Source organism: Canis lupus, chromosome 37, assembly GCF_003254725.2.
Source record: "Canis lupus dingo isolate Sandy chromosome 37, ASM325472v2, whole genome shotgun sequence".
NCBI classification, from domain to species: Eukaryota; Metazoa; Chordata; class Mammalia; order Carnivora; family Canidae; genus Canis; species Canis lupus.
This window is the reverse complement of record NC_064279.1, coordinates 29,876,685-29,948,773: the sequence shown is the minus strand read 5'-3', so window position 1 is coordinate 29,948,773 and position 72,089 is coordinate 29,876,685. Positions and strand designations below refer to the sequence as shown.

The 72,089-nt window shown below is 40.3% G+C and overlaps 3 long non-coding RNA genes across 7 annotated transcripts; 2 read left to right on the top strand and 1 right to left on the bottom strand.

Annotated features, from left to right (window-relative positions):
• Positions 1-18,261: 18,261 nt before the first annotated feature.
• On the bottom strand, positions 18,262-27,601 carry LOC112656596 (uncharacterized). The gene is made up of 4 exons (XR_004812569.2): positions 27,513-27,601; positions 24,998-26,730; positions 22,248-22,355; positions 18,262-18,731 (listed from the first exon to the last, which is right to left on the bottom strand). It is a non-coding gene; the product is annotated as an uncharacterized LOC112656596 (long non-coding RNA).
• LOC112656598 (uncharacterized) lies at positions 18,784-50,436 on the top strand. 4 transcript variants are annotated; one of them, XR_004812571.2, is made up of 5 exons: positions 18,784-18,897; positions 21,308-21,784; positions 29,949-30,983; positions 31,530-31,727; positions 35,199-35,390. It is a non-coding gene; the product is annotated as an uncharacterized LOC112656598 (long non-coding RNA). The 4 variants fall into 4 exon arrangements; XR_007408859.1 differs by lacking the exon at positions 18,784-18,897 and adding an exon at positions 20,878-20,990 and having other exon boundaries at positions 31,530-31,731; XR_007408858.1 differs by lacking the exon at positions 18,784-18,897 and adding an exon at positions 20,880-20,990.
• Positions 50,437-55,951: 5,515 nt separating this feature from the next.
• Positions 55,952-61,722, top strand: LOC112656711 (uncharacterized). 2 transcript variants are annotated; one of them, XR_003134608.3, is made up of 3 exons: positions 55,952-56,291; positions 59,186-59,414; positions 61,570-61,722. It is a non-coding gene; the product is annotated as an uncharacterized LOC112656711 (long non-coding RNA). The 2 variants fall into 2 exon arrangements; XR_003134607.3 differs by lacking the exon at positions 61,570-61,722 and adding an exon at positions 59,675-59,994.
• The last annotated feature ends 10,367 nt before the right edge of the window (positions 61,723-72,089 follow it).

The window sequence follows — 72,089 nt, the reverse complement described above, 5'->3', positions numbered from 1 at the left end:
CATAACAAAGCACACCAAAATACAACACAAGGAAATAAATAATCAATATGAAAGCAAATTCATGAGAAAAACAACAGAAAAACAGCAGATCTCGTTAATAAAACCAGATATGGATGTTTTTAAACAACAAAATAAACAAAGCACTAGCTAACTAAATTGAGGAGGGTAGGCAGAGAAAGCACAAATATACAAAATTAATGACATTGGGAGAAACGAAGTCATTGCAAAAGAAGAATTTTTCCTTTTTTTTAAAATAAGACTACTTTGCAGGCCTTTATCTGAATACACTTGAAACACTGATGAATGGATAATTATCTAGGAAAATATAGTTTTCAAAAATTGACCCCATTAAATATATAGTTCATAAAGATAAATTTCTGTAGAAGAAACAGAGAAAGTCCATAAATTGCTTGTATAAATTAGAATTTGAAAACTAAAAATAGAAATAGAAATTTTAAGAAAACATTTGAAAGGTAGAGAGGGGATGCAAGACCACCTATTCTGCAGTTCTTCACATTTTGATTTATTTATTTTTTTCCTGTCTGTTACTCTCTTCTGCTCTTTCCCTCCATTCATACAGGTCCCTATTTTTTAGGTTGAATACTGGTTCAGAAAGAATTTCTTATGTAACTTCTCCTTGGGGCTCCAACTCACATTAAGAGATCTCTGGTAACTTCATCGATGATGTAATCTCAGTTCATTGTTCTTATACCTAATCCCAAATGGTAAATATACCTCTCCTATACCCGTCTGAAAAATCTTATCCTTGCTTGAAATATTAATTTGCTAAAGTCAAGGAAAGAAAATCAACTTCCAGGGGCACCTGGGGGGCTCAGTGGTTGAGCATCTGCCTTTGGCTCAGGGTGTGACCCCAGGGTCCTGGGGTTGAGTCCCACATGGGACTCCCCATAGGGAGCCTGCTTCTCCCTCTGCCTGTGTCTCTGCCTCTCTCTCTGTGTCTTTCATAAATTAAAATAAAAAAAATACAAATAAATAGATTTTTATACATATTATCATTTTATCCCTATTTCTTCACTTTCTTTGCTTTAGTTTCTTTTCACCATTATCACTAGCTCAGTCAGGAATATATATCTGCATCAGTAAGCTACAGGGGTTTTGTCTTATTCATTACTGTCTCCCCAGGGTCTCTAATGATGCTTGTGTAGATAGATAAGGCACTCAGTAAATATTTGAATAAAAGACTGATATTAAAGTCTTTATCTCAGTGTATGTGTCACCCTCAGGAGCCTGTAGAGACAGGCTGCCTACCCTCACTCAGTGCTGAGTACTCAGGCTTAGTACTTTCATACCCTCTATGATTGCCTATTTATCTGTATTTCTCTCTAGACTCAGTTCCTGAACGCCTGGGGCTCCGTCCTCGTCACTTTGTCCTTAGAGCTTAGTATGAAGGCTTGGAACGTGGCAATGGTCACTAAATGTTTTCTGAAGGTATGAGCCTATATTCAGTACAGAGTCAGTCTGTTCTGGGTTGAATGACTTTAGCTATTGTGTTAAGAGAAGAAGCAAATAGAATAAATATACCCCAAAAGGAGAACAAGGTGTGTTTATGCCCACTTGCTTTGTTTGTACAGGATCCATTTTATGAAAATTTAACAATTTTACTTTTAGTTGGCTGAACTGTCTACCCACAGATAATTTAAAGTTGTCCCTGGAGAGGGAATGACGCAGAAAAATAAGAATAACTGGTGTTGACGTGTGAATTACACCCTGCAAGGCAGCGGCTGCCTGCGTATCAGTCCCATCAGGCTCCTCGCAGTTACCGTGTTTATGATGTGGACTTGAATTCAGAAGACCAAATATAGCAGCAAGAGCCCCAGGCAATTTGCAGGAGCCAAAGCCAAAAGTTTGTCTCATGTTTTCCATCAAGCTCCCATTTGGGCTCATCTCTCTTGTATTGGCTTCTTATCTGGTTTTATCTGGATAAACCAGGAGCAAGGAACATTTTATTAAAGATAATCGTTATTTAAGGTCAAAAAGCATCCCTTACCTGTGACTTACCATATAGAATGTATTCAAGGCACGGTTGGTTTTTTGTTTCTTGTCACTTTTTCTTTTCTTTTCTTTTCTTTTCTTTTCTTTTCTTTTCTTTTCTTTTCTTTTCTTTTCTTTTCTTTTTTCTTTTCTTTTCCTTTTCTTTTCTTTTCTTTTCTTTTTTCTTCTTTTCTTTTCTTTTCTTTTCTTTTTTCTTCTTTTCTTTTTTCTTCTTTTCTTTTCTTTCTTTTCTTTCTTGCTTTCTTGCTTTTTTTCTTTCTCTCTCTCTCTCTCTCTTTAGTTTCAGGACTGTGTCAAGTCTCCTACTATCAACACAATGTAGTCTGTAGAGATGTCGATCGTCTTGACTGACCCTCCACAGACTAACACACTAGTCTATGACATTGATGGTGCTGTGCTGATTGGACTTTGGTGGGCAGGGATACCAACTACTTTAGATGCCTTATGTGACACAAGTGAGCCAGACGGTGGGAAAGATTCTAACTTCTGGTGTCAATTTCTCTGTCATTACACAGGATGGAGAGTTGAAAAGGCTAAAAGGGAATGGCAATGAATAGTTTCAGGAAGTAGTTACCACTCCCAGTGAACAAAGGAAAGACATTTGAGTTCTTAGAACCTAGAATATTGGAGAAGGAAGCTTCCAGAACTGAGTTGGGTCCTCTGAGGAGTTTCAGAACTTGGAGAGGCTCCTGCAGAGTTCCTGGCATTCAAACCTCTGATGAGAGAGGAATGAGAGAAAGAACAGTAGGAACTATGTTGGATGGTTGGTGGGGCAAGAAAATGAAAGTTCATTCAAGCTGTAGGAACATGAGTTATACTTATCATTTTGGGAAGCTCATTTGACTTGATCTATTTTAAGAAGGGGAGAAGGAAGTAAATGTATAAGATGAGATAACTTTCAAGAAAATTTAGGATATATTTCATGCAAGTGTTTCTCTGACTTTTACTATTCACTTTAAAATCAGTATTGGCAAAGATGGAGAGCCTACAGAAAACCAGTAGAAAGTCAATAGGAATATAGTGGCTGAATCCTGGAGCTGATAGGCAGCAACCCTTGGGCTCAGCCTACAATGGGAAGCAGAATCTTGGGTTATTTTTTTAATAATTGGGATTATTATTACACCATCACACATTGACTTCTATAGAGTTAAAATCAAAGTGACATTATGTTTCCTATTTTAATGCATGCTTCCCTCTAGGCGTCCTGCTACCCTAAATCTCTATACTCAATAACCATACACCATCTGCCTACTTCTGATCTCCAATAATTATCTATGATGCTCCCTTTTTTCTCCAATAGATGCCTGGAGTTTGGATCTTCTTAGTGTGAACTTCCAGAACTGCCTCACTTTCTCGATGTAGCTCCAGATCTGAGAGATTCCAGGCTGAACGTGGAAAGAGAGGGCTATCAGGCACATGTCCTCCAGAATCCCAGAGAGAGTTACAGCAACAACTAGCACAGAAATGCTGTCCTGGGTGGGGCACCTGGGTGGCTCAGTGGTTGAGCATCTGCCATCGCCTCAGGGCATGACCCCAGGGTCCTGGGATTGAGTCCCACATCAGGCTCCCTGCATGGAGCCTGCTTTTCCCTCTGCCTGTGTCTCTGCCTCTCTCTCTCTCTCTCTGTCTCTCTCTCTCTGTCTCTGTGTCTCTCATGAATAAATAGATAAAATCTTAAAAAAAAAAAAAAAGAAATGCTGTCCTGGGAACAAGGAAGAAAGGCAGAGAGTTTTGAAATAAGATGAAGATAAAGTATTCAGAAGATGCAAATACATGTATTCCCCAAAGGATTGGGGTTCCTTTATTTTTTTAAAAATATTTTATTTATTTATTTGACAGAAAGAGAGAGCAGAGGCAGGGGGAGCAGCAGGCAGAGCAAGAGGGAGAAGCAGGCCCCCACCGAGCAGGGAGCTCGATGCAGGGCTCCATCCCAGGACCCTGGGATCGGGACCTGAGCTGAAGGCAGACACTTCACTGACTGAGCCACCCAGGCACCCCAAGGATTGGGGTTCCAATTCCAAGTGTCCACCACGTGGTCCTTCTAGAGAAGGAAAGGACCATGCACGAGCTGTCAAAAGTCCATTGGAAACATCTCAGTTGAGCTCTTATTCAATATTCATCAGGCATCTATTTCTCATGCTAATTGCTTTCCTTGGCAGACTTCTACCATAGGAAGGAAGTGCCCTCCGCTAGAGCCAAGTTCAGAGGCCAGGTTCTTCTCACTATAATTTAGTGAATTAATCATTTGTTTCCTGTTTACTAATCAGTCCCGTGTGCACCTGGGTGATGATGTCACACAGGGCTGAGCTGGGGCAAAATTAGCACTAATGAGGTTTTCTGCATCAATGGTATATATGTGGTTATGTTAAAGGGCTTCATAATCCTTTAACCCTAAATTATCTTTCCTACCCACTTGCTATAATATCTGAAATGCTACCAGTATATTTATACCATTAGACTACAGTTCCAGAAGTTACCGTCATATAAATTCAATCCAGTTTCACAGAGTCGTACTTTAGTGCAAAGCATTGCGAGGGGTGCTCTAATTAAAAGAGTAAATACAGTTCAGACGATGATAAAATAAGTGGCTTTCTCTCAAGAGCCACAGAACAAATCACGAGATATGATGGAAAGTTAATATACTAAAAAATACTCAAAAGGTGGTAACAGTGCTTCTGCAACCACAACTCGAAGCACTAAGTGATCAGTGGCTACTGCAGCTGCCAGACCCGGCCTGGACCGAAGCGTCACAGGAAGACCAGGGGAACCATTAGTAGGCAGCAGCTCTGGGTCAGGCAGGTTTCCAGTCTCCTTGGAGAGAAGAGACGGCACAACCCCGGGGAGGAGCAGTGGGACAAGCCTGGGCGGAAGCCCTCGGACAGAGACCTGGGAGGCGGAACTTGGCCAAAAGGTTTCCAAGGGCAAGTTAGTTTGACTATTTGCCCGGGGGTGTCAGAGCTCTGTGGGACCGTGCCCGGGGATGCACCGCACCCTGGAAGCTCTGAACAAAGCCTCAGAGTGTGGGGTGGCGCAGCCACACGTGTGGGCCGGTAAAGTCCTTGGGAATTCTGCGGTGGCAGCGTCCCTGGCACCAGGCGGCGGGTCTGTTAGGGGCCCGCGTTGGGTCCCCCGCTCCCCGAGCCACAGGTGGATGTGATGGCATTTGGAGGGGGCCTGGCAGTTTCCTTAGCTTAGATTAGGTCCCGATGGGGAGGCCCGGGGTGCGGGTGGGGCCCCCCAAGAGGAGGGCGCCCCGATGGGCCGCGGCCTGGCTCCCAGACCAGCTCAACACGGCGCCTTCTGCTTTCTCCGAAGGAGGGGGACCCCACGAACATCTGATATCTGCTTGACAGGAGGAAAGACTCCTTTTGCCAGTTTTCAGTCAGCTTGACAAGGGGATTGGCATTTTCACAGCTTAGACTTTCTCAGGGTTGGAGTCAGCCCTGCCCGGCGAGCAGGGAGGGGCCACCATGACCCACCACGACCCACCACGACCCATCATGACCCACCATGACCCACCATGACCCATCATGACCCACCATGACCCACCACGACCCACCACGACCCACCATGACCCACCACGACCCACCACGACCCACCACGACCCACCACGACCCACCACGACTCATCATGACCCACCATGACCCACCATGACCCATAATGACCCACCACGACCCACCATGACCCACCACGACCCACCACGACCCATCATGACCCACCATGACCCACCACGACCCACCACAACCCACGTGGCACCCAGGGGTGTCTGGGCCCTTCTCCTCCCCACTACCCCCTCTCTTCCTATTCCTTGGAGCGCAACAGGGCAGGCGTCAGGTGCGGATGAGTCATCCTTCCTCTCAGGGCTCTGGCTGGGATCTGAAGGCTGCCTTTGCAGCAGCTACTCTGTTAGTCATTCACAAAAAAGCGCATTGGAAAAGCTGAAGGGAAATGCTTGGACGAGCAAGTGATTAAATTTCTATTTTCGTGGCAGTGAATCTTCATCCAGTACCAGGCGCCCAGAGGGCACTCAGTAAATACCTGTTGACTGATTGACAAAGGATCTCCAGGGTCCTGGTAAATCGGAATGTTGAACTGAATTGTCACATATGATTATGTGGTTGGTATACAGAAGTTTGTGCTTATTCACTCCACCCTACTGTGGAATGTCAACTCTCATTGATCAGATTTACATAAAGAGGTTAGGAACCCTGCTGGCCCCACCCCCATGAACATCCTGAAAGGAAAATGAATAGGGCCCCTTCCAAAGCTTCATCTTTAAGGGTCCATGTGGGATTCAGCACAAGGAAGGGTGAACTGTGCTGCAAGAATTATGCTTTGTTTTGCTCTAGGAGGCCCTCCCTAATCTTCCAACCTATTTCAGAACCTATTAGGAAAAAGAATAAAAAGACTTCCTTACCTGCCAGAATGAAGGAAAAGAAAAGGGTTGGCCTTGGCGTCCTTGAGCCTGAGGCAGGCAGTATCTTTAGCGCTCCGCTCTCATTTAGCTGACGGGGAGTCCGAGACCCCAGGAGGGGTGATGCATCAGCAGCAGCGTCCAGGAACTATGGCCCAGGCCTTTTTGTTTCTTTCCTCTTAGGTGATCTCCATGGCTTTCCAGACCATCTGCACGTCCATGGCCCTTATGTTCCCAACTCTATCCCCAAACTCCAACCTCACATATACAACTTTGTGTTTTATACCTTCACACGAAGGTGAGAGGTAGGTCAGACTTCACATTCAAACTGGGACTCATGAGTTTCCCCTCCACACTTGTGCTCCTTCCTTCCCTCCCTGGGGACCGACCACCAGTTGGTAGTCACCTGAGCCACCATGCCTAGGAGTTGCCCCTGGTTCCTCTGTTCTTCCCATTCTCTACATCCCATGCATTCGCAAGACTTTTCATTTCTATCTCTCTATTCCCTTCTTCCCACGTCCGATGCCAACACTCTACTATAAACCACAGTCCCTTCTGCGCTGACAGCAGTCGCTCTGTCTCTTTTCTTTCACTCTTGATGCCTATTATCTATTCTCTAAACAGAAGTTAATGTGAAATTCTAAAAAAATACTAACCAGATCCTTTTTTACTCTGGTCCTGGTTTTAAAATGTCCACTGGCTTCCTTTTGTTCTTCAGATGACATTCAGACCTCCCACTGGGGCCCAAGATCTTAAGATCTGGTTTATCTCATTGCACCTTCACCTCCTTGCTCTGACCTTTCCTTGTTCCTCCTGCACACCAGTCTTGCCTTCCTGCAAGGTCAGTGTACTTCTGCTGTTTCCTCTGCTGGAAATCTTTTCCTTACCTCTTCACAGAACTCTCTTTTCTACTTTTTAGATCTCAGTGCTTGGGCTCCTCCCCACAAAAGCCATTTCTGAAAAACCCTTTCAAAAGTGGTATTCTAAAAAAAAAAAAGAAGTGGTATTCTCTGCTCATTCCCATTCCTTAGGTGTCACATCACTGTTTAATTCCTTTGTAAAGTCAATCACGAAATACTCGAGTATTTCTTTCCTGGTTTATTGAATTTCCACCATGCTCCTCACCTCTTTCCAAGGAGGTTGTAATCTCTATGTGAGCAAGAGCCCCCGCCCCCTTTTTAAAAAGATTTTTATTTATTTGAGAGAGAGAGTGTGTGTGTGCAGGAGCGAGAGGGAGGGGGCAGAGGGAAAAGCAGACTCCCCGCTGTGCAGGGTCCCCAATGCCATGTGGGGCTCAGTCTCAGGACCTTGAGATCATGACCTGAGCCAAAGACAGCCAGGGCCGCTTAACCGAGTGAGCCACGTGGGCATCCAAGCCTTTGTCTGTCTTAAAAGAGACAAGATGGAATAGTGGTTGAACTCTCACACTCTAGAGATAGATTTTTTTTTAAGATTTTATTTTTATTTATTCATGAGAGACCCAAAGAAAGAGAGAGAGAGAGAGAGAGGCAGAGACACAGGCAGAGAGAGAAGCAGGCTCCCTGCAGGGAGCCTGACGTGGGACTCTATCCCAGGACTCCAGGATCACACCCTGGGCCCTCGGCCGAAGGCAGGCGCTAAACTGCTGAGCCACCCAAGGATCTCAGATTTTTTTTTTAATTTACTTTTCCCCAGTTTTAATGAGAAATAATTGACATGTATCACTGTATGCTGAATTAAAAACCCAGCTTGTGAAGCATGTAGCCCAAGGAAGTTGTTTAACCTCTATGTTCTCACAGGTAAAATGATGGCAGTAAAAATATCTGCCTCATAAAATTGTTAGGAAGAGCTCCCCATCCATACGGCACTGTTGGCACAATGGTATGTACTCAGCAACTGTCAGCTGTCATTATTATTAATTACAAAACTGTTTAACATGCATTTGCTGAATGGCCAATACGTTAATTTAATGTATTTGAGCAATACTTCTGCTGTGTCACAGATCAGATTATAGAATATGCACTGAAGGGGCCCCTACCTGGGGGCTGAGAGATAAGTTTGGAAGCTGGCTGGGTGGGCAGCCGCTGTGCAGAGAGGTGGGGGTAGCATGTTGAAATGGAAAACAATAGTAATAGAAGCCAGAGTTTACTTAGTACTTATGCTGTGCTAAGTACAGTGACCTATTTTTTTTTTCCATTTTTTCCTCCTCAAAGTTTTTGAGCATTGCTGTGAAGCTTTCTTATGAAGCACTTCTGAGGGTTCTTCATTATACCAACCTTCGTCCTCGTGCAGAAGCTGGGTACAGTCCATTCTCCTGCAAGATCACCCCCCCCCATCCCCTACCCTCATGCCTAGTTACCAAGTACCCTTCTTCAGCTCTCACCTACAATGCCATTTCCTTGGAGAGGCCTTCTCTGATCCTGATAGAATGTTCTAGATCTCCCTGTAGTATATGCTCATCATGCCACCTACTTCTCCTTTCTTACATGTACCGTTGCTTACATTAATTTACACAATTATTTAATTAATCTGTCCTCCTGACTAGATTCTATACTTTGTGGGGGCCAGGTCTCTGTCTTGTTTTTCCTCACCATGGTATCTCCAGAACCCAGCAACCTTTCCAAAGTTTGGTGCGTAGGAAATACTAGCTGAATAAGTAAGTGGGCCTCAATACTGCAGCAGAATGAAGGCGCCCAAACCTAACATGACTCTTCTTTGAAGGTTCAAAAATGCAAAAGCCAGTTTCACTTGAATTGAATTTTTTTGCTTATGAATTCCCATGCTTCTCTTTCTTCCTTCCCAATTGAATTTAACCTGAGATAATGATGAAAAAGAAAATTTGTCTTCAGATCTAGAAGAAAGAGAAGTCACAAAAAGAAGGAAATTGAAGAGAGCCGTGGCAAATGAAGGATGAAATCAGGATTCTTTTAGCATCTTTCAACTTTTACTCTACTGAGAATATTTCGGAAAAAAAATTATAAGCTATTGCATTTTCCTCTTTGAAAATAGACAGGTCTTATCTGACTTTTGTACAGAGTTATCTGCACATTCATTACAACCCCTCTAGAAGAAACCTTGATTTCCTTTTAATTTTAGGTGGTAGTAAAACAATCTTCTGCTGATATCATCAAATTTATCAATGAAAAAATAGGGCCGGTCTGATTAATATTATTTCTTAAGAGTCTGACTCAACAAAAACCCAAGGAAATTCAAGAAAAAAGAACCATCAAGTAGCAGTAGTTTTAATTTTCACTTGATAACAAAGGTCATTCAGTACTTTATCATTCTCATTAAAATCAGAATGACTAATTCGGCATGAACCATACAAATTGTTTACAACTTTAGATTATTCACGTCAATAATTTCCTCTAGGGTTGATTATGAAATTAGCTGGAAGCCTGATGGAATTCAGAGAAAACAAAACAAAACCGGCTCACAATGATGACGGGATCTTCAGAGATGGCAAAAGTAGGGAAATCACCAAAAGAAGCCATGGATTGTCCCACTGCACTACTGGTTCAGAAGGAAATGTAACAGGTTTGAGTTCAAAGACAATTCAGAGGACACTTGTCAAGTCCTACTGTGAAGATACTTATTTCAAATTTAAAGCCAAATCTCTTGTCTCAATTTGATTTTCTTCCTTTTATTTTTAAAAATTTTATTTATTCATGATAGACACAGAGAGAGGCAGAGACACAGGCAGAGGGAGAAGCAGGCTCCCTATGGGAGTCCCATGTGGGACTCGATCCCAGGATCCCGGGGTCATGCCCTGAGCCAAAGGCAGCCGCTCAACCACTGAGCCCCCCAGGTGCCCCTGGAAGTTGATTTTCTTTCCTTGACTTTAGCAAATTAATATTTCAAGCAAGGATAAGATTTTTCAGACGGGTATAGGAGAGGTATATTTACCATTTGGGATTAGGTATAAGAACAATGAACTGAGATTACATCATCGATGAAGTTACCAGAGATCTCTTAATGTGAGTTGGAGCCCCAAGGAGAAGTTACATAAGAAATTCTTTCTGAACCAGTATTCAACCTAAAAAATAGGGACCTGTATGAATGGAGGGAAAGAGCAGAAGAGAGTAACAGACAGGAAAAAAATAAATCAAAATGTGAAGAACTGCAGAATAGGTGGTCTTGCATCCCCTCTCTACCTTTCAAATGTTTTCTTAAAATTTCTATTTCTATTTTTAGTTTTCAAATTCTAATTTATACAAGCAATTTATGGACTTTCTCTGTTTCTTCTACAGAAATTTATCTTTATGAACTATATATTTAATGGGGTCAATTTTTGAAAACTATATTTTCCTAGATAATTATCCATTCATCAGTGTTTCAAGTGTATTCAGATAAAGGCCTGCAAAGTAGTCTTATTTTAAAAAAAAGGAAAAATTCTTCTTTTGCAATGACTTCGTTTCTCCCAATGTCATTAATTTTGTATATTTGTGCTTTCTCTGCCTACCCTCCTCAATTTAGTTAGCCAGTGCTTTGTTTATTTTGTTGTTTAAAAACATCCATATCTGGTTTTATTAATGAGATCTGCTGTTTTTCTGTTGTTTTTCTCATGAAGTTGCTTTCATATTGATTATTTATTTCCTTGTGTTGTATTTTGGTGTGCTTTGTTATGGTACTGACGGTGGTTTCGTTTGGCTTTTATGAGTCCGGAATTTAGCTTCTTTTTTCATTCTTTTTTATGTATTGATAAAGTGTTTAAGGCTACCAATTTTCCCCTACAAACAGCTTTAACCATATCCCATAGATTCTGAGCTGTAGTGTTTCAATCATCATAAAGAATTAAAAGGGACAGTGAGTCTTCTTTGGGCTTCCCTTGCTTATAGCTCTGGCTGTATGTCAAAAGCATTCAAGCACTCAATTCTGCCTATATATATATATATATATATATATATATATATATTTTAAAGATGTTTAAATTTATTTGACAGAGAGAGAACACAAGCAGGGGGAGCAGCAGGAGCTCAAGCAGGGAGCCTAATGTAGTGCTTGATCCCTGAACCGTGGGATCACGATCTGAGCCGAAGGCAGATGCTTAGCTGACTGAGCCACCCAGGCATCCCTACCATCATAGCCTCCCAGAAAAACTAGTTCCAAATTAGTATCTAGCTTTGTCCCTCACTGTGATCCATCACAGGTTCATAGGCAGGATGGCGTAGTAGTCAAGAGAGAGTGCTTTGATAACAGACCTCAGGGACTGATACCCTGCTGGTGTGATCTGGGGCTACTTTCCTAACTCTAAGCCTATTTTTTTTGTCTGTAATATGGAGGTTTTACTATATCACCAACCTCCTGATAAAAATCATCGTGATGGGACAAGGTAATCCGCTTCATACATTGCCCCACTTACTTAGCACTTTCCATATATAAGCTCTTGTTTTACTAATAGGAACAGTGTGTCTACTTTTTAAAAACTCTAATTGATGTTGGAAACTCAAAACCTGAGGAACAAGAGCTTTTACCATGTTGAAAGTTCAACGGAGAGATAAGTACACAAAAAGAAGGAAGTCAAGATGTGTAGAGATAAAGGGGAGGCAGTGGATTCAAGCCTGAGAAAACATACCAAGAATGAGTGAGGGCTTAGAAAGAAAGTGATTTATGAGGCTTATTCTAGGGGTGGAGAGAATTTCAGTCCAGCCAGAGGAGACATTTGCGTCAACACAGGAATAGTATAACTTAGAACTCTACACAATGAGCTATTACAAGTTATCCTTAGAAGAGGCTTTGGATTAGATTATATTAAGATTTATTTTAAGGGACTAAAAGAAGTCATCAAAATTTATTTTATTTCATAAACCGGGTTAGAGATATTATATATTGCATGTATTTTGTATTTCAACGAAAAAAAAACCCCTCAGATAATTTGCATATTCTGGTGAATTTTCATTCTCCCTCTGCCAAGCATTTGCAAAATAAGATAGTTGGATGGGATGATCTCGAAGGTAGACTATAATCTTTAAGATTACATCCATCTCTGACATTCTATGACGTTTAAAAAAATTTTTGTTTTCCTAAGATTTCTATGGTAGAGAAGGAATAGTAATGTAGCAACATCCTTCTTTTAATTAGTTTTCCTCAATAGGATGTCATTTAGAGTTTAATGGGATTAATTTGGCTGATGTATTCAATTTTTAAAAAAATTTCTGTTCTTGCGCCAGCCAGCACAGATCTTGACAGGCCGACGGCTCCGATCCTGCCAGGCTCTGGCAGGAGGGTGGCCCTATAAGCTGTGCCTGCGGCTGAAAGCCACTTGCAAACACGTCAGCTTAGCTGATGACATGGATAGTTGGATGGAGGGCTCCTGGGCTCTCAAGAAGAGCAAACCCTCCTGGTCTTGCAGGCTGTCCAGCCCAGTGTCTGGGAGCCTCTTTCCAATCTGTGCCAAGAGGACAATCAGATTTAGAGGGACCAGTGTTCTGTTACCCCAGGGCTCATGCACACCTGAAGATGGATCTCGTACCAAGGAGGTTCATTCCACAAGGCAAAGCCAAGGCCCTGTGGTGGAGGCAGTATTGGCAGCCCTCCAGCTTCTCTCTTCCCTTCTGGCCCTTCCCTTCCTGTACCTTCGGGCTCATGCAGGAAGAGCTTTCTGCTCGTGCCCGGGTATTTTTAACAGCAGCTGCCCCTCTCTCTCCCTCCAGGGTTGGCAGGGCCATTTCTTCTTAAACTCCAGTTGCTTTTCATGCATTTTTGTACTTGTTCCTATGGAGAGGGATGGTCTTAGCGACAGAGGGCAGGGCAGCTGTAAATACATAGGGCCAACCCAGAAGAAGCCAAACCCGCTGGGATTCCAAATAAGTCTTCCCTTGACCAGTTGGCGAAAGTATCACCAGTTAGCTACTTCGGTTCCACTTTTATCTATCCTCTAACGCTGTGGGTGAAGGAGAGCACAGCAGAATAGACCAGGTATTGATTTCTGGAACACATTTGTGTGACCACCGTGTTTTTGCACATGGAACGTAATTGATTTGAGAATTGCCCTGGAGCAGAGGCACAATAATGCCATCAAGCTGCCGGCAGCCTCAGTGTCTGGTCCCTGGAAAATGTCATTTAACCCCAGTTAGGACTTATGCTTTAGACTCAGACTTGATTCAGTGGAGGCCCCTCTGTACTGTACGTATATCTGTTACCTGGGCAAGCTACTTCATTTCTATGTTTGCCTTCTCCTCTCTAAAACTAGGATGATGATGTCTCTTTCATAGAGTTGTAATAAGGATGAGACAAATGCATCTGAGTGCTCAAAATTCACCAGTTATTATTAAGGCATGGAAGCTCTATCTTCTTTACTTTTATATTTTTTGTCCTTGAACCCAGGCTTCTTGACCCCAAGTTCAATCAGGTTGAAGGCAAGGGGAAGGGAAAGACAAGGCTAGCTTTCAGAGACTGCAGTGAGGGTTGTCAGCGCATGGGAAATCCTTTTATGAGAGATGAGAGTGAAACCAAAGATAATTATTAGGCTGAAAACTTCGGAGACAAAGAAGATGGTGGTATTAGGGAGGAGAGGAAAATTCTTCGAGATAGATGAGGAATTTAATTGCTGATATATAGATGTAGAGACAGTGATGGAGCATCAGGAACAACTGTCCAGCAGGCAAATGAAAAAATTGGGAAAATAAATTTTTTGTTTACTTGTAGAAATTACCTTAAAAATCTGGATATGACTTTGATGACATTATGTTGAAGATTTTGCCCTCGATTTTTAATAGCAGGCAATGTCTTTTTCCTGTTTAGCATTTGAAGGCATTTTTAACTCAATTTTTCAATTATGCTTTTCTTTTTGGAGGAGTTTTATATTATGATTTGGGGGACAGGATTTAATTGCTTTTCCCTAAGAATTTTTACCCTTTTCTGAACATGTTTTGATTATTTGATTATTTTAACTAAGCATTAGCAGACTTAATAAATGAAGTACACTTTCAGGAATCCAGGAATTCTAACTACACCGGAGGGAGTTCATGGATTAGCAATACAGAAATCTCTCAAAATGGAAGTCCATTAAGAAAATGTCTCCCTTTTAAGAGATGTTCTGAGAATAATCCTATTAGGCTAGAAGCCTGCTAAGCTTATCAACTTCAGACACATTTCTCTACAAAGGGGAAAAAGAATCCAAATAGAATTAATGTGACAAGTAAATGCTGACAGAAAATATATATTTAACCTCAGAAAATAATCATCACATTATATCCAAATGTCAGTTTCATGCCAGGAAAAATTTGATGACCTTTAAGATCTAAGCTTGATAACATGGACAAAATGTTAAAATGAAATATTTTTCATTTCAGGTGAAAAATGAAAAATTGAGCCTGTCTTCAAATAGTTGGATCAGTGGGATTCTTTAAATAGTCATATATTTTTTTAATTAAGGGGAAAATGTCTTTTGTATATTTACTTTATACTGATTCTGATGCTCCCCACTATTTCCTGAAGATTTGGGTTTCTATCTGGTTTCATTTCCCTTCAGCCTGAAGAACTTCCTTTAGCATTTTTGGTAGGGCAAGTCTGGATATTGTGAAATCTTAATATTCTCTTATCTGAAAATGTCTTTATTTTACCATGATTTTTGAAAGATAATTTTGCTGGAGATAAAATTTTACATTGATTATTTTTTTAAAAAATCTTTCAGTACTTTAAAAATAATTACTTTTGATGAGAAGGCAGTGGTCACTTGAGTGTTGCTCCTTTGTAGACAATGTATTGCTTTTTTCTGTCTGTTGTTAAGATATTTTTCTTTATCTTTGGTTTTTGCCAAATTGACTGCGAAGTATCTAGGTATAGGGCTTTTTGTATTAATACTGCTTGGTGCTCACTGTACGTTTGTGTCTTTTATTAAATTTGTAAGAATTTCAACCATTATTTCCTAAGAAATTTTTTTCTACCCCATCATTTCTCTTCTCTTATTCTGGGACTCAAATTATACACAGAGTAGACCTTTTGATATGATCCCACCTGGTCCCTATGGTTCTGTTCCTTTCTTAATTTTCAATCTTCTTTTATACTCTTTTGTTTGTTTGTTTGTTTGTTTGTTTGTTTGGGTTATTTCTATTGATCTATTTTCAAGTTAGCTGACTTCTCCTCTGTCAGCTCCACTCAGATGCTCAGCCCATCCAGTAACATTTTTTTTCATAGATAGCATTTTCTAGCATTTGATTCCTTTTTAGAGTTTCTGTTTTTCTGTTGAGATAGTCCAATTTTCACATAATATGAGAATATTCTCCTTATGTCCTAGGGCAAATTGTAACAGCTGGTTTAAAATCCAAGTCTGCTAATTGCCCAACACCTGTGCCATCTCAGGATTGGTCTGCACTGATTGTCTTTTCTCTTGAGAATGGTCCATGTTTTCTTATTTATTTGTTTGTTGAGCAATTTTGTATTGTATCCTCAACATTGTGGAAAATGTTATAGAAACTCTTGGCTCTATTATGTTCCTTTGAAAAATATAGATTTTTTTAAAAACCAGGCTGTAACTTGGCTGAGCTGAAATTGAAAATTTTTGTTTCCTCTGTAGTAGGTGGTAGCTCAGATATCAACTTGCTTCTTTTGTCCTTGTGGCTGCGTTCCATTGGAAAGTTATAAAAACTGGAAATTTACCCAGTGCCACTATGTTTTAATAAATACTGTCTCCACTCCATTTTCTCCCTGTTTTTGTTCACCCTTCAGTACCTTTAGTTGGGTGTTTTTATATCTTGTCCAGAGTTTATAGTTGTTATTTACTGGAGGCTCAGTCTGATAGAAGCCACTCAACCTTAGCAGAAGTTGAAGTACACCACCTCTGTCCCCACTCTCCTGAAAATAGAATGACTATTTCCACTAATTCATTGTCTTGAGCACTCTCATTTTTTTCCCCCATTGCCTTCCTGAAAATAGAGTGTGGTCTTGCATAAGAGAAGAACAAAATGTTTGAGCAGATGACAAGAAAGCATCCACTCTGTGAGTCCCTGTTCTCTCCAGACCATAAACTGCAGAGAATTTGCCTACATCTTTGAGTAGGTAATACCTTAGGAGGGAATGCATTGAGTATATCAGGCAGATAGAAGTAAAATGGAGTGCAAGTCTGAAATGCAGAGATTTGAAATCTGTTTTTCTTTATGCTTTGAAGGCTAATATTATCTCTTTGACTAGAAAACCACAGTGATGAATATAAGAAAATGAATTTATAAAAGAATTATACAATACACTAGTCACTGTTATCTTGTATAGCATTTCCCAAATTTTGTTTAGATGAACATGTACCTCAAGAAATTTCTTTTAAAAAGGGCTATGGGGTTGAATAAGTTTGAAAAAAAACTCCCTGGGGAGTAGGAATGTGGGTTTATTACCACCCACAAATTATAGATTTACTAAGATTGAAAGTACATGAAAGTCCCCTTAGCACTGGTTAACTGTGCTGAACATGATTAGTTCATTCTTGGATGATTCAGAAAGTACATCAAGATCTTTCCTTGTCTTGTTTTCCCTTTCTGCATTCTCTGCCTAGGTAATTTTATCCATTTCCATGGCTTTCAATGCCATTGATGAGCTGATGACTCCCACATTTATCTTTTTAGTCAAAACCCATTCTCTGAGTATATTCAAAGAGCCCTAACTGACAGTTCTTTTTTCATGTTTCATAACATTTCAAAATTAACATTTCAATCCAGAAGTTTTAATTCTACCCCTCATCTCCAAATACTCTCCTACCAGTCTATCCCATTTCAACAAATCGCATCACCATTTACTTATGCTGGTAAATCTAGAGTCATCATGGATTCCTCTATTACTTCCAACCCATTGTGTATTCTGTTTGTTGTTGCTTTTCCTTGAAAATATATCTTGAACCCATCTACCAGTCCAAGACATTACCAGCAGTTGTAAATACGGAGGGAAAAATGTTTGTCATGTTGTTCTCTGAAAAATTAAAGCCTATGAATGATTCCATGCCTAAGATTTACTATTTTATATTTTTCATTTCCTCATTATTATCTGCATTAATGAAGAGTAGGAAATATAAAATGCCCTGTGATAATTTAGTGCAGGGGTCAGAAAACTAATGCTATATGCCATATCTAGCCTATCATATGTTTTTGAAAATGAAGTTTATTGAAACATAGATGAGACTATTCTTTTAAATATGGCCTATGGCTGCTTCCATATTTCAATAGCAGAGTTTGTAGTTGTGAAGCTGTATGACCAACTAAACCTAAAATATTTATTATCTGATCTCTCACAGAAAAGGCCAGTCGGGCATCAGCCTGATTTGAATAAGTGTGGTAATACTTTCAAGATAGTGAATTTTCAGTATAAAAAAATAGTGAATCTGGGATGCCTGGGTTGCTCAGTGGACTAAGTGTCCAACTCTTGGTTTCAGCTCAGGTCATGATCTTTGAGGTCCTGAGATTGAGCCCCATGTCAGGCTCCACGCTTAGTGCAGAGATTCTCTCTCTCTCTCTCTCTTTCTTCTTCTCCCTCTGCCCCTACTACTAATGCTCTCATGCTCTCTAAAATAAATAAATAAATCTTTAAAAAAAACTTGGTGAATCTTTGGGTCATTTTCTTTTGTATATCAGATGAGGTTACATTTCTCAGAGGATGTCAAGGCATGAAGATCATCAATGGAAAATCTAAATCTTGAATATCTATTTGATTTTCTACCTGTCAAAAGTAACTTGTATATCCTGCCAACACCTTTAGGTGATGACAGTTGGTCAAGAATTTTAAATAAATATGGGTTTCAATATGCAACAACAAACATGAATGAATATATTCAAAACCAACTCTTCTTTCCTTTTACAATTATATTTAAGACCTTATATAGCAATAATTGATAGTAGAAAGTATGTGGGACCTGGATCAAAAGATCTACATACCAAGTTCAATATATCCTTTATTAGCTAATAACCATGATCACATCTAACTCTCTGATACTTAACTTCTTCATCAGTTAGATTTAGAATAAAAGGACCCAATCATAGGTTATATGAAGAAGTTCTGGGTAATAAATATTATTTTTTCTAGACACTCGCAATTCCTCAGTCATGAAGATCACCTCAATATTCCTCTTCAATGGATATATTCTCAGATTTTTCGCTTCAGTGGTGCGCTGAATATTCTCTGCTGGATTCCCAAACTCCCACAAAGTTATTCTTATCTGTGAGTGAATGTTGAATGTAATGTCCTGTGGAAAGACGATGGTAATAAACTCCTATTTTGCCATCTTGCTAATGTCACTTTACAATATTGTCCCTTTAGTTCCTAGCAGAAACTCTCAATTTCCATATAGCTTCAGCAATTAGTGTCTTTCCTCACTTGTGACCAGCACCTTCCTTCAGGGCACTGCCTAGGGAAAACAAAAAATGATGGAGAGATAAAGACTTTCCCAGACAAACAAGAGCTAAGGGAGTTCATCATCACTAGACCTAACATATAAGAAATGCTAAAGGGAGTGACAAGCTAAAATGAAAGGATGTTAATAAGAAAACTTGGTATCAAACTCACTGGTAAAAGTAAGTATATGGTCAGATTTAGAGTTTTCTAATACTGTAATTATTTATGTATGACCTGATACTATAAAACTCCTAGAAGAAAACTTAGGGAAAAAGCTTCTTAGCATAGGTCTTTGTGATGATTTTTTTGTATATGACCCTCAATGTGCACACAACAAAACAAAAAATAAGCAACTGTGAGTCCATCAAACTAAAAACCTTCTGCACAGGAAAGGAAACAATAACATTTAAAGGCAACTTATAGAATGGGAGAAAATATTTGCAAACCGTACATCTGCTAAGGGGTTAATATCCAAAATATATCAAGAACTCAACTCAATAGTAAAATAATAATCCCATTAAAAATGGTCAAATAAACTGAATAGACATTTAGCTAAAGAAGATACACAAATGGCCAACAGATACACGATGAAGTGCTCAACAGTACTCATCACTAAGGAAATGCAAACCAAAATCACAATATCACCTCATACCTGTTAGAAGGGCTATCATCAAAAATAGATGATAAGTGTTGGCAAGGATGTAGAGAAAAGGGAACCCTTGTGCACAGTTGGTGGGAATGTAAATTGGTGCAGCTGTAATGGAAAACAGAATGGAGGTTCCTCAAAAGATTAAAAATAGAACAACCATATGATCCAGCAGTCCATCTCTGGGTATATTGGTGAAGAAAACAAAAATCAGTTTTTCCAAGATCTGCACTTCTACATTCATTTCAACACTATTCACATGGCCAAGATATGGAAAGAGCCAAAGTGTCTCCCAAAGGATTAATGAATAAAGAAACTATGTAGATACAGAGATAGATGATAGATAGATAGATAGATAGATAGATAGATAGATAGATAGAATATCATTCAGCCTGAAAAAGGAAACAAATCCGACCATTTGTTGACAATATAAATAAACCTGGAGGACATTATAAGTGAAATGATCCAGACCGAGAAAGACAACCATGATATCATTTCACTTATATGAAGAATCTTTAAAAAAAGTTAAGCTCATAAGACAGTAGAATGGTGGTTTTCAAGGGTGGAGGAGGGGAAATGGGGAGATACTGGTCAAAGGGTACTACTGAGTTTCAGTTATAAAATGAATTCGTTCTGGAGCTGTAATGTACAACATGGTAACTACAGCTGATAATACAGTGTTGTATACTAGAAATTTGCTAAGAGAGTAAATATTAAGCATTCTCATCTCTCTCTCTCTCTCTCTCTCACACACACACACACACACAACACACAAAAGGTAGCTGAGGTGATGGATATGTTAATTATCTGGGCCATGGTAAACATTACACAATGTATACATATACCAATTCCGTAAGTTGCACACGTTAAATATGTACAATTTTATTTTCAATTCTATCTCAGAAAAACCCTCTCATTGTCTTCATGGTCTTACTTTGCTTTAAAAAGAGATATTTATTCATCATGAATACAAATCCAAGTGTTTGGATGGATAGAAGAGAACCAAATGCAGTAGAAATTTAAAACTAGTTTCCCCTATAGCATGAAAAATTTGATGTTTTGTATTTCATTGGAAAAATTATCGAACACTTTCTAAACCTTGAGGCTGTATATTTTATGATGTGGCTGCTGCATAGTTCCCATAATTGGATTTTTCAAATAGTTAATTTAACTTCTTTTTAATACATATGAATTTATGTGCCCCACAGGGAGAGAGCATAGATTATATCATCGTGTTTATGACTTTCCTGTTATTTTAATAAGTTTCATGATCAATGCAGATGTTTACTTGGAAAAAAAATAAAAGAAAATCTAAACCTCTTGGCTTTTGAGACTGAACTTCATTTAAGGTTCGATCCAAAGTTATGAGACCAAGAAATATATTTTATGTTGGGAAATGAATATACTAACAATAAAAATAGTATTCAGTAAGTTTACTTCTCAACTTTCAAACAAACTGTGTGTCAGATGGGCTGAGTGTGATGCTGAAGCTCAAACAGCTAAATACACCATCTTATGACTCATTTCCTCTAGTTAGTCACTGAGTCATAACTCATCTTTGCTCATCAGATCTACGCAAAAGGTCTTAAGATGAACTCCAAAGTACCTCATGTTCTTCTTAACAAGGTGGGGAAGTATCTAAGTACATTCTCATTTTTTTTCCCCAAATATGTGTTAAGTGACGGGCAGCCACATGAGATACCATTAAGTATTGACTAGATGGTTCATGTTCTGTCTCATTTTCCTTTCTTGTAAACTTTTTCTCCTATAAACTTTCTCTAGTCTTTACATCACTCCTTCTGCCTCTAACATAATCCAAGTAAACTAACTGTTGGTTGGAACTGACTTGAAATTTCTTCATGCCTGAGATCAAGTTTGGAAACAGAGTCCCAAATCCCCTTCCTTTCAATGATTACTTTTTTTTTTCTTTTTTTTTTTTTTAGCTACCTGATGATTATCCCACCCACTCCTCAGATTTATTATCTGCACCAAAACAATAATTTCCTCCTCTCTCACAACCTAATCACCTCCATCAGCCAGAAGCATTAGTCGCTGAGATGGGATGATGGAGCCACTCCCAAGAGCATGTGGTGACCAGATTCAAGCACCAAGGGGGAAGTCAGAGAGGGAGACTACCTGAATTTGTTCTACTATAATCAGGATAATAAAGGCATTCACAGACTTCATTACTCTGACCAATCTCCATTTCCTTGACTGGAGAGAGGGAAACCTTAGAGGAATTTTAAATAACCAGGAAAAAGTAGAAAAAAACGTGTGCTGGATTTTATGGAATTGGGGGACCTCAGGGAATGCTAAAACCGGATTTGGACATATTTTGTAATAGTATTAGTGCTTGTTTGTAATGAATAACAACAACAACAAAAACTTGCCTTCTTAATCAGGATGAATGCAATTTGGAGGTAAGAAATAATCTCTGGGAAAGGAAATGACTTTGGCTCCCTCTACTTTAGATCTTGGCTTATTCTAAGAGTTTATGTAAAGTCATTTTGAAATATAGCCTACAGTTTCTGCTTCCTTAGGATAGTCATGACCTTATTTAGTATTGTATAAAATCTGTGAATGACAATCAGAAGCAATTCCAGGAGAAGATCAGGATAAGCAATCTTTGTCCTTGAGCACATTCTACAAATGTAGTTTTTGGTTCCAGCAACCTTTTTATAAGGAGTATATGCTTAAAGTCAGCAGTACTGTATCATACACTTAATCTGTTAGGAGGGTAGATCTCATGTAACCTGCTCTTAAAACACACACACACACACACACACACACACACACACACACATACACATATACACTAACAACAAAGTACAAAACCCCAAGGGGCAGGTGGAAACTTTTGGAGGTGATGGATATATTTATTACCTTGATGGCAGTGATGGTGTCACAGGTGTATGCATATGTCCAAACTCATCAAATTGTATACATTAAACGCATGCAAGTTTCTTGTACATTAATTAGTCTTCCAAAAAACTGTTAAAAAAAAAAAAAGAGCAACAGATGAACTCAACAGAGACACCTATGCTGAGAACACGGTAGAAAAAGCAAGACTGGGTAATACAAGGCAGTTCTGGGGATGCGGGACATCCATATGTTATTCCACCAACCAAGGGCACAGATCCCCTGCCCCTCACCCCCACCTGATCCCAAGTACCACTCACCTTGAAGTTAGGATCTAAGTGTGCCTTAATGACAATGTAGGTACATAAAGCAATAGGTAATCTAGCACCTCCATCAGGAGAACAGTAGGAATCGGTACCCCAAGCGCAAGTGGCAAAGCAGTCCTTGGCCTCCCTCTCGGAATTGACCCTGGAAGGTGCTGTGTCAAAGGGACTTACTCTCCCAGCCTGCAGGCCCGTGTTGTGCCATACACCTTGGCAGATAACTTCTATCATCTTGTCGTAGATGGATATACATTTGTATGTACCTATATATATATATTTCATTCTGTAAAATGCATTTTTTTTCTTTTCTGAGTGAAACTGATCTCTCAGCTTCTCTGGGGTTATCCCAATACTGATGAGAAAGTAGTTTGTTTATTTTGAAACCCCAGGGGCTAGATCACAGTGTTCCCTGGCCTGAGTCATAAAAAAATGTTAAGTGCATTACCTGTTCCTTGATGAAAAGCATGGGTGTGAGATCTCCTTGAAGTTCATATGATTCACAGGAAATAAATGAAAAGGATAGCCTTATGAAACAGTTTCAGTTCAATTTATCTTTCCCCCTGATAATTGCAAGGCCTCGATTTCATTTGGGTTCAGCATATTTAATGAAGAAAGATCAGTTTCTATGGAGAATCATTTCACTTGAATAGGTGAACTAATAACTAGTGCTACAGACAAGTACCTTTCAGCTGTGGAAATTATACTCTTCCTTCAGTCAGTTCTAAAAACAGGCTACACTCCCCAAAAGTATTCAGTGTCTCAAAGTGCTGGTGACATTGGAAGCCATGATGGATGTTCATTCTTATTTTAGAGACTAAGAGTCTAAGAAAAAAGAATGTGGGAAAATTTTATCAAGTAGTGGCATTTCGGGGATGGCCTAGGATATAACGGCTGTGAGTTCCACGGACTCCTGCAGAGCTTGGGACGAGACCCATTTCATCTGACACATTGCTGTTAGGTCATGCTGCTGTGCACTGATCCTTCCAGCTTGCATTTGGAGATGCTAAGACTATTTCCAAAAGGAAAGGGATTTTCATCTCTGTAACTAAAATTTCATAATAAGAAATAGACTAAGATACTTAGCGTGTTCTCGTGCTTTTTTGGAACAGGTAAGCCTGGAATGCTAAGCAAAAAAAGTGGCCGGACACACAGCCTGAACTACGATGCATACGGCGGCTCTATTTCTGTCCTTTCAAAAATGTGTGGAGGTGTCAAAAAGTTTCAATTTTCCAATACTTGGAGAAGTATTTGTCCATCATGGGCGGTCTAAGAGGTGACTGAGCCTATTAGAAGCAGGGGGTAAACAATTTGGACAAAATCGCATGACTGGGTACAGGAACACTAGACCTGCCTTGTCTAAGTCATTTATGCTAGAAAGGTCTGGAGGAAACTAAGAAGGGACCCACATGAAGTTTCAAGTGCTTTCCAATTAGGTAGAACTGGAAATCTCAGTGACCAGAGGGCAGGGTCACTGCCTCAGTCATTGTTTGAATCGCTTGACATGTAACACAGAGAAGAGGAAGGGCGAACACTTCCTCGTTTCACGGAGAGTCACCGTTCGCAGTGAGGGCTGCCCTCCCCGCTGCCCTCTGTGGTCTGGGATCATCAGCCTTGGATCTTGTCAGGTGCCCATGAAGCTTTAAACACAGATGTCTGCGTCCCACTCAGATCTGTGGAATCTAAATTCTGAGTGGTAGTCTTTTTTTTTTTAACATATTATTTATTCATGAGAGACACAGAGAGAGGCAGAGACACAGGCAGAGGGAGAGGCAGGCTCCGTGCAGGGAGCCCCATGTGGGACTTGATCCTGGGACCTGGGGGTCACGCCCTGAGCTGGAGGCAGAGGCTCAACCCCTGAGCCACGCAAGAGCCCCAATTTTGGGTCATAGAATCTGGGTTCTGTAATGTGGAAAGCTCCAACCATGCTTCAGAAGGGCAGCCTGGGTTGAAAATGGGTCCCTGGAGTTTTGGGGATGGATGTGGGCAAAGGCTTACTACCCCGCCCCTTTGCCTTTTGTCCCAGAACAAATACATCTGTGGGGTTTTATATTTGGGTTTCCTTGTGTGAGGGGTTAAAGGTCATCAGTGTGAAGGGTCCTTGTTTGCCCAGCCTTCTTCCCTGCTTAACTTCTGCCTGCTTCTCTCACTCTGAGGTGAGAAAGGAAACAACTCATGAGCATGCATCCTCTTTGGAGAGAGAGGAGGAGAGTCAAGCATCGAGGGAGGAGAGAGGAGGAGCATCTGGAGAGAAAATAGAGGAGGAACATGGTGAGAGGAGAGAGGAGGAGCATTGTGGGAGAAGAGAGGAGGAAGAGGAGGAGCATCCTGGAAAGAGAGAGGAGCAGCACCATGGGAAGAAAGAGGAGGAGCACTGTGGGAGGAGGAGAGAGGAGGAGCACTGTGGGAAGAGAGAGGAGGAGCGTCCTGGGAGGAGAGAAGGGCTCAAGGCACCTCGGTGGTGGGCAGGATGAGCTGGTGACAGGGTTCTTCTTTTGGGTGGAGGGCAGTAGAATGAAAGACTTCCAGGGCTAAACGGTGGAAGTGGAGTTGGAGCCTGGGGTTCAAGACTTTATATATTAAGTTTTGCAGACAAATTCTTGGGTGATATTAAAGGTTTGGGAAGGAAGACAAATGGAGACTTCCAACTAGGTCCTGTTTTTCTCTGGAATGAATTAGGGCAGTGGGGGACTCATCAGTTAGGAATGCTGATGGCAATAGCAATGGTGGGCTTCTTGACAAAGGCAATGATCCAGGTTGTTGGGTTCTACTTTGTCAGCCATAGCGTGTTGGTCCTTTGTCTTTGCCCTTGCCGTCCCTCTATGGTCACCTGATGGCATCACATCCAGCTTCAAAGCGTTAAGAGTAGGGAAGGGCTGAAGCCAGGAGCATGCAGCTTATACAGTCCCTTTTATAAAGAAGCCAGAGTTTGCCAGTCCCACTTAGCGCACATGCCCTGGACTTGTTCACCGAACTGGGTCATGGTGCCTTGTTGCTAGTAGCTGTGTGGGAGTTCACAGAAGCGGGTATTTAGCTTTTCTGGCATCTACTGTGAAACATAAGGAGGGAGAAAAAGGCTAGAATTCGCTTCTGAGTAAGCCAACCAACAGAGTGTGTCATGGCGTGTCACAGCTTCACAGGGTTTGTCCTTGGTGACGAAAAGTAACCAAAAAATGAGTCCTTGCAAAAGAAATTGGGGAACCACTGCCTTAGAGCAGTAGTTCCCAAGTCGTGAGAATCACGTAAGACTTGTTGAAAGCAGATGTCTGGACCTCCATCGTCCCCATGTTCTGATTCGGTAGGTTTGGGATAAAACCTGGATATTTACCTTTTTTTTATTGGTCTTTTTGGATGATGTAGGAAGTCTGTGGATCACACATTCAGAAACAGTGGTTTTGAGACTTAGGCTAAAGTTGTTTCAGCGGTTGTAAAACTGGCTGAATGTTAGAATCATCAGAAGCGTTTTAAAAAGATCAAAGCAATGCTTGTGCATGGGCCCTTCCCCCAACTATTTCAATCAGAAAATCTGAGGTTGAGAAATTAGCATCATCCGAAACCTCGCAGGGTGAATCTAATACGCAGTCAGGGATGAGCATCGCCGACTTCAAGATTCTACCGAACAAGCTTCTTGCACAAACAGGAAAGCCAGGGAGGGCCGGGTGGCAGAAAGATATGCCAACCTCTCTGTGCTGGCTCTTGGAAATCTTTGAGAGGGATGGATAGAGACGAAAGAATAGAACAGGCTGGCAACCCTAGATAAGGTAAAGGGCAACCGAAATGCAAGAAATCATAGCAAATGTGAGGCGTCTCAAGTAGCTCAGTCTTTTTTGTCCTTAAATACTGATTTTAAATATTGGTTTTAGATGCAGGCATTTAAATACTGCTTTTAAGGCTTTATAACTTTTGGTGTGATCCATCCACGAGCACAAATTTGTTGATATTATGTCGATCTTGTGATTAACTGCTCAGTTTGTTCAGGGAAAAGAAATACTATAAGGAATGGCAGTCTCTGGAATCCTCTTCAATCTTTAGGCGTAGACATTGTTCACAATGACACCTAGTGTAGACCAGGTAAAGCTGCAGGACACCAGCTCCTTGGGATCTGAAGACTCTGGTCTTCAGCAGCAGATTTAGCAGATTAAATAGGACAATTTCAAATTCTTAACAGTGAATCCAGTAGCATTTGGCTAGTGAAGCAAGAATAAAAAGAAATTATATAATATATATACACACATATATATAACATTCTGCATATGTAGAACATTAGCCTAGTGTTCTAGAAAGGGTGTTATTTGTGAGAAATGCTGTCCGTGCTGATCCACTGACGCTTCCAAATGGCAGCCCAAGCGTTGAGGAGCGCGCGGCAGGTGACACCCGTTACCAGGCCAGTTCTGTGCGGGGAAGGAATACCCCATGGAGTGTTGGCAGCCGCAGCTTCCTGATGGGAAAACAATGAATACGTGGGGACACGAGCAGAAGCTAGAGGAGGAAATTAAATTCTATTCTGCAAGCATGGATAAGGCAGGAGCTGGGTCAAGGGAATGTCCAAGAAGAGCACCTGGAGATGGAGGAGAGGTGGACCCTGCCTTCAGGAGAAACCACGAGGTGCCCACCAGGCACAGCAGTACCAGGGAGCTGCCCCGAGACATGCGCAAGCCATTCAACGTAAATCGTCTTTGTAAGTTGAGAAGAGAGACATTTAGATCCTTCCTTGGCATTTGGAGATGATATTAAATGAAGTAGTAGTTTGGTTTTTTTTTTTTTTTTTTGAGATTTTATTTATTTATTGGAGAGAGAGAGTGGGGGTGGGGGCGGACAGAGGGGAGGGAGAAGCAGGCTACCCCCTGAGCAGGAAGCCTGATGTGGGATTCGATCCCAGGACCCCGAGATCATGCCCTGAGCTGAGGACAGATGAGCCACTCAGGCGCCCCTGCAGTGGTGGTTTTGGGTGTAAGAATTGAGGCCTGACCTGATGGGCTGGACGGTGTCCTCCCCCAAATTCATATGTTGGAATCTTGAGCCTCAGCAACTCAGAACGTGAACTTGTTTGGAAGTAGGATGGTTGCAGATGTAATTGGCTATGACGTCATAACGAAGTAAAGTGGGTCGCTGATCCCACGGGTTTGGGGTCCTTCCAGGAGGCAGGCCCACCAGGGGAGGCCGGGCGGGGTCGCCCCGGGAGGCTCGCAGGCCCCAGAGACCAGGGCAGACCAGGCAGCGGGCACGGGGGCCGAGCTCTGCCCGGGGCCGGGGCCCAGCCGACAGCCCCCGAGGGCCAGAACCGTCGCCCAGGGCCCATGGGGTCACCGAGGGGTGGCCGCGGTGAGGGACTTGAGCTGATCGAGGCTCCCGCAGGGCTGTCCCAGGGAAGGGGGCGCCTAAAGGTGCCCAGGGAGGCCTTCTCTTACGGTGTTGCCAGAAGAGCTCATCCTCCCCAATGCTAGTGACGCACTGTGCCTAGAAAATAAAAGCAACCGGGCATCTGGTTAAACATGGAATCTAACATCTGGCGAGAAGCCTATTCCTGCCAGGGGCTCTTTGTGTTTGCTCCTGCAAGGGGTACCTATGAGTAGAAGCTCTGTGCTTAGCATCCCTACAGATGGTCCACTGCTTGCAGAGTTTGATATGCATAGTGACCAAAGTTCATAGAGAAAGCAATACCTGACAATTCCTTTCCTTAAAAACAAAACACCCGGAACGTCTTGGTGGCTTGGCAGTTGAGCATCTGCCTTTGGCCCAGGCTGTGGTCCTAGGGTCCTGGGATCGAGTCCGTTCCCCACAGGGAGTCTGCTTCTTCCTCTGCCTGTGTCTTTGCCTCTCTGTGTCTCACATGAATAAATAAATAAAATCTTAAAAAAAAAAAGTAGGGATCCCTGGGTGGCGCAGCAGTTTGGCGCCTGCCTTTGGCCCAGGGCACGATCCTGGAGACCCGGATCGAATCCCACGTCGGGCTCCCGGTGCATGGAGCCTGCTTCTCCCTCTGCCTGTGTCTCTGCCTCTCTCTCTCTCTCTCTCTGAGTGACTATCATAAATAAATTTAAAAAAAAAAAAGTAGAACATTCTATCCTCAACTGACCTATGTATCAATCAGGAGAGCTAAGATATACAGCAGTAACAAACATCCCCCAGACATTGGTGGCTGTGACAATGTAATTTTATTTGTCACTCTTACTTGGCAAAAATCTGGCAAATTTATAGCCGTTCTCCCCCAATAGTAATATCTTTTTGAAAAAATTGAGTGTCTTTAATGTGGCAATCACAAGACTAGTACTTTACATATAATATCTTTCAAAATCTCATGTAACTCTAACAGGTTGATGTTACTATTTCCTTTCTGCAGATGTGAAATTGAGACACAGGTTCGGTGAGTAAGTGGTAGACTGGTTTGGGATCCAGATCTTTCTAATGCTAAACCTGTTATTTCTAACTACTGTTAAGCTACTCTTTTTAAACATAACCCTCAGGTTTTAGTTTTTAAATGTAATCGCACTGGAGCACCCGGGTGGCTCATCCAGTTAAGCATCTGGCTCTTGGTTTCGGTCATGATCTTAGGGTTGTGAGATTGAGACCTGAGTTGAGCTCCGTGCTAAGTGTGGAGCCCGGTTAAGATTCTCTCTTTCCTTCTCCCTCTGCCCTCCCCCCAAATGTAACTTCCCTAATGTCATCTTTCTAATATTTCCAGTGGAAGGGAAGATCCAAATGCCATTATCCTGCTGTATAGATCGGCAGTTAAGGCATAAAAGGTTATGTGTCGATCTTGGCTAGTACACTTGGTGATAAAGTTAGAACCTTAGGCAACGTGTTCAAATCAGAATCACCATGTATAGCTGGTAAAAATGCAGGTTTCAAGCCCCCCTCCCCCATGGTCCTGGGGTGAGTCCCGTCTAGTAGTGAAAGAATAGAATAGCACTGGAGGAATTATGTGCAACGCTCCCAGTACTGTTGCCACGAGGCCATGTTGTCAATGAAAGTTGAAAAGTGATTGAGGAGACATCGCTGAAACTCTGCAGACCTGCTAATGCTTTGCCCAGAGAGATGCCTGAACTCGAAGATTGAATCTGAGAGCATTGAGGACTTGCTGATTGAGCTCCACGTGTAGCCTTAGCTATATGGAAATAAACTGCCACTGTTTACAGCGTATTCAAATCTAGATTTCTGGGAAGGCAATTAGCCTAATTAGTTCAGTAATGAATAATGTTAACCTTTGTGATATCATTATAGAGTCCACGGTACCAGTTTATTTCTGTCCCTCAATTTTATACATCATTAGAGTTTGAGATGGATGCGTCGTGTTCTTAACTCCAAACAACTGCTCAATTAGGTGGGGCAGCTGAGCAATAAAAATGTCGATCAGGTAATCCCAAGGCAAAAATACTTGACGGATGATTTTGTTTTATTTTTTTAGGTTGTGGGGAGAAAAAGAGGGAGAGAATCCCAAGAAGGCTCCATACTCAGCCCGGAGCCCAGCTTGGGGCTCCATCTCATGACCCTGAAATCATGACCTGAGCCAACATCAAGAGTCAGACACTTAACTGACTGAGACACCCAGGCCCCCCTTCTGATGGATGTTTAAATGTTTAAATTTCAAATATGGCTATTTTAGCATGTGGCAAAATCACTTAAAAGTAAAGACTACCATACTTTGATTTCTTGCTGAAATGTCATTGGATAGCTGCAGATTAGTTTACCAAAAGTTGATTCGCTTGTCATTTTTTTACTTCCTGAGTTGTTACAGTTTCCAAATCGGTCTTCCATCAGTTTTTTAGGAGCTGAGGCACTTAAAAAATATGTAGATTCCCTAGTGTACTTTGGGAATCTGCAGTGTAATCTGCTATCCAGGGCAATTTAGCCCTCACGCACAGCCTTACCACCCACCCGTAAGTTAGTGACCCAAAGGGCTGACAGCATCACCCTTTGAGGTCTTGGAATATTTACCTGTGAGGTTAAGTTACCTAGATTCTGTCTCAGTATGTGAACCCTCCTTCAGAGCAAAGGTTGCAGCTTTTTATTTTTTTCCATCCCCCAAACTCTAATTTTGCTTTTCCAGTAGCAGTGACCCATTGTGAACTAACATGCACAGCTCAGCTGCTCCCTTGAATTTAAAGAAGATCATATGTTTCTGTGCGCAGCAGACCAAATAGATTAATGAAGGAAAATTTTGGGAAATGAGACTTTCATCCAAAAGACATATACCTTCCCTGGCAACTATAATGAGTGAAATCGACATAATCAGCCCAGCAATTTAGCTTTGCCCTTTTACCTAAGACTTAGCAAAATTGCTACTTTCTGCCTTTTTGGTACTTTTTCCATATTAGGGAGATGAGACATATAGGATCCCTCATGAGGGAAATGAAAAGCAGCTCACACCTATAACTTCCCTGACTCTTTCAAGGATATCAGAGGAGAATCTTCAATCATCGGCTTAATATTTTAGAACCAGGTAAGTCACTTCCTCAGGCACGGTTTGATTCACAGGATTCAATTTTTCTTTAAAAGTCGGCAACACCACAGTAATTAAATGTTTGCTAGAACCCCTGATTTTTTTACATTACTAACCTAGAGATTATACATATAAAAATAACATCTCTAGGTTATATATAAGCTAATATTATTTATATTACATAAGGTATACAACACAAGATATATACGTGTGTGTGTAATATGACATTATTCCATCCCCAATATGTTAACAGTTCACAACTTCATTTGGAAGTCAGTTATTTGGAACTTGGAAAAATGCATGATTTCTGATATTATATTACTTATTATTATATTATAATATCTGTATATTTTACATTATAAGAAAACTATATTGCATCTTAAATTATGTAATAATTTATATTTGGTGATAACATATCATTATGTTACTGTTTTCTGACATTAGAAAAAGTGGCTAGCGCCATGGTTAGCTCACATAGCAATGGATTTTTGTTTATATTTGGCAGTAACATTTTTCTCTTTATTATTTATTTCTACTGCCTAACAGCACAGTTAAACCACAAGCTAACTATGCTTCGATGTATAGAACCAACAGTTATTGGAGACTTATAATGAAAAATGTCCTACGGTGACAAGGGGATGTGGTGGTTGGTGACTATTTCTTCCTCTGGAGGGGAACTGACAGATGCCTAGCTCTTTGGACAAAGGGAGCCCTCCTCGTGGCGTGGGTTGGCCCTTGATCTGTGTAGGTATTTAAATGCCCTGTATCTATAAATGATGGACACTCTCCTTAATAATTATGATAATGATAAAAATAATAATCATAAGAAAAGCATCTACCATGTGTTTATGATATGGAGGTACAATGTGAAGGCCCTAAAACATTTTATCTCCTAAATCACAACTTTGTGAAGTGCTTACTGGGGAAGCTGAGCCTTGGGGAGGTTGAGTGACTTCCTCATCATCCAAAGGTCATTGTAAACAAAGGTTGAGAAAAGCTAGGTCTTGTGCAAACTTCCTTGGTCAAAAGCATGTTGTTTCTCCCGTGTGCTCTGACATCCAAATATACTTCTATGTAAGAAAAAGCTTATGCAAGTTATCCATTTTGTACCAAAAAACAGTAAACAAAATCAGCATAAAGGGAAAGATCACAATCTCACCATTCAGAAATAATGACTGTTGGAACCCTTTCTAATTCCTTGAGATTCAACATTAAACGTAGAATCTTCTTAGGGAGTCCATAGTGATACATTTGTCCCCATCCAACTTTGCATTCCTTCTACCATAATCCAACACCCTTAGTAGCCATTCCCACATATATGCCCCAGATTTCTGCTTGTATAAATTAGAAAACTTAAGTAGTTCTCTTGGAGTGTAGCCTACTTCCTCACACTTTGTACCTCATCTTTAGGCATCTGCTGGGGCTTGAGTCTAGTTACAAGTCTGGAGGCAAAGAAGGGGGGTGGCAGTGCATCCTGAGCAGACCTAGCATCGTCCTTCGTGGCATTGACCTCAGGGGAGGGCATAACTCTTCCCTCAGGCAGTGCAGGGTTAGTCCCTTCAGAGGGAGGTGGAGAGGTTACTTCCCCTGTGGGTGGAGGGGGTGATACTCAGGGTGGAGAGATTGCTTCTGCTGGCAAAAAATTCTCAGAATTTAGAAGAAAGTCTCTCCTCACTCTAGGATTATATAAATGTTCTCCTATATATTCTTCTAGTAATTTTTGGTTGTGCTTTTGACATTAATATTTTTGTCTTTTGGGGTTTATTTTGGTATGAGAAGTGAGGTAGGAAACTTTTCTCATTTTATACTTTTCAGAGCATTTTAATATAAATTAAGATCTTTTGGACTTGTGAAGCAGGTGAGGGCTCTGTCATTTCTTGGATTTTATACATACGAACACGGGAACTCAGACATTTCAAGTAATTTGCCAATGGTAACAAATTTAGCTAATGGCAGACTCAGGCCTGGAATCTAGATTGTAGTCATCTGTCCAGAATTCTTCATACCCCATTAGCTTGCTTCTTGGTTTTCTGTGCTACTTTTATTACTTACTGGAAGTGAATTCAATTATTTTCTTAAATCATCATTGAATGCAGTTTATAACATTATTGTTGAGAATTACTGCATTTTGGAAATTCTTGGTCTGTCCCTAATAGTGTGATGATAACTGTTGACATATGCTGACCTTTCCCACGTGCTCCATGTTAAGTGCTTAAAACTGGTTGTCTCATTTAATCCTCACAAAATCTCTCCAGGAGTAGACATTATTACTGAAACGCATAGTATACAGCATAACAACCATTTTCCAACTTTTGGGTTTCTGACACTCCCTTTACACTCTTAAAACTTATTGAAGACCCCAAAAAGCTTTTGTTTATGGGCTATAGATATCAATATTTACCATGTTAAAAATGGAAAAAGTATGGGACACCTGGCTAGCTCAGAATTGGGCATCTGACTTCACCTCAGGGCATGATCCCAGTCCCGGGATCGAGTCCCACATCAGGCTCCCTGCATGGAGCCTGCTTCTCCCTCTGCCTGTGTCTCTGCCTCTCTGTGTGTGTGTCTCATGAATAAATAAATAAAATATAATGTTTAAAAAGTGAAAAATTAATATTTATTTACTGTTTCCTCTAAAGAAGGAAGAACAATAATATATCTGTTATTTGTCAACCTAAATATCATTTTTTAAAAGATTTTATGTTTTTATTCATGAGAGACACAGAGAGGCAGAGACACAGGCAGAAGGAGAAGCAGACTCCCTATGGGGAGCCTGATACAAGACTCAACTGCAGAACCCTGGGGTTATGCCCTGAGATGAAGGCAGATGCTTAACCACTGAGCCACCCAGGCATCCCTGTATATCCTTTTTCAAGCAAAAAATAGCCATGCCTTCCCAAAGGATGACATTATTTTTCATTTTTTCAGTGTTTCTTTAATGGCTGCTTTCATAGAAGGACTGCAGGTTCTCATGATTTTTTCTACATTTAATCTGCAACAGTATCACATAGCCTCTGGAAATCTCCCAGAGGCACATTCATGATAGAATGAGAGTAGGAAGGACAGGTATTATCTTAGTATTCTTATTAAAATAGTTTTGATGTTGCAGAACCTCTGAAAAGCTGTTGTATTTCTCTGAAGAATCACTGCCATATCACACAGTGGGTAAGAAGGAGGGCTGGTGCTGCCGGGTAGCCAGATCCCTGGGTTTTCATCCCAGCTTCACCGTTTACTCATTGTGTGATCCTGGGCCAGTTATTTTTGCATTTCTTACCACAGTTCCATGTCTCTAAAATGAGGGTTATAGTAGTGAGGATGAAACCAATGAAAATATCCAAAACATATAAAACAATCCTTGACAAAATATAAGCACTTATATGCAAGAGCTTCATTATTATTTTATTTTTTATTTTTTAGAGGGAGAAGGACAAGAGAGAGGGAGAGAGTGACTCTTAAGCAGGCTCCATGCCCAGTGCAGAGCTCAACCCAGAGCTCAATCCCACCACCCTGGGATCGTGACCTAAGCCAAAATCAAGAGTCAAACGCTTAACTGAGCCACTCAGGCACTCTATTATTATTTATTTTTATTTTTATTTTTATTATTATTATCATTACCTTTCTACATGAAGAAACCTGACGCTTAGTGAGGAAGTCCCTAGACCGAGGTTTGGGTCACATCTAGTCAGTGTTTCACTGTGTAATTTCCTTACCTTTGGGAACCTTAGATTCCCTCACGTAGAGGAGTAGAGTAACAAAAGTAGGCATCCCGGAGGAGTGGTACTGAGCTTTAAGTGAGAAAACACATGTCAGGTACTTAGCATAGTGACTATCAGGGAGGAAATACTATGTGTTTGTGCTAACAATTGATATAATTTTTACTTCCATATAAATATGACTATATATTATATATATATGTATAAATATATTTATATAGGCTCCCATACACTAAGAATATATCTAGTGGCCTATGGAGATGAGCAAATAAGTCATGGCATGGCCAAAATAGTCAGGCTGGTCAGCTTAATTAGATTTCCAGCATCTCAGGTTGTGATTTTAGCTGGAATGCTTTGGAGTTAACAGTGAACTTTGCCTTCCATTAATATTCAGAGGCAGGAAACTATCGGTGTGTATCCAGTAGCAATCTCCTAATAATTATAATTATTTAAACACTGGTAGATCTCCACAAAAAGCTGTCTTTATTTTGCTTTTTATGAGGAATCTCTGAACTGTTGCCTACTGACAATCAAATCTGAAAAATCCAACTCCAACATGGCTGAACGGCTGATGGGTCTTTTGAAGTGACAGCCTTTGGATTAATTAGAAATGAAAGCAGCATGTCACTTCACATGGAAAGCTGGAAGTGCCCCATCTAAACATCCTCCTCAGATAATTAAAATGTGTTGTGTAATGCCAGTTGACTGAGTTTGATTTTTTTTGTTTTTGTTATAGGTGTTACCTCAGGAAGGTTTTCTTCCAGGCAAATTATTATTACTTATAAATTTTAACTTTCATACTATAGCTTTTCAACAAGAGAAGGGAAATAAATCACAATACCTTTGTTTTGTGAATAAAGTTCTCTATACAAATATTAAGAATCATATGGGTGGCTCTTTAAGAAAAACACTAGGCTAATGCAGAAACTTCTGTAAACATCCAGAGCTTTTGAATAAAATTAAAGTAAGAACCTTAAAAAAAAACCTAAACACGGCCGTATTAGTCAGGGTTGTTTAGTGAGACAGGCCCAGGAGAGTGTGTAAGTGTGTGTGTGTATGTGTGTGTGTGTGTATGAGAATGCATGTGAGTTTTCATTTCTCAAAAAAATTGGTTGAGGCCATTGTGAAGGCTACGAATCTGAAAGGCTGCAGGACAGGCTGGCTGGCTAGAGACCCAGCGAGGAGTTTAAGTTGCAGCTCGAATGCGAAGGCCGTCTGTTGCAGGAATTCCCTTTTCTTTGGAGGAAGTCAATCTTTCCATAGGGCCTTCAACTGATTGGATGAGGCCCACTTACATTATGGAGGATAAACTTCTCTTTTTCAAGTTCACCGATTGGTTTATTTTCAGTTTTATTTCTTTAACTTTTAGGTATACATGATTTTCTGCTTAACAAAATCTCAAAAATATGTACTATATGAAGGAAAGGAATAGTTTTTAAAAATTTATTTAAATTCAATTAACATATAGTGTATTATTGGTTTCAGAGGTAGAGGTCAGTGATTCATCCTCTTATATAACACCCAGTGCTCATTACATCACGTGCCCTCCTTAACATTCGTCACCTGGCTCCCCATACCCCCCACCTCCCCTCCAGCAACCTTGTTTGTTTCCTGTGATTAAAAGTCTACTATGGTTTGTTTCCATCTATGATTTTGTCTTGTATTTTTTTCCTCTCTTCCCCTGTAATCCTGTTTTGTTTCTTAAATTCCACATGTGAGGTCATATGATACTTGTCTTTCCCTGATTGACTTATTTCACTTAGCATAATACCCTCTAGTTCCAACCACGTCATTGCAAATGGCCAGACTTCATTTTCTAATGGCCGAGTGATATTCCATTGTCTATATAGACCACAGCTTCTCTATCCATTCATCTGTTGAAGGGCATGTGGGCTCCTTCCACAGTTTGGCTCCTGTGGACATTGCTGCTGTGAACATTGGGGTACACATGTCCCGGCATTTCACTGCATCTGTATCTTTGGGGTAAATCCCCAGCAGTGCCATTGCTGGGTCATAGGGCAGTTCTACTTTTAACTTCTTGAGGAACCTCCACACAGTTTTCCAGAGTGGCTGCACCAGCCTGCATTCCCGCCAACAGTGTAAGAGGGCTCCCCCTTCTCCACATCCTTGCCAACACCTGTCGTTTTCTGACTTGTTAATTTTCACCATTCTCACTGGTGTGAGGTGGTATCTCCTTGTGGTTTTGATTTGCAGTTCCCTGATGATGAGAGATATTGAGCATTTTTCATGTGTCTGTTGGCTGTATGTCTTCTTTGGAGAAATGTCTGTTCATGTCTTCTGCCCATTTGTTTGTTGGATTATTTGTTCTTTGAGTGTTAAGTTTAATAAGTTCTTTATAGATCTTGGGTACTAGCCCTTTATCTGATAGGTCATGTGCAAATATCTTCTCCTGTTCTGTTGGTTGCCTTTTGGTTTTGTCGACTGTTTCTTTTGCTGTGCAGAAGCTTTAATCTTTTTTTTTTTTTTTTTTTTTTTTTTTTTTTTTAGAAGCTTTAATCTTGATGAAGTCCCAATAGTTCATTGTTGCCCTTATTTCCCTTGCCATTGGAGACGTGTCTAGCAGGAAGTTGCTGTGGCTTAGGTCAAAGAGGTTGCTGCCTGTGTTCTCCTCTAGGATTTTGATGGATTCCTGTCTCATGTTTAGGTCTTTCATCCATTTTGTATTTATCTTTGTGTATGGTATGAGGAAATGGTCCAGGTTCATTCTTCTATGTGGCTCTCCAATTATCTCAACACCCTTTGTTGAAGAGACTGTCTTTTTTCCATGGGTTATTCTTTGTCAAAAATGAGTTGACTATAGAGTTGAGGGTCCATTTCTATTCTGTTCCATTGTTCTATGTGTCTTGATGATCACAGCTTGATAATAGAACGGAAGTCCAGAATTGTGATGCCACCAGTTTTGGTTTTCTTTTTCAATAATCCTTTGGCTATTCAGAGTCTTTTCTGGTTCTATACAAATTTTAGGATTATTTGTTCCAACTCTGTGAAATAAATTGATGGTATTTTGATAGGGATCGCTTTGAATGTATAGATTGCTCTGGATAGCATAGACATTTTAATAGTATTTGTTCTTCCAATCCATGAACAGGGAATATTTTTCCATTTCTTTGTGTTTACTCAATTTCTTTCATGAGTGTTCTAGTTTTCTGAGTACAGATCTTTTGCCTCTTTGGTTAGGTTTATTCCCAGGTATCTTATGGTTTTGGGTGTAATTATAAATGGAATTAACTCCTTAATTTCTCTTTCTTTCGTCTCATTGTTAGTGTATAGAAATGCAACTGATTTCTGTGCATCGATTTTATATCCTGCCACTTTGCTGAATTCCTGTATGAGTTCTAGCAATTTTGGAGTCAAATCTTTTGGGTTTTCCATATAGAGTATCATGTTACCTGCAAAGAGTGAGAATTTGACTTCTTTTTTGCTGACTTGGATGCCTTTTATTTCTTTTTGTTCTCTGATGGCTGAGGCTAGGATTTCTAGTACTATGTTGAACAGCAGCATAGTGGACACCCCTACTGTGTTCCTGACCTTAGGGGAAAGGCTCTCAGCTTTTCCCCATTGAGAATGATATTCACTATGTGCTTTTCGTATATGGTTTTTATGATATCAAGGTATGCTCCCTCTATCTCTACGCCGTGAAGAGTTTTAATCAAGAAAGGATGCTGTACTTTATCAAATGCTTTTTCTGCATCTATTGAGAAGATCATATGGGTCTTGTCTTTCTTTTATTAATGTGATGTATCGCATTGATTGGTTTGCAGATGTTGAACCACTCTTGCACTCCAGGAAAAATTCCACTTGGTCATGGTGAATAATCCTTTTAATGTACTATTGGATCCTACTGGGTAGTATTTTGGTGAGAGTTTTGGCATCTATGTTCATCAGGGTTGTTGGTCTGTAATTCTCCTTTTTGGTGGGGTCTTTGGTTTTGGGATCAATGTAATGTTGGCCTCATAGAAAGAACTGCTTTCCATTTCTATCTTTTGAAACAGCTTCAGAAGAATAACTACTAATTCTTCTTTAAATGTGTGATAGAATTCCCCTGGGAAGCCACCTGGCCCTAAGCTCTTGTTTGTTGGGAGGTTTTTGATTACTTTTTAATTTACTTAATGGTTATAGGTCTGTTCAGATTTTCTACTTCTTCTTTTTTTTTTTTTTCTACTTCTTCTTATTTCACTTTTGGTAGTTTATACATCTCTGAGAATGTACCTCTATCTTCCAGATTGCCTAATTTGTTGGCATATAGTTGCTCAGAGTATGTTCTTATAATTGTATTTCTTTGGTGTTGGTTGTGATCTCTCCTCTTTCATTCATGATTTTATTTATTTGAGTCCTTTCTCTCTTCTTTTTGATATGTCTGGCCAGGGTTTATCAATCTTATTAATTCTTTCAAAGAACCAGCTCTTAGTTACATTGATCTGTCCTACTGTTCTTTTGGTTTCTATTTCATCAATTTCTGCTTTTATCTTTATTATTTCTCTTCTCCTGCTGGGTTTCAGGTTTATCTGATGTTTTCTCTAGCTCCTTTAGGTGTAAGGTTAGGTTGTAATATTTGAGATCTTTCTTGTTTTTTTGAGAAAGGCTTGTATTGCTATATACTTCCCTCTTAGGACTGCCTCTGCTGCATCCCAAAGATTTTGAACAGTTGTGGTCTCACTTTCATTTGTTTTCATGAATTTTAAAATTTTTCTTTCAATTTCCTGGTTGATCCATTCATTTTTTAGTAGGATGCTCTTTAGTCTCCATGTATTTGAGTTCTTTCCAAATTTGCTCTTGTGATTGAGTTCCAGTTTCAAAGCACTGTGGTCTGAAAGTATGCAGAGAATGATCCCGATCTTTTGGTACTGATTGAGACCTGATTTGTGATCCAGGATGTGATCTATTCTGGAGAATGTTATATGTCCACTTGAGAAGAAGGTGTATTCTGTTGCTTTAGGATGGAATGCTTTATATCTATGAAGTCCATCTGGTCCAGGGTGTCATTCAAAGCCCATGTTTTCTTGTTAATCTTCTGCTTAGATAATCTGTCCATTGCAGTCAGTGGGGTGTTAAAATTTCCTACTATTGTTATATTATTATCGATGTGTTTCTTTAATTTTGTTATTAATTGGCTTATGCAACAGGCTGTTCCCACGTTAGGGGCATAAATATTTATAATTGTTAGATCTTGTTGGATAGGCCCTTTAATTATGACATAATGTCCTTCTTCATCTCTTATTACAGTCTTTGGTTTAAAATCTAATTTGTCTGACATAAAGATTGCCACCCCCCCTTTCTTTTGATGTCCATTAGCATGATAAATTATTTTCCACCCCCTTACTTTCAATCTGGAAGTGTCTTTGGGTCTCAAATGAGTCTCTTACAGACAGCATATTGATGAGTCTTGCTTTTTTATACAATCTGATACCCTGTGTCTTTTGATTGGGGCATTTAGCCCATTTACATTCAGAATAACTTTTGAAAGATATGAATTTAGTCCTTTTATATTACCTGTAAAGTCACTGTTTCTGTATACTGTCTCTGCTCTTTTCTGGTCAAGTTATAAAGTCCACTGATTTAAAAGTCAATCTCATCTTAAAAAAAAAAAAACTTTTACAGTGACATCTGAAGTCGTGTTTGACCAAACATCTGAGTACCATGGCTAGCCAGTTGACATGTTGCATTAACTAACCATCACAATGGCTAACTTTACCAGAGGAAAAACAGAATTTCATGTACACTAGAATTGTAGAGAATGTTGATCACCACAGCATAGAAGCCACCTGGTAGGTATGACTAGTCCTGGTCATGGGATAGGCTATGCAGAGACAGAGGACAGTGCTTTTTTTTCTTTTCTTTTCTTTTCTTTTCTTTTCTTTTCTTTTCTTTTCTTTTCTTTTCTTTTCTTTTCATTTTTCTTTTCTTCTTTTCTTTTCTTCTTTTTTTTGCTGCACTTTAATTCCATTTTTCCATTTAATTTTTAAACTGCTTTATTGAGATCTAATTGTTAAACAAAAAACCACATGTATTTAACGTATACAATTTGATGAATTTTGACATGTCCATATACCCATGAAACCATCAGTATAAAGTAGTAAACGCATTCATCACATTCAGAAATTTTCTCATGCTTACCTGTTTTTGTTTTTATTTTTTGTTTTGTGCTAAGAACACTAACATGAGCTCTACTCTATTAATTTTTTTAAGTGCACAATACACTATTGTTAACCACCGGCACTATGCTAGGTCTCTAGCAGGTCTCTAGAATGCATTCATCTTGCACAACCCATTGAAAACAACTCCCCATTTTCTCTCCCGACAACCACTGGCAACACCTTTCCACCCTCTACTTCTATGAATTTTACTATTTTAGACTTGCCGTGTGAGTGAGATCATACAGTATTCGCCCTTTCATGGTGCTTATTTCACTTAACATAATGTCTTTTGGGTTCATCTATGTTGTTGCAAATGGCAGGATGTCCTTTCTTAAGGCCAAATAATATTCCACTGCATGCACACACCACATTTTCTTTAACCATTTATCCATTGAGGGACACTTAGATTGTTTCTATATTTTGGCTATTGGGAGTGATGCTACCACGAACATGAGAATGAAGATATCTCTTCCAGAGTCTGGTTTCTTTTTTGATATATATCCAGAAGTGGGATTGCTGGATCATACGGTAATTCTATGTTTAATTTTTTGAGGAACTTCCACATTGTTTTCCACTGCAGCTGCACCATTTCATATCCCTGAGACAGTGTATAAGTATTCCAATTTCTCCATCAACATTTATATCTTGTTTTTTTTTGTGTAGTAGTCATTCTATTAAGTAGTAGTAGTCATTCTATTAAGTAGTAGTCACACCTATTAAGGTGTGAGGTGATATCTCACTGTGATTTTAAACTGCATTTCCCTAATGATTAGTGATGTTGAGCAATTTTTACATCTGTTGGCCATCATATGCCCTCTTTGGAGAAACATGCATTCAGGTCCCTTGCCTATTTTTCTTTCTTTCTTTCTTTCTTTCTTTCTTTCTTTCTTTCTTTCTCTCTCTTTCTTTCTTTCTTTCTTTCTCTCTCTTTCTTTCTTTCTTTCCTTCTTTCTTTCTTTCTTTCTTTCTTTCTTTCTTTCTTCTCTCTCTCTTTCTTTCTTCTTTCTTTCTTTCTTTCTTTCTTTCTTTCTTTCTTTCTTTCTTTCTTTTTTCTTTCTTTCTTTCTTCTTTCTTTCTTTCTCTCTTCCTTTTTTTCTTTTTCTTCTTCCTCTTTTTTTTTTTTTTTTAGTAGGCCTCTTGTCCACCATGGAACCCAACAGGGTTTGAACTCACAGCCCTGAGAACAAGATCTGAGCTGAGGTCAAGAGTTGGAAATGCTTCATGGATTGAGCCACCCAGGTGCCCCCTTTGCCTATCTTTAATTGGATTATTACTTTTATTTTATTTTTTGCTATTATTATATTTTGCTATTTTATTTTTTGCTATTAATATATTTATATTATATAAACTCTTTAATTGGATTATTACTTTTATTTTATTTTTTGCTATTATTATATTTTGCTATTTTATTTTTTGCTATTAATATATTTATATTATATAAACTCAATTTATATTGAGTTGTAGGAGTTTATTAAATATTTTGGATATTAACCACTTATCAGATAGTTTGTAAATATTTTCTCCCATTCTGTAAATTGCCGTTAGACACTGTTGATTGTTTCCTTTGCTGTGCAGAGTTTTATAATTTGATATACTCTCACTTGTTTAGTTTTGCTTTTGTTGACTGTGCTTTTAGGGTCATATCTAAGAGATCACGGGCCAAGAAGATCTTCCCGATGTTTGTTTGTTTGTTCTCATAGACATTTTATAGTTCTAGGTCTTATGTTTAACTCTTTAACACATTTTGAGTTCATTTTCTGTGTATGGTGTAAAACATGGGTCCAATTTCACCTGGATATCCAGTTTTCCCAGTACCATTTGTTAAAGAAACTATATTTTCCCTTTGTGTACTCTTGACACCCTTGTTGAAGATTAGTTGACTGTATGTGTGGGGTTTTATTCTAGGCTTTGTATACTGTTCTATTTCTCTATATGTCTATCTTTATTCCAGTACCATACAATTTTAATTAATTACTTTACAGATTTAAGACAATCTCTATCAAAATCCCAATACTTTTTTTTTTAATTTTTTTTTTTTTTTATTTATTTATGATAGTCACACACACAGAGAGAGAGAGAGAGGCAGAGACACAGGCAGAGAGAGAAGCAGGCTCCATGCACCGGGAGCCCGATGTGGGATTCGATCCCCGGTCTCCAGGATCGCGCCCTGGGCCAAAGGCAGGTGCTAAACCGCTGCACCACCCAGGGATCCCCCAATACTTTTTTTTTTAAGACAAAGAAAAAAATTCTAAAATTCATGTGGAGGCACAAAACCCCCAAATATCCAGATCAAGGTTGAGAAAGAAGGACACAGTTGGAGGAGACAGTATCTCGAGTGGGTATGGATTAAATACTGAAACTGAAGCTCCTGCTTAAGTCTGGATGGGTATGGTTCTAAGGAAAGTAGAACTTTGAAAAAAACAAGCCATGTATTCACTCTGGAAGGCCACAAGAAAGCTTATCTGAGGTATAGATCAGAGTGGGGAAAAGATAAGCCTCCCTTGAAATGTAAAACCTATGATCTCATAGATTTAGATTCTGAATTTTAATTACCTTTGTGTTGAAGAAATCTCAGGATAAAAGATTAACAGTAAAAGTTAGATTCAGAGCAGAGATTCCACTGGGACAAGAAGTAGAAATAAGATGAAAAGTTCCCCATAGGTACATTTCAATAACCCTGACACTACAGAGAAAAACAAGTGTTTCTTAAATGAGGGCAAAATAAAAATCAGAAATCATGCAAAAACACTCTATTTTTTTTATTAGATGGCAAAAAATAAAAGAGAGAGGATAAAGATATCTCCTACAGGGACTGGAAAGACTAGAAAATGAGACAAACTATGACACGTATTTAAAGTGATTTAGAGAGAAAAACAATAAGTATAAAATGCATGTGGGTATAAAGCAATACATTGTACATAGTCAGGGTTTGGAAAGAATGAAAGATAAATTGTAGAAAAAACAGGCAGTTATTAAAATTAAAAATTCAGTGCGCAGATTCAATGTCAGAGTAGGCATAGCTAAAAGGAGTATTAATGAACGAGAATCAGAGCTGAGAAAATTAGCAATAAAAATAATAGCAATAACAATGAAAAGACCAATACTATCTGATTGCATACTCTGTGCAAGTCACTGGAACTGCTTTGTGGCTAAGTTTTTTAATTCTTACAGATATTCTTTGAGGAAAGCAGCACAAGGATCCAGGTGGGTGGGATAGCAGATGTAATAGTTTTAGCTTAATCGAGGAATATACAAATATAAATTCGAGATGTATTATGATCCAAAAGTAAAATTTTAGACTATGAGCAGTAACAATAGTTGTGGCCAGAAAAGCTGTCTATTTGAACTACCCAAATCCATAAGCCTGAGTATTGTAAACTTTAAGATTAAAAAAGAGGAAAAGATGTATAGAAAAGAAATTCTAAATAATTTAAGGAAAAATTAAAAGTTAGAACTCGAGTCAAGTTACCTACATTCCAATTTAGATTCTCTTACTTTTATTCCTTTAATAACCTTAGATAATTTACATAATCTGTTTTTCCTCTGATTTCTCATCTATGAAATGGGGATATTAATAGGACTTTATATGGTCAGCTTCTGGGCAGTTAAGCTAGGTTTGTGCTGTCCCTGCTCAATTTTTTAAAATAAATTTCTTATTTTGGGCTAATTTTAGATTTACAGAAATATGGCAAACATATCACAGGGGATTCTGGGGTATCATTTACCCAAGTTCTTCTTTTCTTTTAATTTAAATTCAATTTGCCAATAGATAGTACATCATTAGTTTCAGATGTAGTTTTCAATAATTCATCAATAGCATTTAACACTCAGTGCTTATCACATCACGTGCTCTCCTTAATGCCCGTCACCTAGTTATCCCATCCCCCGCCCACCTCCAGTGGGCTAGCAGTTCCAGTGACTAGCACAGAGTATACGGTCAGATAGTATTGGTCTTTTCATTGTTATTGTTATTATTTTTATTGCTAATTTTCTCAGCTCTGATTCTAGTTCATTAATACTCCTTTTAGCTATGCCTGACATTGAATCTGCGCACTGAATTTTTAATTTTAATAACTACCTATTTTTTCTACAATTTATCTTTCATTCTTTCCAAACCCTAAGTACAGTGTATTGCTTTATATCCACATGCATCCTGTCTAAGAGTAACATGTCATAAAACCAAGAAATTAAAAGAGGTATAATACTATTAACTAAAGTCTTGACTTTCTTTGGCTTCCACTCATTTTTTCGCTAACACCTTTTCCTGGCTCAGAATCCAGTGGGAATTTTGCTGCATTTCACCATCTCCATCCATTTCTATCTTGCTTCTAATTTCATTAGAAGCAGTTGACAGCCAACTGCCAATTTAAACCTTGACAGCTTGCAAGAACACGGATCATGCATTTTGTAGAATGTTCATCAATTTGTGTTTGTCTTGTTTTTCGCACGATGAGCCTGGTGTTATGGGTTTTTGAGAGGAATATAACAGAGGTGAAATATCCTTCTCATCGCATTGTAATAGGCTACGTGATATCATGGGATTTAGGACTTGGGATTTTACTCCCAACCATGTGGTTTTAGTGGTTCCTGCCAGTTTATCCACTGTCAATTTACTATTTTTTCCTTTTGATATACTCCATTCTTTTGAAGTGAGTCATTAAGACCAGTCTACACTCAAGGAAAGGGAAATTAAGTTCCACTTTCTGCAGGGGGAGGAGGGTGTAGCTTCATGTATTATTTGGAATTCTTCTGTAAGGAAGATTGGTTCCTTTTTCATTTATTTATTCTTTAATAATTTATTTATATCACTGTGGCCTAAACCTTTAGTCAATTTTATGGCAATTTTATATATAGGGTAATATTCTGGGGTCTACTAAATTACCTCAAATATCAACCAAAAATTCTAGACTCTCATGGGCTCCAAATAAAATATATTTTACCTCTTAAAATGGATTTGGAAAGTTCCCATATGCGTAAAAGATCTATGCATCTAAATTCCCTGAACTTTTACTAACCTGACAATTGAAGGGTTGGCTTAATGACATTGATTTAAAATTTTGTCCAAGAAGTATGGATATTTTAAGATATATTAATTGACTGTAGATTCCAATACTCCATTATTTACTTTGTTTTGAATTCAATAGTGACTAAACAAAACAGATGAATGTGCTGCTACAAATACAAGTTTAGTTTACTGAATCTGCAAACCTGATTATGAAGCTGTTTAATGCTGTTTAACCTAATGTGTTTCCTCCTTATTTGGCCACAGAAATATTGCATGCATGTATGCATGCGTGCATGTGTGTGTGTATGTGTGTGTGTGTGTGTGTGACTGTGGCATTAGTCTCAACCCAGTTGGGAAAATGCTTAAGACATTTTTTCAAATTATATTTTTCTGCCTACTGTCTCTAATATATGCTCCTGTGAGTATTTTCATAGTATATAGAGTGAGCATAGCTATTTGAACACTTTAAAATATATTAAATAAATAAAAATGCATTATTTGTATAATGATAATAATCTGTCTTGGTTCAGGATGAATACAGAATTTTGTCATTATCCAAAAGGAGAGCTTTTCTATGAAAACTTTCATAAGTAGAAATGGCATGAAGTGAAGAAGCACTTACCATCAATATATGGAAAAAACTTTGAGCATTCTCAGACCCCCAAAATACCCTCTCTTAAGCTTTCCTGATACCTTAGGACACATCTTGCTAACAGATACACAAAATAAATTGAAATAAAACATGGATGCTCAAAGACACAGTTCAAAGCTCTGGCGGACTGATGCTGCGATGCTGGGTACAGTTTCTGGGGACAAAGAATGGCAGGGCCATTCTGTTCTGAGTATGTGCTGTCTCTATAACTGTTCTCTGAAACAGATGCTGAATGCTGGTTTTGCTTTTTGTTTTTTTTTTTTTTTCATAAAAGCAAACATTCTTTTTTGGGTTTCTTTTGATTAGCAAAAACAGATCCTAACATAAATCTTTCACAAAAGCAAAGTGGCATAGCACAAACTTTGAAGACCAAGGAATACCTGTCCATTCTTATCGTATTCCTTATTGCTCATATGGAGGTAAACAATGCCATCCTAGTCAAGGGGAAATTTGAATTAATAATGATAATGATAATAGTTCACATGAGGTACCAAGCATTATTCTGAGAAGTACTTTTCCATGTATTACCAGATTCAATATGCTTAATAACTTCGTAAGTTAGGTACTACTGTTTCTCCCATTTTATAAATGAGAAAGCCAATGCCAAGAAAAATGATCTAGTTTCCCCAGAATTACAAAGCTGGTAAGTGGCGGAGCTGTAGGTGCGTGTTCCAAGTACAGGAAATGCTCAGAAGTCAAAACAGAAGACAGGAAAAGCTGGAAGAAGCTCTGGGAAAGAGGGACACTCAGACACGTGGGGGAGGCCAGCTCCCCTCTCACATCCCTCAAAGCCTCTTCAGTTCTGAGAGTTCTTTTTTTATCTTATTTGTAATTGGCACATAGAGGAGCTCGGAAGACTTCACAGTTTTTCAGGCAAGTGGAAGTCTAAGAGTCTCATTTTGATTGAGCTGAGCAGCCTGACAGGGTCTTGGGGTAGTTCACAGCCTTGCTAATATATCGTATCACTTAGTAGGTGTCCAGCTGCCAGAAACAGACAATTTCAAGACCAGATAACGTAAGCAGTTACAGGAAATTTAACATCTCATAGAACAGAGAATCTGAGGCAGGATAACCTTAGGGTTTGCTAACTGAGGAGCTCCACCCTGTCATTCAGGATTTGGGTCTTTTTTGTTGGCCTATTCAGCTGTCTTCAAGCTTCTCCACCCCCATGTTGCAGGATGGCCACTACAGTTCCATGCGCGAGGTCCTGACGCGACAGTTTCCAAGGAAAGAAGAGGAACTGTCTTTGCTTGATCAACTGATGAACGTATGCCCACCCATAAAAGAATCACCAGCTAAGGGAACGGGATTGCTATGGAAGGCTAAGATTGATCTAGATTTGCCCTCCTCTGGGGATTGGGCCATTTTCCTTGAGCATATACACAGAAGAGGGTGGATGCTCTGCAAGACAGAATTGGAGGACGAATGCTGGAGGGACAACCAGTAGTCTGTTACAAATGTCTTCATCCTCTATCGGTACTTGTTGAGATTGAGTGCAATTATTGTGTTTTCAGAGAAGTGTGGAATCCTTTTAAAACTAAAAGAACAGTGTTGTGCCCAAGATTGCGAATCCGAGAAACCACCGAGGAGCCGACGCCGATGCAAGTGCACGAGGGTTTATTAGCAAGCTCGAGCTTGGGTCCAAGTGTACCCGACACAGCGGAGCAGGGACTTGGGCCTCGAAGTGGGTTACAGCTGGGTTTTTTTATAGGCTGGTCTAGGGGATTTTCAGAAGGGGTGCAAGAATTTCTCCAAGTTCTGTTTACATTCTGATGTGGGGCTTTCAAGGGCACTGAGCTCTGTTCTCATTCTAATATGAGACTTTCTACCATGGGCGTGGGCTCTGTTGTCTTTCTGATATGGGATTACCTGCCGAGGACACTGAGGACATTCTGCAGTTTTTCCCGGAAAGTTCAGCTCTTATTCACAGGGACCCTAAGATGGCTGTATTTGTGCTAATGCTAAACTTTAGGTGGGATGGCCTTAATTTTTCTCGGCCTCCACAAACAGAACTAGAAGAACTCCTTTTAGTATTCACTGCTAACTGTTTTCCTCTTTTTGCCCTTATTTTTCTTATAGCTGTTCTGGCTTCTACTGGATTTGTGCTATAATCTAATATACAGTCTTTGCTAGCATTTTCCCCATTAATTTTTACTTATGTAAATTATTTTTTTTCTGATGTTAGTCTGAATATATTTCAAAAATATTTTCCTGGGATCCCTGGGTGGCGCAGCGGTTTGGTGCCTGCCTTTGGCCCAGGGCGCGATCCTGGAGACCCAGGATTGAATCCCATGTCAGGCTCCCGGTGCATGGAGCCTGCTTCTCCCTCTGCCTATGTCTCTGCCTCTCTCTCTCTCTGTGTGTGACTATCATAAATAAATAAAAATTAAAAAAAAATATTTTCCTGACCTAAAATGAAGAATTGTAAAAGTAATCAATAGTTTTTGGTGAAACTCATACTGCTTTTATTTTGGGAAAATTTTTGGGTAATCCCATGGTATTCTGTTTGCTATTTGTATCGTTTTAAGTGATGCGAATGAACATAGCTTAGGTACTGAAATGAAAATATATAATGGTCTTGAAATAATTTTCACTACTCAGGTGAGTAAAAGTTACAGCCTTGTAACTTCTGCAAAATTAAACTCAGTGATAAGGAGATACCAGACTGAGAACCTTATTCTCTAAGAGTTAGAGTTGGAAGAGACAACTGAATCTTTACATTTGCTGGCAACTAAAATCTCTGCCAACTGTCCAGTTTTCAATTTTTGGTTATAGTTGAAATCAACTAACATATATGCCCTTTGTTGGGCACAGGGAATGCTGAATGAATTTAACATTAATGATTTTTTTCCTTTGCTCTGATCAAAGATAGAGCAGCAATTAAGAGCTGTTTCAAACCCTTAGAAACAAATTAGGAGTATTTTAGCAATTAGCATTACAAGATCTCTTGCGTTTGAGACCCCCTGCAGCAAAGAGTTAATGTTTAAACTATTTAAAATTCAGTGGTGGTTAATAAGGCAGTTTTAAGGCTCTTATTTCCTGACTGCATCACATTTGTCTTACGCAGCTTTTCAATTATTCCAGCCACTTTTAAAGAAACAAATTCTAATTTCACTGCAGTTTCAGGTGAGGATTTTAGCACCTTAATTCATGGGCTACATTTGGATTTATGCTGTGAGCCACCTTTGGATACAGTCACATTTCCAAATTTAAATGTTAGAAATGGAACCCCCAAATTTCCTTTATTTCTTAAAACACAAATTCCCTGAGTCTCTCTTGTGGTCCTTGTCTCAGTCATGAGGAAAATATGGACTAAGTTCATTCACTTCTTCTAATAAATGATGTATTCTTAATAAAAATTGGCTCCATAATCCATTAACGGTTGTTGAGCTCATACTGTGTGAGAAGCAATATGTTACGCATACACTGAGAAATCGAACATTTCTAAAGCAAGTCTTGGCTGTGAAGGAGCTCACAGGGAATTGGGGCAGATAGCCACAGAATCAAACATGGGCAAACACAAGGCTACACAAGGAGGTTGATAGAAATGCCAAAGACAGGTTTGTGCCCTTGGTCTCAAAGGGGAGTGTCTTGGAGAGTCCATGATGGAGGAGGTCATCAAGAGGACGTGAAGGCTGGTTGACACAAGAGCTGGACACAGGCCATCTGTTCGATATACTTGACTGAGCTCAGCTAAGGCATCTATATAAACTCTAAGATTCTGGTGACAGCAGCAGAGATCTACTTATCTTCGGGCCACAAAACAAGCCTAGTAAGTTCCCTTTCGTGTTGAACCCCACCATGGTTGCAGTCCTTTATAGCAGCTCTGTGATACTCTTCTGGTGGTCTGACCACCCCCGGTGCCCGCTCCTTTGAGTATGTTGCCTGTGATTCTTGCGTCTCCTGAATCTGTTAGCATTTACCAAAGTCACACATTGAGTTTTGATGATTAAAAAAAAAAAATGGTTTTCTTCCTCTTTGGGAGTTTTTTTCCCCCTTCCCATTTGGTGGAGTTGTGCTCATCCAATCAATATGCAAATTAATTATGTTTGTTCTCCAGGGTCCCTAGCAATGCAAGCAAGTCTTCCTTTGTTCATCAGAGGTTTGATTGCATCTCTCTTCAAAGCCATGCAACTCTCTGTTTTAAAGAAATATGGGGATCCCTGGGTGGCGCAGCAGTTTGGTGCCTGCCTTTGGCCCAGGCCGCGATCCTGGAGACCCGGGATCGAATCCCACGTCGGGCTCTCGGTGCATGGAGCCTGCTTCTCCCTCTGCCTATGTCTCTGCCTCTCTCTCTCTCTCTCTCTCTCTGTGTGACTATCATAAATAAATAAAAATAAAAAAATAAAAAATAAAAAAAAATCCTTAAAGAAATATGGCTCTATAGCACTTACAGCCAAGAATTCTGAGCCAACCTCAGCCAGTCGTACAGTAACAGGGATGGGGGCTGCTGAGGTCTTTCAGAGACCAAAGGGAAGATTGGTGGAATGTCCTTTCCAGATTGTATTCTTCCCTCCCATAGGTCTTGGAATCTTCTGCACTGTCTTGAATGACAGGGAGAGGGCTGTTGACTTCCCTGTGAAGACTTCTTTAGTCCTTTATTTAGTTGAGACTCTAGCACATTTTTTTTCTATCACATTTTTTTTTATATACAATGTGTGCATGTAAAGATAAAGGGGCTACATGACGTGTTCAAGGTGTCACATCTTGTATAAAGTAAGCAAGTTGTGACCTTAGGATAGATATATAACTCTCCTAGGATCAGATTCCTCATCAATATCATGGGAACAAAATAGTACCTACCTCATACTATCATTCTGCCTAGATAGTCGTATCTGTCTGAAAAATCCAGATTTTTCTCTGGGATTTGCTCACAGTGTTCTGGGAATACTAGAGGATCTCTCTTGTAAGACCATATTATTAAGCTCCAGTACTTTGGAAGGAGTGGTTAGAAAGTGTTGGGTTATCTTGTGCTCAAACAGGTATGCCCCCATTCTTAACCAGCTTGCTTGGGGAAAATGTTAATTAGGAGAGTGTTGGGAATACTGTTGAGTCATGCTAATTTTCTTTAAGAGAGTAGCTGAAACTTTTCATCAAACCCACAATGGATTTTGTTACTAAAAGGGTTGAGAAGGTATGTTCCTGTGCTTGAGCAGAGGAAACAGTCAGCAGACACGTGCTGAGCTGAAGTGAAGACTTCATGGAGAGTCACTAGCCTCTCTGCTCATCGCAGAGACATTAATGAATGAGAGGCTAGCCCAGGGCAATGTATGTACCTACTAACTAGTCAGCATAGATTGATTCCATGTTGGATATATATCTGGGTCTGAAACCAGACATACACAGGGTTTTTGTGATAGTCCTTATCCTTCTCACTTATATCTAGGAAATCTTGCACACTTCTGCATTTGCATTTTGGCTCAAGCATTTAAAACGTGTTAATTAAAAGTATGCTCAAGTCAGGTTATTCAGGTTCATGACTAATTTTCTCCAGAGATTGAGGCAGATATTAGTAGCAGAGTAGTGATCAGATTTGTTAGAATGATTCAGTTACAAGTGACCAACATCTCTACTTAAAGTTAGATCTTTAAAAATGACCCATATTTCATATTTTGTGTAGGTATGTGTGATGTCACTCTAAGGATTAGAGAATATAATAATGAAGGAAATTCTTTCATTGTTAATTGCAAAAATCACCTATATAGTGTAAAAAGTAGGCTACAATAAGCATTTTTATTCCTAGGTGCTTTAGTACACACCCATTAGAGCAGCCTAAAAAATGAAAAAGAACTCTAACTTCCAAAGAGAAAGTGAAAGTTATATATTTTTGTCTTTATTCAAAAACTTGACTCATTTTATAACCTCGTTACTATGTCTATTACCCCTTAGAATAATATTCTCTGGCTCAGAAAGCCGATAGTTAAATTCTATAGTAATCAATTCAAACATCACATTTAAGGAAACATTGAACAATTTGGTTTTGACTGATTGGAACCCTTTCTAAGAATTCTTAAAATACCAATCCTTATCTCATTTTTCTAGCTGTTCTCCCAGCCCTAACTCAGACCTTGACTACTTGGTAGGTAAGACTACCAATGATCTACTAAGTAATCCTAGTTTTTACCTCTTTCAAACTAGACTTACTTGATACACGTGGTAATGTAACAGGCATTTTGTCTTATTTACCACTATACACCCAACACCTAGAATAGTTCTGTACAGCGTTGGTACTCAGCATGTTTTCTCCAGTAAAAGGATATCTAATTATGATAGTCCTTCACCTACCCCTCCCCTTCCCAAACACCAAACTTTTTTTTTTTAAGATTTTATTTATTTATTCATGAGAGGCACAGAGACAGAGAGAGAGAGGGCAGAGGGAGAAGCAGGCCCCATGCAGGGAGTCCAAAGTGGGACTCGATCCCGGGTCTCCAGGATCACGCCCTGGGCTGAAGATGGTGCTTAACTGCTGAGCCACCCAGGCTGCCCCCAAACACCAAACTTTAATGTTGCCCCATTATATTTGTATAATTAAATCCTTGGTTCAGAATTCTAGGCCAACCTTGATCTAACTCCATCTAAATACTTAGTCTCATTCTCATCTGTCATATTTTCCACTTCATCTCACTTACACTCTCTCCATGTTCCAGCTTGACATCACAGTCAGGCCCTTCTCCCTTCCTCTTCTTGGAATGTGCTCATCTACTGCCCGGATCTTTGCTCATGTCCTTCTAATTGCCTGGAATACTTTTTGTCCCAATCCATATGTTAAATATGTATTTTCAAAGATTTTATTTTATTTTTATTTATTCGAGAGAGACAGAGAGACAGAGAGACAGAGACACAGGTAGAGGGAGAAGCCTGATGCAGAACTTGAGCCCAGGACCTTGGGATCCTGACCTGAGCCAAAGGCAGATGCTCAATTACCGAGGCATCTCAGTGTCCATCCACATGTTAAATATTACCAACTTTTCAAGGCTCAGCCCAAATATCACTTCTGTGTTCAATTGCTGTTTTTTTTTTCTTTTTCTTTACTTCTTCTGGCCTTTTTACCTTACAGCACGCCCGCTTGCACACATACAGTTCTCTTCCCTAGGCCTCAAACCCCACACTTGGTGTATCTCTGCTTCTGATTGACTTACTCAGAAATGAAGAAATTGGAGTTGCTCAGATAAATGTTGAGTGGAATATCTCTCACCAATCTTTCCAAAAATCTCTCCATTTAATTCAAATCTTACAGGGGCTTTGGGAGACAGTGGCTTTGATTAGAATAAGGTACAATGTTGTTCTAGATTCCCTGGGAATCTAGAAGGGTATCATACTAATTCATTTATATATCACTTGAGATTAGTCAGTGTGATTGAGCGATTTTACATATAGAAACGCCCCTATAGAAGCCAGGACTTCCCAGGATTATATAGATTAGGGATTCTCCACACCAGGTGATCGTCAACATCACTTGGGATATGTTAAAAATAGAACTTCCTGGAGGTTCCCATTTTACAAACAGGACCTGGAAACTGTTTGTAAAAAGATCCTTAATGATGTTAGTGCCACATGCTTTGGGAATGAAAAGGAAGTCAGATCTGATGAAAGGAACATTTCTAAGAAGTGCTTGGGTAGGACCAAGAAAGGGGAATTGAGTATGTGGATTTGAGGGATGGAAGGGAGGCAGGATAAAAATTAAAGAAAAGGTGAAGGGTGAGCACGGACTTTACTCTCACTAATGTTGCCTAGTGAGGAAGATCGATGATCCAAGCACTACAAAAGAAGCAGTAGCAGGTGGTGTGCCTGCAGCAAGTGGCAGGACCATCTCAGTTACTGCGTGTCTGTATGTGCAAGGGTTGGGCTGAGGGAGGACATCCAGAGGACATGGGACTATAGGGAATGTGGAATTAAGAGTCAGCATGAGACAGGGGCTGAGGAGGGGGAAGAGTGTCAGACAAGTCAAGGAGGCCATAACAAGCATGGTATATTCAAGAAACAAAAGCTTCATATATACTGGAAGTTGGGGTAAAGCAAGGCAGGGCAAGGGAGAAAGCGGGTGTAAGAATTGCTCAGGGTAATGTTATAGGATGAACATTGTGGCTTCGAAGTGGATGGGCAGAAGGTGAATGAAAACCTGAGAATCAGGTGGTGCCATGAGATACAAAAGCAGAATGTTTTGTTGAGGAAGGAGTGAACAGTAGAGCACCCAGTGCTGCCAAGAGATCGGGGAGGAGACAAATTGAAAGGCGACCTGAATTAAGTGATGAGGAGGTCATTAGTGAGCACAGAGTCCTTCAGTGAGCCAAGGGAGTAAATGCCAGAGTTCATGGTCTGGGGTGTAAGTGGAAGCAAGAAAGAAGAGACAGGACACTAGTCCTTCAAGAAGTCTGCCTACGAAGGGGGAGAACAGAGGTAGCATGAAAGGGGTGAGGATATAGGGTAAAGAAGGTATTTTTTTCTTAAATTTTTTTCTTATCTAGGGTTAACTAAACAGGCTGATAGAATCAGGTATTTTATTAGGGTTAAATTGACAGTAAAGGAGAGGTTGAAAGTAGAATAGAGAGAGGGCCTACTGGGAGGAGGACCCTGGAAGAGAAAGAAGGGACAGGACTCATAATAGAGATAAATGGATTTACTGCATTTAGGATGAGGAACAATTTTTTCCCCATCATCACAAGAAGGAAGAAAAAACAGCTTGGGTCAGATGTTTGTAGCGTTGATTTAGAAAATTCACAGAGCTCTTGTCTGATATCACCAATTGCCCTGTGATTTTCAGGGAGCGAGGGAAGATGTGAGTGTCGGGATGGAGCAACGTAGAAGCCTAAAATATCCCTTGCCCTCTGGGAAAACATAATGAGATGAACTGTCAAAAGGTATTAGGGTCCTAATTATCAAATTGTCATTAGTGAGCATCCCTCACATGTGCCAGCAGAACCTACTGGTCAGGCTGAAGAAAAGGTGGATGCTAGGGCTGCACTAAACATGATTGCTTACTTCACACTCACCACCCTTCTCCCTTCTCCCTTCCTGACAGCACCTTGTTTTTGTTTCGGTCACCACTCTCCTCAGATTAGACATGTTCCTCAAGGGACGCTGGCCCATCCGCCATCTAGGGAGGCTGGCCGTGATTCATCTCAGCCAACCGTAATGGTCTTCTTACCACTGACTGATTGGCACGAGGACCTGAGCGTATGATACGATTCCAGGCAATGAGGGGGATTCTACAGATGGGGAAATGTCTTCTTGCTTCTAAGAAGAGATAGAAGGAAGAAATGGTCTCTTTTCCAACTTGGGAGGCTGTCCTGTCTGTAGGTGACAGTGAACTAGTCCAAGGACAAGGTGACATATCACGATGTAGAGTTGAAAGATGGAACTTGGCCCTTGGCAACAAGGTGGAACTAGTGGTCTTCTTGTTACGTGGCGGAATCACCCCATTGCTTATGTCACTTTGAGTAGGTGCTTTGCTATATGAATCCAAAAGCACCCAACCTATATACTGGAAAGAGGATGGTCAAAAAGGCACTGGGGATATTGGTTAAATCCTGCTTGAGATGACTGACCCTCCAGTTTAAAACAGAGAAGGATGGAAATGGTGACAGGAGGGGGTGACTCATAGAGAAAGTGGAGGGCTCTCGGCCTGCAAATCACAAAGAAGGCAAAGAAATAATGTCTAGAGGAGCAGCCGAGGAAGAAAAAGGGAGAAACTAGAGAGAGGGGAAGAACTGGACTTACTCAGTCTTTGGGATTTTCCTAATGTTGTCATTTTTAGGATCTATTTGGCTTCCTTGTTCAGCAACTGTGAGTATCTCCAAAGGAATTAATATGGGCTCCTGTCAACAGAAGGGGGAGAGGCAAGAGTATCTTGGCATTTTTAAAAAATATGTTTGAGAAATAAAGATGAAAATGGTATATTTCAGAGAACATTTGTAGGAGATGCGCTTTTATTAGGGAGCTGCAAATTGTGTTTTTTTCCCACCCAGGCTCCATGCCAACCGGAGGAGACGGTAATTAGCAAGGCACACTGTTGTCTATTCTTGTGCATTTAATAACCCAAGCTTGATTCACAGAAGCTACAAAACAGAGTAGTTGCTGTGAAGCGGAATATTTTTGTGTGGGGCATTTACTTTTGATGGAGAAGCTGGTGTGCCGGCGCTCATGCGTTCACTGGCCGACCGTCCCCGCCTTCCCCATCCCTTTCACTGATGCCATTGTTGTAACAGGTGCTTCTTCTGAAAATAGTGCCCAATGTTTTATTCATAAGTTAGGTGAGGCTAGGAATGCTGAGTTCAGAGGGAAGCTGTGCTGTTTCTGACGCGATCCTGTAACTGCACCGTGTGACACAGAGCAGCCTTTTCTATCTTCCCACGGCTGTTTGGCTGCCTCCTTATAATTGGCACGTCTCACGCCCTGTTTCTTCCTCTGGGTTTCTCTGATTTGCAAGATGGATAAGTAGACCTGGTAATTTTCCATAGTCAGGAGCATTCAGAACACTCTTTTGGACAGACTTGGAATCTTTCTTAACATCGTGAAGACTTTTTGGTTTTCTTCTTCTTAAATCACCTTTCAATTTTTTATTCCAAGGATATTCATATCCCATGTGTCCTCAGAGCCCTCCTATTTAAGCTATCCGCCCAGTGACCTTGCCTGTCTGCTTAACCACCAAGAAATTCAGTAATTTAGCCATAAAGGGCCCAGAATGTACTCATGTTAAGCTACTCCTGTTGAACAAGTTTATAGTGAGTTCTTCTTCTTAGGAGTATGGCTACTTAGCAAGGGAATGTATGCAGATAGAAGAACCTGTGATCAAAAATTAGCAGGAATGAACAGGACTAAGAACCTCTACAGAAGGTGGTGAAGAAAATTTAAGAAATAGAAAAATAGGTAAAAACAAATTGTCTTTGTCTGCTTGGTCCGCCAAAACCAAATATCATAGACTGGGTGACTTAAACAACAGATACTTGTTTTCTCACAATTCTGGTCTGTGAAGTTCAAGTTCAAGGTATGAGTCAATTTGGTTCCTGATGAGAGCTTGTGTTTCCGGCTTGCAAATGGCTGCCTCTTGCTATGTCCTCACGTGGTCTTTCCTCAGTGTGTGCAGGAGGTGGGAGGAGGGACAGTGAGTTGTCTGGAATCTCTTACATGGACCCCATCCTATCCAAGTAGAGCTTCTACCTTTATGATCTTATTTAACTTGATACCATCCGTAAAAATTGACTCAAAATGAATTAAGGACTTGAACTCAAGATCTGGAACCTTGAAACTTTTAGAAAAGTATAGAGGGGATAATCTTGATACTGGTCTCAGTAATGATTTTTCTTGAATTGACACCAAAACCAAAGGCAGAGGTCAAAAATAGCAAAAATGAACCAGTGAGATGACATCAAACTAAAAACTGCGCAACAAAGTAAACCATGAACAAAAGGAAAAGGCAAACTATGGATTGGGAGAAAATATTCATGAAGCACACATATGATAAAGGATTATGATCCAAAATATACAAAGAAGTCAAATAACTCAATAGCAAAGAAACAAGTAACCTAGTTTAAAAATGGGCAATGGATCTGAATAGATATTTTCCCAAAGAAGACATACAGATGGCCAACAGTTCCATGAAAAGGTGCTCAACATCACTCACCACGGGGACAGGCAAATCAAAACCACAAGATACTGTCTCATACCAGGTAGGACATTTATTATGAAAAAGACAAGAAATAACAAAAGCTGGCAAGACTGTGGAGAATAGAAAACCCTCATACACTGCTGATCCGATTATTATGTTGTGTATCCTAAATACATCATAATTTTATTTGTCAATGATGCCTGGAAAAGCTGAACAAGGGTGGGGAGAGGGAGAAACAAAGAGATAGAGAGAAAGAGAACTCAAGACCAAAGAGAGACACTGATTTCCCAGACATGATATCAGCCTTGGAGAGGAGCCCAAAGGGCTGGGGCTTGGGATTTGCTGCCCACTGGGGAACAGAAGACAAGACTTGAAAGTAGTACCATGTCTAAATCTATCCATGAAAAAAGGACAGAAGATCTTGACCCATCAGACTGGCTAAGTGACAAGGATACAGGCTGTCCAGTACCGAATGGAAAGTCTGTGCCATAGGCGCAGCCTGATATTACTTCCCTCTTTGTTCAGGACCCCGAGCAGAGAAATTAGTGCAAAAACTGGTCTAAGTCATAGAATCCCTGGGTCCCCCCAACAGAGGTATGTGTTCCCCTGGCACCATTACCTGGGGAAGCCTCTCTTGAAATCTCATCCTCCAAAGACAACACTGGTTAATACGTTGTTAAAATACCCACGAGGGATTTTTCCACCTACACACTTTGGTTCTTACATAATTGCAATCCTAATATTCTGTGTAACAGAAAGCAATGCTTTTTGTTTTGTTTGTTTTGTTGTTTTTCCAAAGGAACACAAGTTGTTGAACATAATTGAGTTACTGCAGTTAATGTTTTCCCCACTCGCAACACTCCCTGGTGACCTGGGAAGTGTTCTGTTTCTCTGCCTCAAACATTTGGCTATGTCCTGGTCAACAAAAGGGGAAACGTAGAATTCAAAGCAAGAGAAGAATTGAGAGAAGGATAGAGAGAGAGGGAATGCACCCCACAGGAACCCCAAGTGATGCCGTCGTTCCCCACGTGGGTTCGTGTTTGTTACCACCACCCCCCCCCCATTCATGCAGGTGGATCTTGCAGCCACGGGCCTTCTCATCCCCGCAACACCCTCCACATCTGCGCCTCTGGCTTCGCTGCTTCGTGTCTAATTGGACCAGAAGATGGATGATTCCTCCGGAGTGTCTCATGGGAATCTGTCGAAGAGCTTGTACACCTGGACATTATTGGGATGAGCTCGGTGTCACCTCTCCTGCTCTGCCTGCTCGGAAGGTGGCCTGGAGGCCGAATGGCTCAGAGGTAGTTTTGGTTTCTTTTCCGAAATGTGAGCTGCTCCTCCTCCGGTGGGGCACAGCCTTTCCCTGGGCAGAGGGGACAACTCTGTCCCACCCCAAGACTGAACTCTGCGGCCCCTGCTGGATGTGGGTGGGCGACGGGAGGCCAGCCGGTCCTTACCTCCCTCCCTCCCTCTCCCTCTAGTCTCTCTCTCTCCCTCCCTCCCTCCCTTCCTCTCTGTCTCTCTCTCTGTGTTTGTCTCTGTGTCTGTCTCTGTCTCTCAGGTTCTAATTCAGGGCAGGCCCAGGAGCCAAGCAGGATCTACTTTTTAAATGATGAAGCTGGTCAAGAATTCCAGAGAGCCCCCTTCTGCCTTAAAAAAAGGCCAGGGTCGGGGCGCGGGCTCTGCCCGTGTTCCCGCCTGTGGTGGCCCGTCCCCCCAGGCCTGTCCTTCTCCTCCATAACCCAGACGGGGGATCCCGTCCGTCCTCTCTACATCTCGGCCCGTGGTCCCAGCGGGAGCCCAGACGTGGCATTTCTGGGCTGACCCCCCTGCAGGGCCCAGCTTGGCCCCAAGTCCCACACGTGATGGTTTGGCCCGACCGCTGGCTCCACAAAGGTCTTACCTGGGTGGCCTCTGCGGTGTGGGTGTGTGCGGGGGGCGTGGAGGGGTGGGGTGTGGGGGGGTGGCCCTCCTCACACCACCCTCGACCCTCGGTGCAAACACAGCCAGGCGCTGCAACCCCTGAAGGGAGCTCGTCCAGGACTAAGGCCTGCTTTTAGGCAGATCCGCATCCCCTGCCTCGGCACTGTCTTTCGAAGGGCTCCCCGAGAGGGGTCAGAGCTTCAGAACACTTTTCTCCACTCTGTCTAGACACTTTTCTACCTCTAGACCTTCCTTCCCTCTTCCCAGCTCCCGAGTCCAAAAAAGATAACTATACAGCTTTTGTGTTGGGGCCTCCTCTCCCCCCACCGCTCCCCCCACCAATCTGTGCTGTCGGTCCCTGGCCTGTGGCTATTTCCCCAAAGAAAAATATAAGCCCGCACCCTTTCCCGTGTGGCCTCTTGTTCATAGTCACAGAAAGTGGATCAAGTCCTTTTTTCTCTTTTCCTCCTCTTCCAGTTCTCTTTATTTTTTAAAATTCTATTTTATTTAAATTCAATTAATTAATATATCCTGTATCATTAGTATCAGAGGCAGAGGTCAGTGTTATATCATCAGTCTGATATAACACCTCGAGCTCATCCCACCACGTGCCCTCCTTCATGCCCGTCACCCAGTGACCCCGTCTCCCCACCCCTGTCCCCTCCAGTGTCCCTCAGTCTGTTTCCTATGGCCAAGAGTCTCTTAGGGTTTGTCTCCATCTCTGATTCCATCTTATTTTATTTTTCCCTCTCTTCCTCTATGATCCTTTGTTTTGTTTCTTAAATTTCAGATATGAATGCAAGTCTTAATTATTACTTTCAGTTTGGCTTATTTTAAGATCTCTATTAACTGGGACACCCAGAGCATGCAGTAATCTGTTTACTAGACTTGAATTTACTACAAAAATCTTTCTCAAGTTCATGTGGATAAAAGTGTGTGCCTGCTTTTCTGCCTTAGTTTTAAAACAGTGTAATCATTCAAATTAAATCTTTCCTTGATGATTCAGAGCTTTATCTCAAAGTAATCATTTTTTTTTCATTGAACAACTGTATAAATGTAGGTGTAGAAAACCAAGATGAATAAATACGAACTACTAGAAGAGATTCTCTGAAATCTATTTTAAAGAAATCTGTAATAACACTTTTAGCAGTTACTTTTCTTTAAAAATAGCATTTCAGAAACAAAAGTATTCCAAGTCATGTGTCTTTAGATGACATGAGGTATAAAAATGAAAAAAAGAAAATTCCCCAAACGGAGCTGGGTGTGAGGTCTGGGTGTGAAGCATCATTTTTAAAATTTTCTTTTCTTCCCATCCCTTCCCTTTCTCTTCCCTCCTCACCCCTCTCCTCCCTTCTTCACTCCCCTTCTTTCTTAAATGTACAGATACATTTTAACTTCTTACTTGCATATTTTGGTGAGCCTATTTTCACAAAGCTACAACTTTTAGTTTATTTCTAGTGTATTTTTCTTTCTTGCTAATTATTGTTTTTCTTTTTTACTGGTCACTGTCCATCTCCTTTGGACCTATGCAAGGCTGGTCCAGTTCAAATGCAGAAAGTGTCCTGTCTTCTCTTGGATGGCTCCCTTATTGTTTTATAGTCAGGAAATTTCCTTGGGGGGTTGCCTGTGGAGCACCTGACTTTCAAAGAAAGAACAAGATTTAAGAAGTTGACAGATGTTTTCATTGTCAAGGGGAAACTCTGACTCCATTAATATTAATAGATTCCATAGTGATTGATAAAGTTCATGGAAAGTTTATTCTTTTACCTTTGAATCTTTTGCATTTCTTAAAACAAAGAAACCAATTTTTTTGTTGTTGTTAAATACACACTTTTATAAAAGGTGAAATAACATTGATAAAAGAAAGATCGGTAAGAAGAGCGGTTAAGGTGTGACAGTTTTGAGAAACAAAAAATGCAGCGAAAGATCAACAGCTGAGCATCACAGGTTTCGACTGCAGTAGCTGGGCCGCCCCACTGGATTCATCTTCAAGAGTCTCTTGCTTTATCTTCTCGTTTTATTGCAGGGATTTCCTCTGAGACCATGGAGGCTCTCTCCAGAGTTCTCTTAGACCACCTCAGCTGAAAAGTGCCGGCTCCTAATGCAGCCCCCTGAACAATTTTGTTTGGCCACCTCTCTGAAAAGTAACTAGTTACATTTAGATGCCATTCGGTGGGAGAGGCCACTGATGGTTGACAGTGGTTTTCAGAATTCCTTTACCTGTTCGAAGGGAACATTTGGGTTTGCAACTCCTGTTTCTTAGTATGGGATAAGCTATTAATGGAACATCTAAAATATGGGACATATGGGATTTTAGAGGTAGGAGAGACTGGTGAGTTAGGATATGTGAGGCAATCAAAGAAAGAGAAATGAGGCACAGACGGATTAAGCAAATGAATACCAGCACTATTTAGGAACTTGTTTTTCAGCAGAAATAAACTCCTTGCCCCAGGCCATGTCCATGTCCAGGACATGTGTGTCTAGTCATCACTCAAGTGTCGGTGTCCCGGAGCTCATGCAGTGCATAACCACGGTGCAGGGCGTGGATGCTTGTACCAGGCCTGGCTGGTTAAAACACAGGCCTGTTGCTTACTACATGTGTTAAGTTTCCTGATCTGACAAGTGGAATTAATAGCTCTATCGGGCTGCCCCGTAAGCTTTCTGCAAGGACAGAGTGAACAGTTTAAATGTTTCTGGCACTCAGTAAGCACTAAGTGTTGACTACGCATCGTTCCTTCAATCATATTTCGAGCATTAAAAGAATGTTGTTCTATGTTCTAGGCCCTGTGGTAAGTACTGAATATTCAGCTGTGAGCAAGACTCCGTGCCATTCTTCGGGAAGCTAACAAATCTGCTAGGGTGGGTGCCCTGAAGCTACTGATGCTCAATGCAAAGGCTAGCTTTTAGCATGGGAGTGGGAGCCTCATCTTCCTAGCAGGCTCTGTTTCTTAAAACAAAACAAAACAAAACATGGTATTTTGATAGTGATTGCATTAAATATGCAAATTGCCCTGGGTAGCACTGATATTTTCACAATGTTAATTCTTCCAATCCATGAGCATGGAATATCTCTCTGTGTCTTCCTCAATTTCTTTCACAAGTGTTCTGTAGTTTTTAGGGTATAGATCCTTACCTGTTTGGTTAGGTTTATTCCTAGGTATTTTACGCTTTTGGATGCAATTGTAAATGGGATTGACTCCTTAATTTCTCTTTCTTCAGTCTCATTGTTAGTGTATAGAAATGCCACTGATTTCTAGGCATTGATTTTGTATCCTGCCACTGCTACCAAATTGCTGTATGAGTTCTAGCAATCTTAGGGTGGAGTCTTTTGGGTTTTCTATGTATAGTATCATGTCATCTGTGAAGAGGGAGAGTTTGACTTCTTCTTTGCCAATTTGAATGCCCTTTATTTCTTTTTGTTGCCTGATTGCTGAGGCTAGGACTTCTAATACTATGGTGAATTGCAGTGGCGAGAGTGGACATCCCTGTCTCGTTCCTGATCTTAGGGGAAAGGCTCCCAGTGTTTCCCCATTGACAATGATATTTGCTGTGGGCTTTTTGTAGATGGCTTTTAAGATGCTGAGGAATGTTCCCTCTATCCCTACACTCTGAAGAGTTTTGATCAGGAATGGATGCTGTATTTTGTCAAATGCTTTCTCTGCATCTATTGAGAGTATCATATGGTTCTTGTTTTTTCTCTTGCTGATATGATCTATCACATTGATTGTGTTACAAGTGTTGAACCAGCCTTGCATCCCGGGGATAAATCCCACTTGGTCATGGTGAATAATCTTCTTAATGTACTGTTGGATCCTATCGGCTAGTATCTTGTTGAGAATTTCTGCATCTGTATTCTTCAGGGATATTGGTCTATAATTCTCCTTTTTGGCGGGGTCTTTGTCTGGTTTTGGAATTAAGGTGATGCTGGCCTCATAAATTGAGTTTGGAAATACTCCATCTCTTTCTATCTTTCAGAACAGTTTTGGTAGAATAGGTATTGTTTCTCCTTTAAACATTTGATAGAATTCCCCTGGGAAGCCATCTGGCCCTGGACTTCTGTGTCTTGGAAAGTTTTTGATGACTGCTTCAATTTCCTCCCTGGTTATTGGCCTGTTCAGGTTTTCTATGTCTTCCTCTTCAGTTTTGGTAGTCTGTGGTTTTCCAGGAACGCGTCCATTTCTTCTATATTGCCTAATTTATTGGCATATAGCTGCTCATAATATGCTTTTAAAATTGTTTGTATTTCCTCGGTATTGGTGGTGATCTCTCCTTTTTCATTCATGATTTTACTAATTAGAGTCTTTCTCTTTTGTTTTTAATAAGGCTGGCTAATGGTTTATCTATCTTATTAATTCTTTCAAAGAACCAGCTCCTGGTTTTGTTGATCTGTTCTACAGTTCTTCTGGTCTCTATTTCATTGAGTTCTGCTTGAATCTTTATTAACTTTCTTCTGCTGCTTGGTGTAGGTTTTATTTGCTGTTCTTTCTCCAGTTCCTTTAGGTGCAAGGGACTTTCTTCAGAGAATTGGAACAAATAATCTTAAGATTTGTGTGGAATTAGAAAAGACCCTGAATAGCCAGGGGAATATTGAAAAAGAAAAACAGAGCCGGGGGCATCACAATGCCAGATTTCAGGTTGTACTACAAAGCTGTGATCATCAAGACAGTGTGGTACTGGCATAAAAATAGGCACATAGATCAATGGAACAGACTAGAGAATCCAGAAGTGGACCCTCAACTTTATGGTCAACTAATATTCGACAAAGCAGGAAAGACTATCCACTTGAAAAAAGACAGTCTCTTCAATAAATGGTGCTGGGAAAATTGGACATCCACATGCAGAAGAATGAAACTAGACCATTCTCTTGCACCAGACACAAAGAGAAACTTAAAATGGATGAAAGATCTCAATGTGAGACAAGAATCCATCAAAATCTTAGAGGAGAACACAGGCAACACCCTTTTTGAACTCGGCCACAGCGACTTCTTGCAAGATACATCCATGAAGGCAAGGGAAACAAAAGCAAAAATGAATTATTGGGATTTCATCAAGATAAAAAGCTCTGCACAGCAAAAGAAACAGTCAACAAAACTACAAGACAACCTACAGAATGGGAGAAGATATTTGCAAATGACACATCAGATAAAGGGCTAGTTTCCAAGATCTTTAAAGAACTTATTAAACTCAACAGCAAAGAAACTAACAATCCAATCATGAAATGGGCAAAAGACACGAACAGAAATCTCACAGAGGAAGACACAGACATGGCCAACACACACATGAGAAAATGCCTCGCATCACTGACCATCAGGGAAATACAAATCAAAACCACCATGAGATCCCGCCTCACACCAGTGAGAATGGGGAAAATTAACAAGGCAGGAAACCACAAATGTTGGAGAGGATGCGGAGAAAAGGGAACCCTCCTGCACTGTTGGTGGGAATGTGAACTGGTGCAGCCACTCTGGAGAACTGTGTGGAGGTTCCTCAAAGAGTTAAAAATAGCCCTGCCCTACAACCCAGCAATTGCACTGTTGGGGATTTACCCCAAAGATGCAGATGCAGTGAAACGCCGGGACACCTGCACCCCGATGTTTCTAGCAGCAATGTCCACAATAGCCAAACTGTGGGAGGAGCCTCGGGGTCCATCGACAGATGATGGATAAAGAAGCTGTGGTCTATGTATACACTGGAATATTCCTCAGCCATTAGAAACGACAAATACCCACCATTTGCTTCAACGTGGATGGAACTGGAGGGTATGATGCTGAGTGAAGTAAGTCAATCGGAGAAGGACAAACATTATATGGTCTCATTCATTTGGGGAATATAAAAAATAGTGAAAGGGAATAAAGGGAGAAAGGAGAGAAAATGAGTGGGAAATATCAGTGAGGGAGACAGAACATGAGAGACACCTAACTCTGGGAAACAAACAAGAGGTAGTGGAAAGGGAGGTGGGCGGGGGGATGGGGTGGCACTGAGGGGGGCACTTGACGGGATGAGCACTGGGTGTTCTGCTATATGTTGGCAAATTGAACTCCAATAATAAAATATACAAAAACAAAACAAAACAAAAAACCACAAAAGTATAAAGAAAAGAGTTACACTGGCAAACATGTTTGTTTTAGTAATGAAATGCATTTTTCTGTGGGTCTGAGAGGATTTTTTGATAAAATCTCCTGACAACTCAGTGCACATACTGAGTTGATAAACCTCCTATTTCTAAGCACATGGCCTACTTCGTTTCTGGAAATGTGAAGGACAGTGAGTGCCTGGTATTTTTCTTTTTTTAAAGATATATCCCTTTTTTGTGCAAAGCTGAAATGCATTTAATTCCTGGTTGTCATATGCAGTTAGGAAATGTGGGACGGAACAGAGATAGTGCTTATTAGGAGCTTACAGCCTGAGGTCCTTGTTACTTCGTTTAGCAGACTGTAGGCTCCCCCACCCCACTGCAATGCTGCGCACAACAGGTCCCATGACTCCAGACAGGCCAATCAGGGCTAATGGGACTCAATTCTGGGAATCGTTTGTGTTATGGGAGAAGCCCTGGGTCTGTAGGGCTGAAAGGTGGAACCTCATATGAACCCTGGATGAACACTTGAAATCTTGGAACTGTTTCATTATGTGAGTCAACATATTCCGTCGGTAAGCTTATTAGGCTTGGGTTTGGTGTTTTTGTAACCAACTTTGGCGGACTCTCTGAACTTGATAGGTTTAAACAAATGCTTTAAAAGTAAACATCTAGTGGCTCAAATATAGAAATCCGTTCATTTGCCAACAGTCGGACGCAAACAGCTGGACAGACTCTGTCTGGTCCAGAGAATAATTTGAATCATTGGCTTAGACTTGAGTTAAGGAGAATAAATAATACTATTTCCCTTATTAGGCCTGTGGTACCAAAAACTCAAGTAGTCCTGAAGGTGCAGCAAGAAATTTAGCTTGGAAGTATATAATGTGGCACTGTAAAATATTCCTTCATGGAAGCAGCATGCCGGGGTAATTATGGGCCAGCACAGTGGAGTCTGGACACACAGTGCCTGGGTGGGGCATCTTGTTCTGCCACTTAGCAGTTCTGAGACCTTGGCCAAATTATTTCACTGTCTTGGGCCTCAGTCTCTGTATCTGTACAGCAGGGATCTAATAGCACCCACTGATAAGAGTTTTTATAAACCACATTTGTAAAATGCCTACTAGATGCCATATTCTTCTAAAAATTACAAATATATATGGCAATGAACTAGACTGTAAGTGCCAACACATCTTTTCCCCAACCTGAACCTATCTGGCCTGAGGAGGAACATAAAGCGTGAGCCCACAGTTCCATGCTACTCTGACTCTTCTTCAGATCACCTGGGCTGTTAAAACCATAGTTTGAGGGACGACTGCATGGCTCAGCGGTTGAGCATCCCCCTTTGGCTCAGGTCGTGACCCCGGGGGTTCTGGGATCGAGTCCCACATCGGGCTTCCTGCAGGGAGTCTGCTTCTCCCTCTGCCTGTGTCTCTGCCTCTCTCTGTGTCTCTTATGAATAAATAAAATCTTAAAAAAAAAAGAAGAAAAAGAATACCATAGTTTGGGTTCCGATGAGGAAAAAAGATGGATTCAAGAGCCTGGCCAACTCACACCACCACATTTCTGGTATCATAAACATATTTTTTTGCAAGGCTTGTTTGCTGGTTGGTTACTAAGACACAGTGAAAGAACCACAGTTGAGACCAGTGGTCATTTTTACCTGATCCAGTCTTGGTGACCTGACGGGGCTCAAAAGTAATAGAGTCAAGTTTCAAAAAATGTTTGAAAAGACTATTTTAATAAGCTCCTTAAAAGATTTTTTCTTGGGGTTTTGCTTCGAGTGACTTGGGGAATAATAGATGTTTTCATTGCCATATGCACATTTTCAACATGTTTTGACATTTTGATTCATTCAAAGAACGGAGAACCCATCTGGCATTTATAGTTAGGCTCTCTTATCTTTCTCTTTACATGTGTCATTTTCTTTTGTGGGTGTCAAATCCCATGTTGTTTTAGCCATTGAAAGAGAACAAAGCATTGGTGACCATGAAAAGCAGCCTGAAGCTATTTTCAACAGTATATTTTATTACTGGATTATAATCAAGGTAAACAATATGCAACAGGTACAATAGTATTAAAAAACATCTCAGAAGATCAGTTTCTTTTTGGTGCAACATACTGATTTAAACTCTTTTAATGAAGTGCAAAAAATAAACAAATGTGTTTGCAGTTGGGTTTTTGTATTAGACTCTTAACATCCATATTTATATTTAAAGAGCTATCAGTTTATAAACTGAGAAACTGTCAAGTAAAATGGAAATAGATAGTATGCTTTTATTTTTAATGCATGGTTTCAGATATGGGGTCAAGATATTCTCATAGTTGAAGTGACTAAGGTTATTTTTTTATGGTTATTTAGATTGGTTCTCCAAGTCTTCATTTTATACTCCTTCTATTTACAGAAGTTATAAAGCTGAAAATATGCCACTACCCTGCCTCTCTCGCAGCTAGGGTCCTGAATGCAGAATGGATTCAGTCATTTGATGGACTTCTGTGAGGTTGGACAGGCAGGAGGACGGAGCATGTCATCTTTCAGCAGAGTGTCCGGGGGCAGTTTTATCTAACAGGAATACATTTTAGCAATGGCAGGATTCCCCATCTCATCCTGGTCACTGGCTTTGAAATTAGCAGCTGTGGCGATGGAACTACTGACCATTGCATCACATTTACAGTGATAGAAACTTAGACCCAAACCTCTCCAGTCTTTTTTTTTTTTAAAGATTTAATTTATTTATTTATGAGGGAAAACTCTCCAGTCTTTAAAAAAAATTCTTTTAAGATTTAATTGTTTATTTGTGAAAGAAAGTGTGTGTGGGAGAGTGGAAGGAGGGGCAGAGGGAGAGAATCCTCAAGCAGACTCCCCACTGAGCTCGGAGCCCGAGGCTATGAGGCTTCATCTGAGGACCCTGAGATCATGACCTGAGCCAAAACCAAGAGTTGGACACTCAACTGACTGAGCCTCCCTGGTGCCTCTAAACTGTTTTTTTTTTAAAGCACTTAATCTTTTTAAGTAGGTAATTTCTGTCTTTTGCACTGAATCTTGACTTGATAACAAACATCAAGTCATGTCCGTAACCTGTGCACAATTCAATGCAATATCCTTAATTTGTCCTTTGTATACAGGACGAATTACATGAACGTCACCTGCCAAGCCATTCAAAATGCCGTGAAGAATGTGTAGAGCCCCTGCCTGTGTAATTCGTTGAGAGTGCCCTCCTGTGTATTTGGAACTGATAGCACTTAGACCCTTTATCTTGATTTCATTCACTCCACAAATTACTTACTAAATTCTTAGTCTTTGTCAGATAATTGTTTTAGTGGTTGGAAATGCAGTGGTAAACGAGGTAATAGACGTTGACCATGTACCGTTCACAATCTCATGAGAAGGCCCAGTGAGCAAGTAATTACAATAATAGCTAGCCGGTGTAACAGTCACCCCCAGGAGATTCTGATGCAGGTGGTCCACATACCAAACTTTAAAAATATATAATAACTAGGCTCGGGTAAGAGGGCACATAGAAGCAGAGGGCACTACATGGCCTCCTCTGCACTGAGCTATGGGATTGTGAAAGGGTACATGGCTGGGATATTGTTGGAGATAAGGGCTTTCTTTGATGATCATTTCCAAGCATCTGCTTTCAAAATGCTCTCCCCACAGTCCCTGTGGTGCAAATTCCATTGTTTTTGTCGTTGTTGCTGTTTTAAGCAGCCATTTTCTTCTTTGATGGCAAAATGTCACTTTTAATTTGAAGAATAGATAAAATGTTTTGGTTTTGAAAATTCGTATTTGCTAACAGAAACCAGCATTCAATCTGACCAAAATGGAATTTTACAGTTGATTCTCCTATCAACTATTAGTGAAGTGTAATGTATTATTTTATTTTCTTTTTTTTTTAAGTTTTTATCTTAATTCCAGTTAGGTAACATATAGTGTGATATTAGTTTCAGGTACACTGTATGATAACTCAACAATTCCATACATCATAATATATTATTTTAAATAAAAATGTGTAAATAGAGGTTCTAATCTTTTCCTCCAAGTGCTAATTGATTGTCTCATACACAGTTTTGGATATGTCCAGCTATCTTTGGAAACCCAGGCCTCAGAAGACAATCTCTGCTGGCCCACTACTTTATCTTTTATATAGTAATGTATGGCTTTTATCCCAATAGAATATCCCCTTCTTAATAATCTTAATTTCTCACCCCCAAGAACCACTGTTACCTCCGCATTTATTCATTTAACAAATATCTATTAAGACCCAACCAACTCTATGCCAGGAATAATTCTAGGTTCTGAAGATACGTGAGTGAACAAAAGTAAATTGCCACCTTCCCAGAGCTTGCATTCTAGTGCATGTGGAGGGGAAAACAGACCATAAATATGTAAACAAGCAAATATGTAATATGTCAGATGAGTGTAGGTAACTGCAGGGTAAACTGAGCAGGATAAAGGGAAAGGGAGTGCTAAGTGCAATGATGTGCTACAGTCACATGCATGGGCTCTTAAGACACGTGTCTTCCCAAGTCAGTGTTCAGTGGTATCAGGTTGGTAACTGGTATTGTCCATGCGGGAGGCGGTGGGGGGGGGGGCGGTATGTACAGCACAGAAATGAACAAATACTAGGAACCAAGACTTCTTCTTCTTTTTTTTTTCAGAGAGCCAATAGTTAAATATGTACCAGCACATTACTGGGTGAGAGTGAGGGGTTCTCTTAGTCTATAGAGTGATTGGAGAAGGCCTCACTGGGTAGAGGAGTGAAGAGAGTGAGTCATATGGTCATCGGAGGTCAAGATGAACAGCATCTTGGAGGAGATAACAATAAAGATTGTGTGTCAAAGACCTTTGACACATAATGGGAGTAAGCAAGCAAGCCAATAGAACTGGACAGTGTGAGATGGAGGCCAGCAGTAGGAGTGTAAATAGGCCAGATACGGAGGGGCAGGGTGGTGTGGAGTCTTGCAGGTTGAGATAAGGAGTGTGAAGCATCATAGCAACAGCTGGCTAATGCTAAGTAGCAAAATCTGCTTTTAGAAGGACTTATGCCCTCTGGTTTGTAGCAGTCCCCCTACTCATAGCTCTTTCTTTCTTTCTTTTAAACATTTTATTTATTCATGGGGGACCCACAGAGAGAGAGGCAGAGACACAGGCAGAGGCAGAAGCAGGCTCCATGTAGGGAGCCCGAAGTGGGACTTGATCCCGGGTCTCCAGGATCAGGCTCTGGGCTGGAGGCAGCATTAAACCGCCGAGCCATGTGGGTTGCCTGTCATAGCTGTTTCAACAATCTCATCTGCTTCCCTAATGCAAGCTTTCTACCTGGCCTCTCTAGGTATACGGATTTCTCACCCTATTTAACAGCATCTCCTTCTCTATATATTATAGCATATATTTTACATCGCCTTGTTTTGTAATTTAATTTAAATTAATTTAATTATTTAATTTAATTTAATTTAATTTAATTTAATTATTAATTTAATTTAATTTTTTGAGTAGGCTCCACGCCCAGCCTGGAGCCCCACGCAGCAGCTTGAATTCACAACCATGAGATCGGGAGTTGGATGCTCAATCAACCCTGCCACCCAGGGTTTTTTAAATTCATGCAAAGATTTCCTTAACTGAACTGAAAAAAAAAAAAAAAAAAAAACTTCATTTGTCCTTCTTAGCAACTGAAACAATGTCTTTCATGTAATAGGTGCTTAAGACGTGTGTTGAAATCCTTGTTTCCCCCAACATTCTGAACCTAGACCTATGATTCAGGTTTCTTTAGCATTTATAGTATAGACATTTTTAGCTTATTAGAGTCCACTTTCAAGTAATATTATACCACTTCACACATAGTAGAAGAACCTTACAATAGCATAATTCTTTTTCTTCCTTCCTGACCTCTGTGCTATTGCTACATTTTACTTTTATGTGTTTTATAAACTCTGCACTGGATTGTTGATGTTTTTGTTTAAACATCAACTATCTTTTGAAGAG